General features: G+C 41.9%; 2 protein-coding genes across 4 annotated transcripts; both read right to left on the minus strand.

Moving 5' to 3' along the window:
* Positions 1-3,137: 3,137 nt before the first annotated feature.
* Positions 3,138-12,691, minus strand: BAG2 (BAG cochaperone 2). Its single transcript, XM_087719169.1, has 3 exons — positions 12,285-12,691; positions 4,261-4,370; positions 3,138-3,784 (listed from the first exon to the last, which is right to left on the minus strand). Exons 1-3 carry the CDS (start codon positions 12,467-12,469, stop codon positions 3,384-3,386), a joined length of 696 nt encoding a protein of 231 aa, XP_087575295.1. The 5' UTR covers positions 12,470-12,691; the 3' UTR covers positions 3,138-3,383.
* Positions 12,692-18,955: 6,264 nt separating this feature from the next.
* Positions 18,956-59,560, minus strand: ZNF451 (zinc finger protein 451). 3 transcript variants are annotated; one of them, XM_087718937.1, is made up of 15 exons: positions 59,542-59,560; positions 50,234-50,323; positions 48,073-48,144; positions 45,700-45,825; positions 44,035-44,146; positions 41,313-41,463; positions 39,907-40,033; positions 38,906-39,059; positions 37,442-37,589; positions 33,907-35,489; positions 31,714-31,851; positions 29,835-29,965; positions 27,804-27,990; positions 24,936-25,001; positions 18,956-21,034 (listed from the first exon to the last, which is right to left on the minus strand). In XM_087718937.1, the coding sequence occupies exons 1-14, from the start codon at positions 59,551-59,553 to the stop codon at positions 24,964-24,966; spliced, it is 3,069 nt and encodes a 1,022-aa protein (XP_087575063.1). In that variant the 5' UTR covers positions 59,554-59,560; the 3' UTR covers positions 18,956-21,034; positions 24,936-24,963. The 3 variants fall into 3 exon arrangements, with proteins under 3 accessions (XP_087575063.1, XP_087575061.1, XP_087575064.1); XM_087718935.1 differs by lacking the exon at positions 24,936-25,001; XM_087718938.1 differs by lacking the exons at positions 24,936-25,001; positions 44,035-44,146; positions 48,073-48,144; positions 50,234-50,323; positions 59,542-59,560.
* Between the last annotated feature and the right edge of the window lie 12,183 nt (positions 59,561-71,743).

Raw genomic sequence — 71,743 nt, forward strand, 5'->3', positions numbered from 1 at the left:
CTCATTGTTGGCAATGAGGCGGGATATGAACAATAACCCTTTTCACTTTGAAAAATCGGACCAAGTTTCTTCCTTTAAACAAGTCTAGATAGTCACTAGGTGACTCTATATATACGGGTCCAGATTATATTGTGTTGCATTATGGGACAAGAACAGAGACATATTCAAAGTTGTTCATTAATGGGGAAAAAAAAACATTGGTTTAATTAACTAGGTTCTGCATGCATGCTATTTTTGTATGGAAATTTTTACATTAAAGGATAGCCTTACATGTTTATATTTGTGAATAAGACTCTGATTTTTACTTTTTGGGGTGGTTAATAATAGCAAAATCAAGATTTGTAATATGTGATATTGCCTATGCTCAAGTACATATATGCAGCCTCAAACCATGCGTGAAGATGGAATGTAGACCTTAGCTATTCATGTTCCAAGTGATCCAACTTAAATAGACTTTGTCTTTGCCCTGACAATTTGCCACACCCAAATCACCAATGGTGGGTTTCAAAAATTGTTCGAACCTACTCTGTGGGTGTGGCCTCCTTTGTGGGAGTGGCTTGTCGCCCATGTGACCGGATGGGAGTGGCTTGCCGCCCATGTGACCGGATATGAAGATGCCGACGACACTTGTCAGAACCACCTTAAATTACCTCACACACAGCACTGGCATGCATAAGAATAGGATGTAAACTTGTTTTTTGAAAGGCATCTTTGGTTTGCGTTAAAACAACTTCAACACACGCAATGTTCTGATTGCACCACAAACGCAGTAGTCATCCTTACTTTTCACAGAGGCACTGAGTTTTATAAATAGGAGCATGATAGTGTAGAATAATCATATCCAAGGACCAGTGGTGGGTTTCAAAAAATTTTGGAACCTCTTCCGTAGGTGTGGCCTGCTTTCCGGGTCCATTGGTGGAACCTCTTCTAAGCGGTTCGGTAGATTTGACGAACCGGTTCTACCGAATAGGTGCGAACTGGGAGGAACCCACCTCTGCAACTCACTGTGGCCAACTCATCTCGTCCACGGGACAACTCGCCATGCCCAGCTTGCTACAGGATAACTTGCTGCATTAGTTACACTAATATCAAAGATATGGTGGAATAGAATCATTAAGGAAAGGATGCAAAAGGAGGGACAGAATGAAATGCAAATGACAAAGATTAAAAAAAATTTTTAAATTTATTTGAAATAATTAAATTGAATTGTTAAATTGTCTTCCATAAAATTGGCCATGGCAAGTTGTCCCGGAGTGAGTTGACTACGGCAAGTTGTCCCATTGCGCTCTCAGCAAAGTGATAGCAAACCCTGAATGTTTTTTCTCCTTCAGAATATATCGTATTTTTCAGAGTATAAGACGCTCCGAAGTATAAGACGCATCTAGCTTTTGGGAAGGAAAACAAGGGGGGGGGGGAATCTGCCTCCCAGCAATTTGCCTCTTGCACCAAACAGCACAGAAGATATATAGCAATAGCAATAGCAGTTAGACTTATATACCGCTTCATAGGGCTTTCAGCCCTCTCTAAGCGGTTTACAGAGTCAGCATATCGCCCCCACAGTCTGGGTCCTCATTTCACCCACCTCGGAAGGATGGAAGGCTGAGTCAACCCTGAGCCGGTGAGATTAGAACCACTGAACTGCCGATAGCACCCAGCTGAAGTGGCCTGCAGTACTGCACCCTAACCACTGCGCCACCTCGGCTCTTATACTTATATACTGTTTGTGGTGTTGCATTTCAGACTATACTTGTAGAGATGGTTTAAAATTGATGTGGCTTTCTGGAAGTAAACATTATGCTCTGCTATTTGAAAGAAGATTACAATAGCACTGCAGGGGTCGGTTTCTCACCCCGTTCCAACCGGTTCGGAAATGTAATAGGTATGAAATGTTAGAATACACGATGTTTTTAAGCAGATAAGGTAATGGAGGCTCACTTTAAACATAGCTAAGGCATTCTCCTATTGAACAGGGTTTAGAGATCGGTGTATATGTAGGTTGTATACTTAAAATATACTAAAATTTAATGCATGGAGCATGATTTATTTATGAATATGCAGCAACAAGGAAGTACATACAAATTTTGTTTGCGTTTACTATATAGCACTTTTTCCACCTTACCACCTCTCTTAAACAGTTTTATTCACTAAAGCGGAATACACTCTAATTTAATTGTCTATGATAGATTAATTGTTCAAGAACAAAACAGATATTGCTCAATTAGCTCTAGGGAGTAACTGGATACTATTGCCTAAAATCAATACGGTACTAAAAGGAATAAATGGGATATCAATTTATCCTTTGGATATGAAATGCCTACATTCTCTCAAATAAGGCAGTGGTTCCCAAACTTGGCAACTTTAAGACTTGTGGACTTCAACTCCCAGAATTCTCCAGCTCTGCTGGCTGGAGAATTCTGGGAGTTGAAGTCCACAAGTCTTAAAGTTGCCAAGTTTGGGAACCACTGAAATAAGGCATTAGTCACATTTCACTGTACCAAGCCCTTTAAAGATGTATTCTTTGAACAAGAAGGCATGGAAGGCAGAACATTCTAGCCAGCCTATAGATAGGAACAAAAGCATAGGATGAAAAGGACAGAACATTCATGTGTTTATGTGCTTCTATAGCGCCTAACATTTGTAGTTGCCTCAAGGATGTGTTTTATGGAGAGACTTTAAAGTTTGTTGGTTTGTGGATTTTTTTTTTTTTAATGGAAGCAGACATATTTTCCCCTCAGAGGAATGTAAGGGTATTTTTTCCCTTGAACTATGTTCTTCCCGTGACCCGACAAAAGGGCGAACGACAAAACCGCGCCCGGCTAAACCGCGTCGCTGACGTCATCAACGCGGCGACAACAGCCAGCGCGGAGAAAGAAGGGCGCTTTAAATAGCGCGTCGAAAGAAAGCCGATTTAACTTAAGGTAAGGGTTAGGTTTAGGGTTAGGTTTAGGGTTAGGTTAAGGGTTAGGGTTAGGGTTAGGTTTAGGGTTAGGTTAAGGGTTAGGTTTAGGGTTAGGTTAAGGGTTAGGTTTAGGGTTAGGTTAAGGGTTAGATTTAGGGTTAGGTTAAGGGTTAGGTTTTGGTTTAGGGTTAGGGTTTACAGCGTGTTTCTGTCTCCGCGCTGTTGTCGCCCTGTTGATGACGTCAGCGACGCGGTTTAGTCGGGCGCGGTTTTGTCGTTCGCCCTTTTGTCGGTGAACCGTTCTTCCATCTTTGTTTCTGAATGCCTCAGGATTTGTACAAGATGCATATAAACTTCCTTCAGTTTCGGGGCATGTGACCTATATTAACAAGACCATACATTATATATTTTAATATGGCATTTCTTTGCTTTTGTATATTTTAAGAAAACATTTAGTTTTTTCATAATGGGACTCAAAAGTTTCTTAATCTTTTCCATTGTTGCAGAGGTGCCTTGAAGTTGCTCTTTGGTTTTCTAGAAGCATGATGGACTTTTCGGAATTGTCTATATTTCTAAGCAAAGTCTCTAGCCGTCTCTTAATTTTCTTCTGATCTTCTATGGCGCATCCAATTATAACAGACTGGAATTTTTGATCAACAGGTCCCGATGGGGTCTCAGATGTACAAGCTCCGTAAAGTGATATTAAGCGGCCCTTTGAGTCTTCCAAATCATCCAAGAGTTTATTGACTATTTCATCAATCATCTGGGTAGCCCGCAACAGGGATTCCTGCTGCTGAGGATTTCGTATGGTTTCTACGGAAACCTCAACTGTGATCGTTCGGCCCATAAGGCGCTTGGCAGTCAGATTAAGTTCTTCTCTTTCACCTATATTTTGAAATTGAAAATGCTGGTTTTAAAGTTTTACAAAACACCAATTAACCGGCATGGTTAGAAGAGTCAAGGTAAATTAAGAATTACTGCAGTGGTGGGATTCAGCCGGTTCGCACCTATTCGGGAGAACCGGTTGGTAACTTTCTAAGCTGTTCGGAGAACCGGTTGTTGGAAGAAATCTCATTTTGGGTTTTTCCCACTTTACAGGGCTAATCCTGTAAGGAAGGCAGGAAGGAAACATTCTGGTGTTGTTTCTAGCCTCATCTTTATTGCCCTGCTTACAGAAACTGCCTCTCCGATTAACCCTTATTACATTGTAACAGCTAAGGCGAAGCGCCCATCGATCTGAGTGTATAAGTCTATCTGCTATGCAAACACTAAAAAAAATAATCCCCTTATGTGTATTCATCAGACACTCCAAATATGTATATATTATCTGTACACATTCACAAATAAGTTTGAGATATTACCTTCACTAATATTCCTCATATCCTGGCTGTTCTGTATATTATGGATCATTTCCAGAAGAGTTTCTTTTTCTTGTTCCATTGAAGCTGCCGCATCACGCAACGCTTCAACTCTGGGAAAAGGAGGGAAAAAATACAAATTTAAAAGAGAGTTTACAAATATGGTATCCTTATACCTATGTGTTCTGTCCCCCGCTTCTCCGCTCATTAACAGACGACAGGCAAACAAACTTAAAAGGAACTCACTTTATCAGTTCTCGGCTCAGACTGGCTGCGAGCCCCAAAATAACATAAATAAAGTCTCTGACCAGATAACAGAATACAAAACAAAACTCTTACAGCGCAATGCACTTCTCCAAGTGTCTCCTTGAATCAGGGTTACAGAAAGCAAATCACAAACAAACCATGACCGATGAATGACTGAATGCACGAATGAACGTTGACTCCTGCAACCAGAGTGTGGCACCATCTGTCTTTTTATCCCCAGAAGATGCCCCGAACGAGCCCCAGCTGCATAGTTAATCTTGCATCCCGAAAAGACTCCCAGAAGACTGCTGCTGAGTCACAACACCTATGTCATATTTTGCAACCCGCCTTTATCTATTACTTATTTATAAAAATTAAATTAGCGTACTATATTCTTGCTACAACGAAGAGTTTCTACATAACAAGTCAATATTTCCTATTCGCCAAAACGAGAAAGCAAAATATCTTTTTCCTTATCCCCTGTCCCAACTGCATTCACACAACAGCAGGAAAGGAGGTGGAGAGGGAATTCCAGCATTATTAAAGGGAGAAGAAAAAAAAACAAGCATTAAGAAAAGTCTATTTCTCACATATCAATTCAATTTAATTTCAATTTCAATTTTCAATTTAATAAAATTTGTATGCCGTCCACTCCCTTGGGACTCTGGGCGGCTTACAGACAGATAAAAAGCATTAAAGAATTTAAAAGTAAAAAATATAATTGTTAAAATTACACAACATCCATTCGGTCTAAGTGGGGCTGGACATTGATCAACAGCCCCAGGCCTGCCGGAACAGCCAGGTCTTAGTGGCTTTAAGGAAGGCCGGGAGAGTGGTAAGGGTCCGAGGTGGCTCAGTGGTTAAATGCAGCACTGCAGGCTACTTCAGCTGACTGCAGTTCTGCAGTTCGGCTGTTCAAATCTCACCGGCTCAGGGTTGACTCAGCCTTCCATCCTTCCGAGGTGGGTGAAATGAGGACCCGGATTGTTGTTGGGGGCAATATGCTGACTCTGTAAACCACTTAGAGAGGGCTGAAAGCTCTATGAAGCGGTATATAAGTCTAACTGCTATTGCTATCTCTACGGGAGATAAATTCAGATAAATCTAAAAAGTCCAGTTTTCATATTTCCCCTTCTACAATCAGCCCCTCTCGATTTAACAAGGGGGGGAAAAAGTAAACTAATGGACAGCAGTCTAAACCTCTTCCATATCCCTTGAAATAGTGATGCATCTCTTCAAGAATTTTTACCTGGCTCAACAATATTGGATGACTTTTACCCGGAAGAATTAGCTGACCCAGATTGCAGATATTATAGCAATAGCAATAGCAGTTAGACTTATATACCGCTTCATAGGGCTTTCAGCCCTCTCTAAGCGGTTTACAGAGTCAGCATATCGTCCCCACAGTCTGGGTCCTCATTTCACCCACCTCGGAAGGATGGAAGGCTGAGTCAACCTTGAGCCGGTGAGATTAGAACCGCCGAACTGCAGATAACAGTCAGCTGAAGTGGCCTGCAGTACTGCACCCTAACCACTGCGCCACCTCGGCTCTTATATTCATGTAAGGAACTTTTAAGTATTCCAAAAGCTGCCCTGTTTGCCTTTCAGTGCAATTCAAAGTGCCGGATTTCACTTTTAAAGGATCACAATTCATGAATATACCTAACTACATCCCCCCCCTCACTCCCACCCCCATGGTATAAGAATAGGAAAGCTGGGCTCTGCATCTGGGTCCCTTCCCTTATTAAAGGCCACCCACAATCCATCCTTCTTGGTTGCTGCCTCCCCCTTCCCTTTAGCATTGCTCTTGAAATTAGGCTGGCTGTCTTATTGTCTTGAATTTATTCCATTTACAGTTTTGGAGTTAAAGTTCTATTCCTTAAAGTTCTGCTGCTTTGCTCTTGTTTAGCCTGTAATTGTTTAGATAAGTGAGGTGGATGGACAGAGGGAGATGGCAATAGATGGATTTCCTTTGATAAACAGCTTTGAGCTTTGTTGAGGGGCATATAAACTTCAGTAAATAACAGATTACAGTGAAGCGTCCTCTTTTCTATCCTAATATTGGGGAAAATGGAGCAAGACAAATAATTACCATGGGAAGTTCTTAGGCGCCTGCTAAAATATTAAATGATTTCCGACTAGAATCTTAGTAGAACAGGGTTTCAACAAAGGATATAGAAGGGTTAGGAGAAGAGCATGTACATAATATTCTTATTAGAGCAAACCATTAAAATCTGTCCTCCAAGTCATCAATTCTTAATATATTAATCTAGTTAATATATTTGCAGTGTTATGCCCACTATAGAAAGGTTATTTTGCTGTCGCACGAAGTCCAATTGTTTCATTCCAAAACAATTTTTCAGTAAAAAAAATTGTACAATTGTACAATCACATTAGCACAATCTTTCTGCATTCTACTTTTCTGTAAACACTTCTTTTATTTAGACAAAGTAAGCCAAATGGAATTAATGAACCTATAAAAAAAAATAAAAATGAAAGCTTTCAAGTAGTGAAAGCTTGACTGATATGAGAAGCAACAGAACAATAGCTGATATTTCAATTATGCTGAAGTATATATGCTCTGAGAAATGCAAATAAGTTAAAAACAAAATCAAAGAGAGGCTTCAGCTTCCTGAAGTTACATTTAAATGTCAACAATAAACAGGAAAATACTTTGATGCAGTATTAATAACAGGAAACAAAATATACAAATACTCAAAAGTCTATTTGGCATTGTATTCATTCACATTAAACGTATAGGTAAGAATGAAGAGACAGATAACAGTAACTAGTTCTTGGACCTCAAATTTAAGTGAATTTCAACAGATCTCTTGCAAGTTTGCTTATGTGGATGAACAGATGGAGATGGTGATGGATGGATTTCCTTTGATAAACACCTTTGAGCTTTGTTGAGTGGCATATAAACTTCAGTAAATAACAGAGTACAGTGAAGGAAGAGCCTCACTTTATATTGTTGGACTTTTGTATCTGAAACAACCTATAAATAATTTGTTTTCTTTTTTTAAAAACAAAGCAGCATTTTCCAACTTCGTGTCCCCCAGACATGCTAAAATTAGATATTCTAGGAATAGCAGTTACATGTTCAAAAAACTGAATTAATGAAAAAGTTTCTGAGCTTATTTAATACCCAGCTCTGCGTACAGAATGTACTGCACTAGATAGCAGCAGGCAGAGACTCAGAATATTGGATGGTCTTTCATACAGAAGTGTCTATGCAGAAAATTTGCCATATCAGAGACAAAAAACTAGTTTTCTTTGACATTCTGGAATATACCTGCATTCAGAATCTTATAGCCTCGCCATCGATTTATTCGTGGCACGACAAAACCGCGTTCAACTAAAGGGCGCCCGATTAAACCGCGTCGCTGACGTCATCAGCAGGGCGACAACAGCGAGCGCGGAGAAAGAAGGGCGCTTTAAATAGCGCTTTGAAAGCAAGCCGATTCAAGTTAAGGTAAGGGTTAGGGTTAGGGTTAGGGTTAGGGTTAGGTTAAGGGTTAGGGTTAGGGTTAGGTTAAGGGTCAGGATTAGGTTTAGCGTTAGGTTAAGGGTTAGGTTTAGGGTTAGGTTTAGGGTTAGGTTTAGGGTTAGGTTTAGGATTAGGTTTAGGGGAGTTAGGTTTAGGTTTAGGGGTTAATTTTAGGTTTAGCGTTTACAGCGTGTTTTTTTCTCCGCGCTGTTGTCGCGCTGTGATGACGTCAGCTACGCGGTTTCGTCGAGCGCCCTTTAGTCGAACGCGGTTTTGTGGTGGAACCGATTTATTATCTCGCATGAACAATGATTTCTGTCAATTTGCAGAATTGCAATAGCCAGATTATCCTCATCATACAAAATGCAAATCTCAATTTGAATGCTAAAAGACATATGGATTGTGTGATTCAAGTCCTAGGATGGGGGAGAATTGATATCCGAATTGGTATAATCATGTAAGAATGAATTCCTAAACACTACTTTCTGGAGTTCTATACAGCTCTAGCGAAGAGTAAATCTCAGTAAAATTAAAAATAAATCTCAGTAAACCTAAAAAGTAAGTACAATCTTGCCAATAAAAAAGGTGGCCAAATCTCATATGCTTTCTGGAATGACAGCTGGGCCTTTCGAGTCCTTCCTCATTTGTAACTATATATAGGTCTCTTCTATCACAAGCACCTGTTATACTTCACTCACAAAGCTGGACCATTTTCCTGAACTAAATTTCCTCTTCATTCTTGAACACATGCAGAAAAATTAAGGCGATGTGTCATCATTGTAGTTGTGGTAGGGCACATAAACAGACTCGTTCAAGAGTAAATAATTTACCTGTGTGAGATTGCCTTTCCAAAATAAAGATGATAAAATATTTTCAATTCATTTGACAGGGTTTAAAATATGTTTTACGAGAGAGGCAGAAATTATAGTGGTGTATATTTATATAAAATTCATAACCCAGCAATACTAGGAGAAATTTTTGTTTTAGAATTTGAGAACCCAACCATAAAAAAATGTGATGAATTCATTTAGCAAATGTATTATTTAATTTTGCAAATAATAGCCTTCCGGATAATCTTAGCTATGTATATTATTATAGCCTAAAAGTAAACTCCATAGTTCAGGTTTGCATATTTTGAGGTGTGAGCAGAGGGGGGGGGTTGCCAGTTCACCCCGAATTGGGCCAACCGGTAGGGGCAGCAGGGGGAGGCTCCACCCACCCGCCCAGACGCTTCTGTGCATGCGCAAAAGCGTCGCACGACAGCACGAGCGCGCATGAGGGAACCGGTAGTAAAATAAATTGAAACCCACCACTGGGTGTGAGGGTGTGATATACAGTATAAATCAGTACCATAATTGTGACCTCAACTATATAGTCAATGGATCTCATTTCTGAGTAGTCATAAACTATTCAACTAAAATAAAAAATGAACCAATAACCTCTTTAAATGTAATTTAATTAAAGCCACAAAGTACATGATTTACTACCGATACATAATTAATGCAGAAAATATAGGGGGAGCGGAATGTAAAATACAGAACATTCAAAACTAAATGACCACCTTATATTTAAATTTCAGTTGTTAAAAATTCGTATGAAGTTTTTGATGAAATTATTTAAACAATTTTTATTCACTTCCCCCCCCCATGAAAAGTGCCTGAATGGCAGTAATAAATTAATTTTCCTGTAAAAGATAATGCATATCATCACAGACACACAAAAACAACTTTATAGTGTTCATTAAAAAAAATCTGAAATGCTTTTGTTAGATTAAGAAATATGTCTAACGTAATAATCTTATCTGTGCCACAATTACCATATCCAGGAAAAGTAGTACTCCAAATTATAGTTATTTGATTCCTTTATATATGTCTTTTGGCAAAGAATGAATTTTTCAGAATATCTATCTAAGACTAAGCAAATATCCATGGCAAACATAAAGTAATTAAATGCTAAACAATGGGAATTTACGGTAGTCATTTAAGTAATGAGGTTGTTGAAATTATGAAAAAGAACCTAAAATTAAAAATTTGGTGCAATATCATGCCAAGTCATTTTGTAATTACCTTTGCTTTTAGATGTTGTGCACAACTAGCGCTACTGATTAATGAACCATGGTTTGTAGCCCGATGTTAAAAATATGCAAAGTCAGCCAATTACTGTTGGTGTTCAGCCTGGATTGGCTTTAATTTTTATGGATCTCCCCTACCCGAGACTAGTTTACAGTAGGAAGAACTGTGCTCCAATCTCGTCTCCCAACTTTATAGAAAACTGGCATGCTGGTTTGCTAATCCATCTACCTAAAATGGAACACACTTATTCTGGTGCATTCCACTTTAGGTAGGTGAATTAGCAAACCAGCATGCCAGTGACTACAGATCCCTGAAACTATACTGGGAAACCAGTGTATGAAATGTTTATATTCTGATCTTATTCAGACACACAAACATGCAGAAAATCATAAGAACTGCACCGAAACATCTGGAAATAATAATAGAAATGCTTTTCTACTGTTAACTCAGCCTGCAGGGTGTAGGATTAAACCTGTAATCCCTAATCTCAACTCCCATGTATTCTACCAGCTCTTAAGCAGGAGAACTTTGCTGTTTTTTTTTTTTTAATCTTCAGCTGAGTAGATCCAAACCTCTCCTCATCCATTCAGAATAATGTATATAAATGATAGAAGAAAGCAATTCTCTTAAGGCAATTCATCCCACCTCCCTACTTGGAAAGGCTACAGACATACAGCCTTCCAAAGGAGGAAGGATTTCTGTTGTGGCCCAGCAGGAGCCGTTGGAGCTGCCACCAGACTCCGACAGCGAGGGGCCCGATGAGTCGGCTATGGAGGATGTGGAAGACCTTGGACAGGGTTCCGACTCCGAGCAGGGCGCAGAGAGGCTGGTTGGCCACCAGGAAGCGCCTGAGCCTTGGACCAGTGGGGAGGAGACAAGGGAGTGTGTTCCTGACGTCAGCAGTGAGTTGTTCCGGGATGCCCGGCACCGAAGAGCTAATAGGCGTCAGGAACAGTTGCGTAGTTACAGGAGGTGGTTGCACTCAGCTGGTGGTCATTAGGCTCCTCTCCAGACTATAAAAGGACTGCTTGTGCACACGCCCCTTTTGCAGAAGTCAACGCAGGAACTAATGTTGGAGAACATTATGGTGAGCTTGGCAGGCTGGATTGCTGCCACGGCTTATCTGTGCTGGATTGCTGCAAGGGCTTATCTGTGCTGGTTTGCTGCCAAGGACCTGTCTGTCTGTTCATTAAATGTCGTAGCTTATCTTTGGCTCGGAGTATGTGTTGATGTGGGAGGAGGGGGGTCAGAACAGATTTCTACCTGGCTAGCATCCAAAGAGGCTGAGAAACCACCCGGCCCATTTCAAAAGCACCCGGAAGATTAATACTACTTAGGGCCATTGATGTTTTCCCAAAGCCCAAAAACCTGGCGTCATCCTGAACCCTGGCCTGACATGTAGCCAAGGTGGGGCAGTGGTTAAATGCAGCACTGCAGGCTACTTCAGCTGACTGCAGTTCTGCAGTTCGGCTGTTCAAATCTCACCGGCTCAGGGTTGACTCAGCCTTCCATCCTTCCGAGGTGGGTAAAATGAGGACCCGGATTGTTGTTGTTGGGGGCAATATGCTGAAAGCCCTATGAAGCGGTATATTAAGTCTAACTGCTATTGCTATTGCTATGTACAACTAAGAGCAAGAGAAGCCACGTCGGGGCTTCTCCCCCTCTTCCTTCTCTTTCATTGATCAAATGGGGGAAAAATAAATCTTCTCTAAAATGGTCCAGAGCATCAAAGCAACGCAATTAAGAGAGGCGTCTTTTTAAAGGCTTTTTAAAGGTGTCCGAAGCAGCAGTTTGCAAATCACCCCTAGGAAGGAAGGAGGGAGGCGAGGAAGGAAGGAAGGAAGGAAGGAAGGAAGGAGGGAGGCGAGGAAGGAAGGAAAGAAGGAAGAAGGAGGCGAGGAAGGAAGGAAGGAAGGAGGCGAGGAAGGAAGGAAGGAAGGAAGGAGGGAGGCGAGGAAGGAAGGAAAGAAGGAAGAAGGAGGCGAGGAAGGAAGGAAGGAAGGAGGGAGGCGAGGAAGGAAGGAAAGAAGGAAGAAGGAGGCGAGGAAGGAAGGAAGGAAGGAAGGAGGGAGGCAAGGAAGGAAGGAAGGAGGGAGGGAGGCGAGGAAGGGGAGGTGGAAGACGAAGCCTTGTGCTTCTCTCGCACAGACGCTCCTCCGATGAGCCCAGGGCGCTGCACCCCCTCGGCCCACCCGGCCTGCCCCCCCCCCCAGCCTTACCTCCGCTCCAGCTGGTCCAGGCACTCAAGCAAGCGGCCGGAGCGGTCCGCCATGGAGGTGGAGCGGAAGAACCGACCTCGGGGCTGCTGACCCGCGCCCGCTTGCTGGCTTGCCTCGCCGCTTCCTCCTCCTCCTCCTCCTCCTCCTCCGCTGCTTTTGGCGTTGCCGACCTTGGCCTGGGCCATAGCGAGCCGCTGCAGCCCTCGTCTCCTGGCCGCGTCTGCACGGCGCTTGCCCGGTCAGCAGGGACGAGAGTGGCCGCCCCGATCTGGACGCAGCTCCCGACCCGCAGTCGCCCCTCCCTTCGCTCCTTTGCAAGAGCAGGTGGCGGACAAAGCGGGTCCGGAGCGTCTCGCCTCGTCCTCCGGCTTACGCGAACCGGCCAGGGCGCTTCCCTGCGTGCGCCCGGGCTCCTCTGGGGCGCATCTTCCCCGCCACCAAACCCCGAGCGTCCCGGTCTACTTAACGCGACCCTACCGACTGGGTTGGAATCTGGGGGCTTCAGAGGAGTTGGGGAGGGGACCGTGTTTGGTATTTCCAGCCTGTAGCCTTTCCAAGTAGGGAGGGAGTAAGAGCCAAGGTGGCGCAGTGGTTAAATGCAGCACTGCAGGCTACTGCTAGATCAGCAGGTCAGCGGTTCAAATCTCACCGGCTCAGGGTTGACTCAGCCTTCCATCCTTCCGAGGTGGGTAAAATGAGGACCCAGATTGTTGGGGGCAATATGCTGACTCTCTGTAAACCGCTTAGAGAGGCCTGAAAGGCCTATGAAGCGGTATATAAGTCTACTGCTATTGCTATTGCTATTGCTAGGTGGGATGAATTGCCTTAAGAGAATTGCTTTCTTCTATCATTTATGTACATTATTCTGAATGGATGAGGAGAGGTTTGGATCTGCTCAGCTGAAGATTAAAATAAAAAACAGCAAAGTTCTCCTGCTTAAGAGCTGGTAGAATACATGGGAGTTGAGATTAGGGATCACAGGTTTAATCCTACACCCTGCAGGCTGAGTTAACAGTAGAAAAGCATTTCTGTTATTATTTCCAGATGTTTCGGTGCATTCTTATGATTTTCTGCATGTTTGTGTCTCTGAATTAGATCAGAATATAAACATTTCATACACTGGTTTCCCAGTGTAGCTTCAGGGATCTGTAGTCACTGGCATGCTGGTTTGCTAATTCACCTACCTAAAGTGGAATGCACCAGAATGAGTGTGTTCCATTTTAGGTAGATGGATTAGCAAACCAGCATGCCAATTTTCTATAAAATTGGGAGACGAGATTGGAGCACAGTTCTTCCTACTGTAAACTAGTCTCGGGTAGGGGAGATCCATAAAAATTAAAGCCAATCCAGGCTGAACACCAACAGTGATTGCCTGACTTTGCATATTTTTAACATCGGGCTACAAACCATGGTTCATTAATCAGTAATGCTAGTTGTGCCAAGTCGAAGCAGGCGAAGGAGCCTTGCGGGAGTAGCTGGTTCCCACCGCCCAGCCTTTCTCCTGCCCAAGGATAGGAAAAGACCACGGCGGTGGCTGCATTGCGTAACCCTCCTGCCTCCCCTCGGTGCCCCACTTAAAGCAAGGGGGGGAAAAGGTTTGGGCTTGGGAAGAGTTAATCCGAAAGAAGAAGGAAAGGGGTATTTACTACATCCCCCCCCCCCCCCGCCCTCCAGGCATTGTGAGAAGGTATATTTTGTTCTTTATACCAGTGTTTCTCAACCTTAGCAACTTGAAGATGTCTGGACTTCAACTCCCAGAATTCCCCAGCCAGCGAATGCTGGCTGGGGAATTCTGGGAGTTGAAGTCCAGGCATCTTCAAGTTGCCAAGGTTGAGAAACACTGCTTTATACCAGTGGTTCCCAAACTTGGCAACTTGAAGACTTGTGGACTTCAACTCCCAGAATTCTCCAGCCAGCAGAGCCTTATTTGAGAGAATGTAGGCATTTCATAGCCAAAGGATAAATTGATATCCCATTTATTGGCTGGGGAATTCTGGGAGTTGAAGTCCAGACATCTTCAAGTTGCCAAGGTTGAGAAACACTGCTTTATACCAGTGGTTCCCAAACTTGGCAACTTGAAGACTTGTGGACTTCAACTCCCAGAATTCTCCAGCCAGCTCTGCCTTATTTGAGAGAATGTAGGCATTTCATAGCCAAAGGATAAATTGATATCCCATTTGTTGGCTGGAGAATTCTGGGAGTTGTAGCCCACAAGTCCTTTTTATTTTCCATTGTAAAAGGTTTTTATTTTCCATTTTTTCATTTTCATACACTCACATATATACTGTGCGTAGCCGAAGCCGTACAACATTAATCGCAGCAATTCCTCTTGTCAACAATACCCCCCAAAAAGAAACCCAATATACATCTTCCACTATCTGTGCACCTCTTTCTTCCACCCCCCTCCAACTTTCTATCTTCCCTCCATCATCCCCCTCTACCCTACTTCCCCTCTCCCTCTACCACTCCTCTCTCCCGATCCCCTCCCTCCCTTCCTTCTCACCCTCCCTCCCATCCCTCTCTACCCATCTTTCTTCTATCCCTCTCCTCCTCCCCTTGGTGTATTTCCACTATATGTCAATGTACTTAACTTATCCTATTTTTACAGAGAAATTAAAGAAAAACAGTATACATGTGAAATCGCATTACATTGAAATCTAACACATCGTATCTAACCTAGTATATGTCCCTCCCTCCCCCCACCCCACCCCAAACACCCCAACTCCCCCCCCCGACTTCACAGAGCCCGTACACGGTATAGATTTTTAACAAACACAGTCTAAAATATGTTGAGAAAAAAGAAATTTTAAAAAAAGGGTTAATAACATCTCTACATTGATCTTAGCTTCTTCTTGCTACGCTAACTTTGAACAGTTTAAATCATTCCTGATCTTAAGCATAGGCTATCCACAAGTCTTAAAGTTGCCAAGTTTGGGAACCACTGCTTTATACTGATTCCATCTTCTCTTAAAATATTAACAGAATCCACCACGTCCTGAGAATCGGTGTGTCCAACTAGATCAGTGTTTCTCGACCTTGGCGACTTTAAGTCCTATGGACTTCAACTCCCAGAATTCCCCAGCCAGCTCTGCTGGCTGGGGGGTTCTGGGAGTTGAAGTCCACAGGACTTAAAGTCGCCACGGTTGAGAAACACTGAACTAGATAATTGACAGTCAAGCTGAAACTAAGTTAATCAACTGAAATTTAAGAATCTTCCTCAAACCCTCTAGAATCAGCATATAGACACTTCATCCCCTTATTAAAAAAAATGCTGCTGTACCCCATTTCTTTGCAGCTTTCCTCTAAAGGTAAACTGTTTTGCTTTTAGGAATAAATATGTATTATATCCTCACAATGGTCTTGTTAGGAAGTTATCACCCAGCCCTCTCCCAGAAAAAATGAAATATCCTAGGAAATATTGAAAAGGCAGAATATTTCTCTGGATGTGAAAAGAAAGAAATATGTTTTAAAAGACAGAATAGCTGCCTGTAGCTTCCTCCTCATCCCCACTTTGTCAATGGACCATTAAGAAGGCCAAGCTAGTCCCTTTACATAATAAAGACTTCTCCACTTCAACTACAGGGGGTGGGATTAAGGAACTTTACCCAACTCCCCACATGGCATCTGAGAACTCAACCAAACCTGGATTCAAAACGCAGCCTAGACAGTGGCTCCTGCATGGCCCATGGGAGTCTTGACAACCAATCAGAATACATTTCTTACACAGGAACAGGAAACAGAGAGGTGGGACTGAAGAGGTTATAAAAAGCCTAGCAAGCCCCTCCCTCAGCCCTTCTCTTCTTCTCCACCAACATTGAAGCATGTGATCCCCTTTTCTGTTCAGGGCTCAAGCCATGTGGCCCTATCCACCAATAAACCATCTTTCCAAGCAGCCTCCATGTCTCCAGTGTCTTTTTCCCCACTTGGAGCCGAACCCAGAAGGACATTTCTTTCATCAGTTCTTTATACTGTTTCCATCTTCTCTTGAAATATTAACAGAATCCACCACGTTCTGAGAATCGGTGCGTCCACTAGATAATTGACAGTCAAGCTGAAACTTAAGTTAATCAACTGAAATTAAGAATCTTCCTCAAACCCTCTAGAATCAGCATATAGACACACTTCATCCCCTTATAAAAAACAATGCTGCTGGACCCCATTTCTTTGCAGCCTTCCCCTAAAGGCAAACTGTTTTGCTTTTAGGAATAAATATTTATTATATCCTCACAATGGTCTGTGTCTCATTTTTATTTATCCTTGCACAGTTCCGAGCTGGAACCCCAAATTATTCTTCTAATAGCAACTCTTAGCCTTTCACCTCAGAATGGGGGAAAGCTGTGGGTTACAAGCCCTTGGGTTGTGAGCCGCCCTGAGTCCCCCCAGTGAAAAGGGCAGCATATAAATAAACTTCTACAAACTTCTACAAATAAACTTCTACTCCCTGGGGTAGTTACTTCTGCATTTTGGGGGGGGGGAGCTTAGTGGAAAGAGAGGTCCTCTGAAGTCCCCCCAACTTACCAACGCAAACGATTCTGTGCATTTCATTAGCCGTTTAATCTTCTAGGATCTCTTCAAAAAGTGGGACATTGGCTGCCTTATGACAATTAACATAGGTATTTAAGCCTGAATACTGTGTGTTTAACTTTGTGTGTGGCTAATATGTGGTTTGATGAGTTGCATAAACAGACAAAATGGGATTAAATCCTGGTTGAATTAAAGACACTTTGGGGGAGTTTGCTGCAGAGTTTAAATTCAGTCCACTCTTAGCTTGGTCTCATACAATGTCCATTGTGGCTTCTGTGGGAAGTTATCATCCAGCCCTCTCCCAGAAAAACGAAATATCCTAGGAAATATTGAAAAGGCAGAATATTTCTCTGGATGTGAAAAGAAACATGTTTCAAAAGACAGAATAGTTGCCTGTAGCTTCCTGCCCATCCCCAGTTAATGGGCCATTAAGAAGGCCAGGCTAGCCCACTTTACATAATAAAGACTTCTCCGCTGCAGCTGTAGGGGGAAGGGATATTACTCAACTGACCACAAGGCAACTGAGAACTCATCACAGCCTAGACAGTAGCCCCCTGCATGGCACCATGGGAGCCTGACAACCAATCAGAATACATTTCTTACACAGGAACAGGAAACAGAAAGGTGGGACTGAACAGGTTATAAAAAGCCTAGCAAGCCCCTCCCTCAGCCCTTCTCTTCTTCTCCACCAACATTGAAGCATGTGGTCACCTTTTCTGTTCAGGGCTCAAGCCACGTGGCCCTGTCCAACAATAAACCATCTTTCCAAGCAGCCTCCATGTCTCCAGTGTCTTTTCCCCACTTGGAGCTGAACCCAGAAGGACATTTCTTTCAACACTTCAAAATAGGTTCACTTTTTCTTCTGTGTTTCTTTGCTCTTAAGGCTCACCTACTGTTTTATGTGCTCTTGATATGTAGCATGCTTGCTCTTGAGTAAAATAATTTTACATACATTCTTGGTGTAATAGGCGAGCTCTTTCCCAATAAAACTGTTTGAAGTTATCGCCCTCCCTCTGTCCCCAGGTAAAACTAGCATGCTGACATTTGTTCATTCATACATTTTCATACATACTGTAACAGAAGAAAGCCTTTGTGAGTTAACATTGGCAGGAACTCAAGAGACTCCACTACACTTGTCATAACTGCATTAAAAAAGGCTACAGATCTCCTAAATGCACATCACTGCAGATGCCGTGAGACAAAAGGGATTTGCAGAAATAGAAATTTTAAAATGTGTGAGTTTTATTAAAATTTTGCAATGGTAAAATATAATACAAACTAAAAGAAAATAGAAAGAAAAAACAAAGACAGTGGACTACAGCTAGTTTTTGACTTAGGACCACAACTGAGCCTAGAATTTTGATCATACTGTGCTGTTCCAACAGTATATAGCTAATATAGGAATTAAGAGCTGTCTCCTTTAAGAAACCAGCTTATGGGAAATGTAAGTACCTTATGGGAAATGTAGTTCCATAACATGTGACCACATGTGTTCCCTCATTGGGCAGCGGGGTACTCTGCCTGGGAAAAGTGATTTGTTAGGAAAATGGTTTTTTTTTAACTTTTATTTTTATGTTTGTTTGTCCTTGTTCAAAAACAAATAAAAATTGCTTTAAAAAAATAAATTCTACTTCTCAAATCCTAGCTCAGAAATATTTGAGGTGAAGAAAGTCTTTGAGTCCAGTTCATTAGTAGGAACAACCTTCAGAATACCAATGCAGTGTCAAACCTACTTTTTTATTCCATTTTTTTATTTTACAGCATTCATAACATCTTGAGATAATAATTCACGACATCCATGGAAAAAGAGCAGTTCCTGCATTTTGGGGACTTAAAAGATCTTCCTTTTCCTGGACTATCTTTGTTGGAGAGTAGCAATATCCCTTTCTGATTGAAATCCACCCATTTATAGTTCCTCTGTAGTATTCACTTCATCCTAGCATGAGGCGATACCCAATCAATGTTTCCTTAAAATAATATAAAACTACAGGGGTTTTCCGGAGAGATAGTATTTTAGAATTTCATGAAATAATTTGCATCTTCAGTTCCTCCCAAGAATCAAGTGTTTCAGAGGCAGAAAATCAGCATATTGGGATAAATTTTTTGAAGGTAGCATTTGTATTAATGACATCAGCAAACGCTTAAGCTGTTATAAATGTGGTTTTATTTTCAGAGGTTAATAGTATATACTCGGGACAAAGTCATTTTAACAGGATTTATTCCTGGGACAGTTTTAACCAGATTTCTAAGATATTCTTTGCAATAATATTCCTGTGGCTAAAAACAAAACCATCTGGATATTGTTAGAGCATAAAGATGATTAGATAAGAGTATGTAGTATGTGTATAGTTGCTGACACAAATATACCATAGCAAGCTGAAGAAGGAATTTGGAAAGAAGGACTTGAAAGAGAATTACTTAAAAAATATGGGAAAGAAAAAGGTATATACACCATTTACAGAAAATGCTTCATTACATGAAATCAGTATAGCAAACGTGAGTTTGGAATATTCTGGCTTTGTCCAGAAAACTGCCTGTATATTTGCATATGAGAAAGAAAACACACAGTATTTCTTATAACACTGAGTCAAAGAACTTAATATACAAGGGAGCAACCTTGAAGCTGAAATACTTTTGACTCCAATGAAATGTACAGTCTAGAAAACGCTCATTTGAGTGTTTGGGACCATTTCTAAATGACAAACATTTTAAGCATAGGTGAAGTTTTATAAGAGATAGTATAAAGAGATAGTATCTCTTGCACTATTTCCTTAAGTAACCATTGGAACCATGCGTTACTATTATTGAGTTCATGCCACTGGGCAGATATCTGCAGCAAAGGCTTCTCTCTCCTAATATTGCGGGAAATGGAGCAAGACAAATAATTTCCATGGGAAGTTCTTAGGCGCCTGCTAAAATATTAAATGATTCCCGACTAGAATCTTAGTAGAACAGGGTTTCAACAAAGGATATAGAAGGGTTAGGAGAACAGCATGTACATAATATTCTTATTAGAGCAAACCATTACAATCTGTCCTCCAAGTCATCAATTTTTAATATATTAACCTAGTTAATATATTTGCAGTGTTATGCCCACTATAGAAAGGTTATTTTGCTGTCGCACAAAGTCCAATTGTCTCATTCCAAAACAATTTTTCAGTAAAAAAAATTGTACAAATTGTACAATCACATTAGCACAAGCTTTCTGCATTCTACTTTTCTGTAAACACTTCTTTTATTTAGACAAACTAAGCCAAATGGAATGAATGAACCTATAAAAAAAATAAAAATGAAAGCTTTCAAGTAGTACTTGACTGATATGAGAAGCAACAGAACAATAGCTGATATTTTAATTATGCTGAAGTATATCTGCTCTGAGAAATGCAAATAAGTTAAAAACAAAATCAAAGAGAGGCTGAAGTTACATTTAAATGTCAACAATAAACAGGAAAATACTTTGATGCAGTATTAATAATAGGAAACAAAATATACAAATACTCAAAGTCTATTTGGCATTGTATTCATTCACATTAAACATATAGATAAGAATGAAGAGACAGATAACAGTAACTAGTTCTTGGACCTCAAATTTAAGTGAATTTCAACAGATCTCTTGTAAGTTTGCTTATGTGCTGTGATCTTCAGGATAGTATCTAAACTTCATCTCAGAAATTGATGAAGAAAGAAAAGGCACTCTGGACATTCTGGATTAATACCTGTATCTACTGCAATTCTTGCACTACAAAATTAAGTCAACAGAACAGTAGAAGTAAAACATTAAAAGTCCAGAAAAGAACAGCTTAAAAAAACAAGCAACATAAATCATAACGTTGAGTTTTAGGGTCAGACAGTAGAAAAAAAGAAAGTTAATGGATCTTGCGACTCAGTATAATTGCCGTGTTCTTGTATTTTTTAAAGTAAGCTCAGCCATATGACATTTTAAAACCGTTTACTGTTTAAGCCATGAGAAGGGATGACTGAAATCCCATTAGTTAACATTTCACAACAGGTTCTCAACTCTACTAGTGCCTGATAGTTTTTTACAGTGCCATTGAAACACTGAAATAAAAGCCAGTACATTTTTAATGTTTTTTTATAAAATGGTGAACAAGTTTCAATTTTTTTGAAGCCAGGTAGATGTTTTGGTACACCCATCTTTGGACATCTTCATTTTTCTTCAAGACTTCGCCTAATTGCCTCTTGAAATTCATCATCATCATCCGTATCTGCATAAAAATATCAGAATGTGAAACGGTTCCCCAAGTAACCATAGCACAATTTGGATGGTAATTTGGAAGAATCAATAAAGTGTACCTAATCAGTGCTCTATTCCACACAACTAAAAAAAAACATTACTCTTGTTAGCCATAATAGGAAGAGATCTTGAGGATACATGCCTGCAGAGTTGATTTGATTTGATTATATTTGTATGCCGCCCTTTTCCCCCGAAGGGGACTCAGGGCGGCTCACAATTCAAATCAGGGAAGGGGGGTACAGACAAAAAATAAAACAAAACATAACAATGCATAATTTAAAAACACACAACAGTCATACCATTTGAGACGGGGGCAACAGCTCTTTAGCCCCAGGCCTGTCGGAACAGCCAGGTTTTAAGGGCTTTGCGGAAGGCCTGGAGGGTGGTGAGGGTTCGAATCTCCACGGGGAGTTCGTTCCAGAGGGTCGGAGCAGCCACAGAGAAGGCCCTCCTCTGGGTAGTCGCCAGTTGACACTGGCCGGCGGATGGAATTCGGAGGAGGCCTAATCTGTGGGATCTAATCGGTCTAGTGGAAGTGATTGGCAGCAGGCGATCTCTCAAGTACCCAGTACCCAGAGTTAATCAAGCCATCACCTTATTATCTAAATCCAGAACGATCTCCCAACTCAGCATCCCTGATTTTATATAACAGCACAGAATCCAGCAAAAGGATGGATCCTCCCAGACCAGAGGATGTCTCAAGGGAAAGGGCACCTCTCCTCTCAAAGGGACCTCACTCCTTCTAGAGACTTTAAACTGGCTATTTCCTACATACCTAAATGCTCAAAGGTGTATGTGGTAGAAAGGCAAGCTGTTCATTTCCACCTTCAAGCTCCCCACCAAATAATAGCAATAGCAATAGCAGTGGACTTATATACCGCTTCATAGGCCTTTCAGGCCTCTCTAAGCGGTTTACAGAGAGTCAGCATATTGCCCCCAACAACAATCTGGGTCCTCATTTTACCCACCTCGGAAGGATGGAAGGCTGAGTCAACCCTGAGCCGGTGAGATTTGAACCGCTGAACTGCTGATCTAGCAGTAGCCTGCAGTGCTGCATTTAACCACTGCGCCAAACTCCTGCTTATTCTGCTAGTTGGCTTCTTTCTTTCTTTTTCTTTCTTTCTTTCTTTCTTTCTTTCTTTCTTTCTTTCTTTCTTTCTTTCTTTCTCTTTCTCTCTCTCCTCCCCCGCCCCCGCGGATTTCAAGGGGAAATAGAAGTGGGAATTTCTGGAAAGGCAAATTTGTTACGCCCCCCCCTTCCAAAAAAAAAAAAAAAAGTCCCAGCTTAAAATCTGTCCCCAAAACAGCAATTTGGGGCAGGAGGGGGGAAGCTGGAGCTTTCTAAGCATTTTACTTTTTGGAGGCTTCATATTCCTTTCCCCCCTTAAAAAAAAAGATGTGCAAGGTTTTCTGTGCACAAAACAAGCAATTTCTGTGCTCCATGTCTAGATAAACACACATTCAGGTGAGTATGGAACAAACATCATCTGGACAGACACACAGTGGGGAGTAGGAGAAGGCCAAGGATAGCAGCAGTAGGCGGTGAATCTAAAATACATAGCGGAAGAACAGAGGAAGCAGTCTAATTGGATAACCGTTGCTACGGCCACTAGTGTTCTTGCTTCCAGGATAGGACCCCCTAGGCCACCATTCATGGCTCCAATCTTCACAGGGACTTATATTTTTGCTTTCACCCATAATGTCCTTGATGGTTCCACCACAAAACCGCGGACGACAAAATCGCGCTCGACGAAAGCGCGTACGTGACGTCATCACAGCGCGACGAAAACATCGCGCTGTGATCGATAAATGTAAAAATAAAGCGAAAACCTTACCCTAACCCCCCCAAACCTAACCCTAAACCTAACCCTTAACCTAACCCTAAACCTAACCCTTAACCTAACGCTAAACCTAACGCTAACCCTTAACCTAACGCTAAACGTAACCCTAACGCTCTAAACCTAACCCTAACCCTTAACCTAAACCTAACCTTTACCTTTATGTGAATTGGCTTGCTTTAATTTTATTTTTATTTCAATTTTTATTTTTTTTCGTCGCACTGTGATGACGTCAAATGCGCGCTTTTGTGGACCGCGGTTTTGACGGGTCACGGTTCTTGATGTCTCCTGCAGCCTAAGAACAGACTGGGAAAGGAAGCCACTGAAATTCTTGGGTTAAGGGACATCTAGCAGAAAAAGGGCAAGGTACTACTAGCCTTACTCTGCTTGCTTCAAAAGTCCCCCTGCATTTTGTCTTGGGGTGCTCAAAAGATCCTCAGCTTCTCGGGGAACAAACTAAACTTAGGGCAGGCCACATTTTAATTCATGCTGCGAACTAAGGTATATTCATGCTGGTTCACGTATAAAAATGTATCCTTGACCTAAGACTATAATTGAGCCTAAAATTCATGTTGCTAAGTGCGACCTTTGTTAAGTGAGTTTTGCCCCATTTTATGACTTTCCTCACCACAGTTTTTAAGTGAATCGTTCTTAAGTTAATAACCCAGTTGTTAAGTTAATCTGGCTTCCCCATTGACTTTGCTTGTCGGAACGTCGTAAAAAGTGTTCACGTGATCTGGGGAAATTGCAATCATAAATATGAACCAGTTGCCAAGCATCCAAATCTTGGTCATATGACCATGAAGATGCCACAATGGACCTAAGTGGTCGTAAAGTGGCAAAAGATGGTCATAAGTCACTTTTTTCAGTGATGTTGGAACTTCAAATGGTCACTAAATGCACTATTGTAAGTCAAAAACTACATGTATAATTTCTATATAAGTTATTGAGGCTTCTAAATAATATATCAAATATAAACCCTCCTTGCAGAAAGTACATATCCAATTAAAGATATCTGCAGCTTTAAAACAGAACTGCTTCCAGAAAGCAAATTGAGGTCACACAACCAGGTGTACAGTAACTGTTGTGGCCCAGCAGGAGCCGTTGGAGCTGCCACCAGACAGCGAAGGGCCCTAGGAGTCAGCTCTGGAAGATGTGGAGGACCCTGGACAGGGTTCCAACTCCGAGCAGGGCGCAGAGAGGCTGGCCACCAGGAGACGCCTGAGCCTTAGGACCAGTGGGGAGGAGACAAGGGAGTGTGATCCTGAAATCCTGCATTGGAGCAGTGGGGAGGAGACAAGGGAGTTGTTCCTGGATGCCCCGCAATGCCGGGCAGATCGACGTAGAGAGCAGCTACGCAGTTGCCAAAGATAATTGGACCCAGGTGATTGTAATTAGGCTCCTCCCAGTCTCTCTTTAAATACTATCTTGAGAGGAGAGGAGAGGAACAACTCACTGTTGGTTTCTGGATCACTCTCTCTTGTCTCCTCCCCACTGATCCAAGGCTCAGGTGCCTCCTGGTGGCCAACCAGTCTCTCTGCGCCCTGCTTGGAGTCGGAACCCTGTCCAGGGTCCTCCACATCCTCCAGAGCCAACTCATAGGGCCCCTCGCTGTCGGAGTCTGGTGGCAACTCCAACAGCTCCTGCTGGGCCACAACAAGTAACTCTCATTATTGGCATGCAATTGATTGATTAGCTTTAGGATTAGGTTAAGGGTTAGGTTTAGGATTAGGGGTTAAGTTTAGGTTTAGGTTTAGGGTTTACAGCGTGCTTCTTTCTCCGTGCTGTTGTCGCCCTGTTGATGACATCAGCGACACGGTTTAGTCGTTCGCGCTTTTGTCGGTGAACCAAAAAAAACAATCTAATGCTATTTTCCAACGTAATATTTTCTTATATTCCTATACGCCAACATTCCAACATACTATTTATTTTTATTTTCTATTTATTTGTTAATTAAATATATAAGTTGTCCATCTGACCATGGAGATTTTTGTCCTTAAGATCATCTGATGTACTGTGGAAAGTAAAACATACCATTTTGGACATTTGTTTCTTGCAAAATCTATTCCGTTGCCATTTGAATATCAATCTCTTCATTTTCTATAATTAGAGATAAATATTTTCATCCTGCTACATTTCAATTCTAATAATACATTTCTATTCTAATAATTCAATTTTTTTTGCCAGATTTCTGTTGATTGGCAAGAATGTCTGGCTTTATTTTTTTTTCAATAGAAAAACACACATGGAAACTAATTCAATCTTTTTGCAGACAAGTTGTGTGGTTTTTCTCAAAGAGCAAGTTTACAATGATTAAATACTAGAACTTGCCTGTGATGGCAGCGAAAGGAGCAATTTTATCGAATACATTCAGTGTAACATATCTGTGCTTCTTAAGACTGTCCATCATGACAACAATAAATCATCTTTTGATTATAAAAGAGCCGAGATGGCGCAGTGGTTAGGGTGCAGTACTGCAGGCCACTTCAGCTGACTGTTATCTGCAGTTCAGCGGTTCAAATCTCACCAGCTAAAGGTTGACTCAGCCTTCCATCCTTCCGAGGTGAGTAAAATGAGGACCCAGACTGTGGGGGCGATATGCTGACTCTGTAAACCGCTTAGAGAGGGCTGAAAGCCCTATGAAGCGGTGTATAAGTCTAACTGCTATTGCTATATTGCATTTGGAACAACACAATGTGTTCTAAAAGCAATCTATATAGCATGGTAGGTATATAAAGAAAAAATAGAGTAAGTAAGCAAAATTAAAAGCACAATGCAAGAAAAAAGAGAAGGAAATAGAACTATATTTAGTGTACATAACACCTTTTATTCTACCTGTGTATCTTTTCATATTTGTAATCATCTTTCATTGTATCATATGTATAAACCACTTCATGTTTTCCTTTTGTCCTGTACTCTTTCATTTTTTCATTTCATTTATTTCATTTGTATGCTGCCCTTTTCCCCGAAGGGGACTCAGGGCGGCTCACAAGTTGAGCAAGGGAAGGGGGATACAAACAGTTTGACACCAACACAAAACAATACATAATTTAAAAGCACAACAATCTTACTTTTCCAATACTGTAACCTGCACTTGTCAACCATTGTTTTCTGAGTCTAATTTAAAACCTTTGTCTATTCTAAGTATGCAAGGGACAGATGACCTGGCCCAAGAGCCTTACAGCCCACTGATACTCCTTTTGTTGTTTTTGCAGTAATCCAATATAAAATGCGTAAGGCACCAACTTCACTCCCTAAAACTCCTGAAATTCCCATTTCACCTACAGGGCCCTTGAAGTTCTATGATGAGACCTTCAAGATAGAAGCTGAGCACCCCTAATTTATATTTTAGAGCCCTAAATGGTTTAGGCGGTTTTTGCTAAAATGGTGCCCTCCAGAGGCACTGGACATCAATTCCTAGACGCCACTCCTTGCTTTCCACCATCAAGACCAGAGGTGGGTTCCTACCAGTTCGCACCTATTCGGTAGAACCGGTTTGTCAAATCTACCGAACCGGTTAGAAGAGGCTCCACCAGTGGACCCGGAAAGCAGGCCACATCTACAGAAGAGGTTCCAAAAATTTTTGAAACCCACCACTGGTCTTTGGATATGATTATTCTACACTATCAAGCTCATATTTATAAAACTCAGTGCCTCTGTGGAAGGTAAGGATGGCTACTGCGTTTCTGGTGCAATCAGAACATTGCGTGTGTTGAAGTTGTTTTAACGCAAACCAAAGATGCCTTTTAAAAAACAAGTTTACATCATATTCTTATGTATGCCAGTGCTGTGTGTGAGGTAATTTAAGGTGGTTCTGACAAGTGTCATCGGCATCTTCATATCCGCTCACATGGGCAGCAAGCCACTCCCACAAAGGAGGCCACACCCACAGAGTAGGTTCGAACAATTTTTGAAACCCACCACTGATCAAGACACAGCACAGCACATCAGAAAAGGAATAGCTATAGGGAGTTCTCTGCCCTTCTCTTGCAGAACTTCTGACAACAGTCACTCTTTCTAAGCCCCACACACTTCACGGAGTTTATGTTTATGGAGATTCTCAATCATCCAGGTCATGGTTGTCCCAAAGCTGCTTTTTCCAAAAGGTAAGCAGGGGGATGGGGTTTGTGGGGGAGGGGGAAGGGAAGTTCTACTTCTCATCCAAGAACCGAAGAAACTTCTTGGATGAGAAGTGAAACATTTTCAAAGAAAAAAAAAATCAAAGAATGGAAAAAGCATCTTTGGGACTTGAGTTATTGGGGGGGGGGGGGGAAAGAGTATTAGGTATAGTAACCGCCTGGAGTTATTTGTTAAAATAATAAAGGAGGCATAAAAATCTAATAAAGAAACAAGCAAGCAAGCAAACTGGGGAAGGAGAACGTGTCATCCTTTGTTCAAGGCCCAAGAAAAAAATAGTAGTAAGGAATAATCAGCCTAGTCCAGTGACAGCTAATAGTAAATAATTTCCTTCTGGTCTCAAGAAATCCCTCTTTCTTCCTGCATTGGTTTTAGCAATAGCAGTTAGACTTATATACCGCTTCATAGGGCTTTCAGCCCTCTCTAAGCGGTTTACAGAGTCAGCATATCGCCCCCCACAGTCTGAGTCCTCATTTCACCCACCTCGGAAGGATGGAAGGCTGAGTCAACCTTGAGCCGGTGAGATTTGAACTGCTGAACTGCAGATAACAGTCAGCTGAAGTGGCCTGCAGTACTGCACCCTAACCACTGCGCCACCTCGGCTCTTTTAATCTTGCCTGACAGTAAAGGAAGCACAATAAGTTAATGAAACTCTACCAGGAATGACCATGCTACCCTTCAATAGGAAGACTGTACATGTCTCAATCGGTATTATTTTGTTCCATTTGTTTCTATTAATAGACAATGCACTGAATGGAAACAAACCTTTGACTGTATCTGAAATGCTGTTTAATATAACACACATCATGTCGCCATCAATCTTATGTGGGTCTAGAATGCGCGTGATCCGCTGAGTCATCTTAAGTTGATCTTCCAGTTCTAGAAAGCTTTTGTCTCCAGAAAGAATGGTGAAAGGAATATGTTTTGGCAGATATTCATCTAGGCGGCCCACCTGTGAAAAAACGTTATTGTGTAAAACTAGAAGCATAAACGGCTTAAGATCTCTTAGCAAGATATATTGTACACTGTAATTACAAAGTGAGACTTCCAAGCAATAACAAAATGATTCTCGGTCTTTAATTACTGACAGATGACAACTCTGTGGATTTACAGAGAGGAATAGACTAAGCCATGTCTTTTTTTTTTTTAAAAAAAAGACTTATATACCGCTTCATAGTGCTTTCAGCCCTCTCTAAGCGGTTTACAGAGTCAGCATATTGCCCCCAACAACAGTCCGGGTCCTCATTTTACCCACCTCGGAAGGATGGAAGGCTGAGTCAACCCTGAGCCGGTGGGATTTGAACAGCCGAACTGCAGTCAGCTGAAGTACCCTGCAGTGCTGCACTCTAACCACTGCGCCACCTCGGCTATTGTCCCAGCCAACATATCCCCAAAAGGAAACTCCTCCCCCAGGAATTGTTGTGTCCATCATTCTTTCCTTGCAATCTCTCTCTTGCCTTAAGTTATGGTTCTCTACACAGTATTAGTCAGTTCATGAGAGAAAGAAATCAATTCTGCTTAAAACGAAAGCCAAAACCTTAAAGTGAATCTATTATGGCCTCGGGAAATACACTCCAATATTTCCTTCCTTACTCACATGTTCTTTGTGGAAAAAATAATAATGGGTAAGCAAAAACTGATGCATAATGTTATGGATCATTATATATTACAAAAAAGAATAGTTAATCAACTAGCTTGAAATACATATTCATGCTCTGAAATGTAATTCCTAGTATGCTGAATTCCTGAATTTTAAGATTTTTAAAGGTATTTGTTTATTTGATATCAGCCAATATTAAAGTGACACAGTGTATGTCAATATAATTTTAAAGCAATCTTTCTATAAGTATCCACATGTAAAGTAAAAGCAGTTACTTTTATGTTATAAAAAGATAGAAAGTAATTTGAATTAATTAATTCTAACATTAATGATTTAATACTAAAGGATAGTAGAAATAAGCACTTTCATAATTGCAAAAAAGGAACTAAAAGGATGGAATGATTATGCTAATTATACACATAGCGATCTGAAACACTTATCATATATTTTAGAAGTTTTATCCATCTTATTTGGGTATAATAATTTAAAATAACGTTGAAGAGAAATTATCAGAAATTAAGCCATGATCGGCTTCAGTTATAAGTACTCCAATCACTGACTGATGCGAAGTACAGTAGGTAAGAAAAAAATGAAGAGCTTTTCACCTTAACAATATGTTAAAATTAAACTAACTAGCCTTAAATTAGGGCTTCCTTAACTACCTTGCAAGAATGCCAATGACCACTAGAGGGAAAAGTATTTTTGATCGTGACCCGTCAAAACCGTGCTCGACTAAAGCGCGTCACTGACGTCATCAACAGGGCGACAACAGCCAGCGCGGAGAAAGAAGGGCGCTTTAAATAGCGCTTTGAAAGCAAGCCGATTCAAGTTAAGGTAAGGGTTAGGTTTAGGTTAAGGGTTAGGTTAAGGGTTAGGGTTAGGATTAGGTTTAGAGGGGTTAGGTTTAGGGGTTAATTTTAGGTTTAGGGTTTACAGCGTGCTTCTGTCTCCGCGCTGTTGTCGCCCTGTTGATGACGTCAGCGACGCGGTTTAGTCGAGCGCGGTTTTGTGGTGGAACCATTTTTGATATATTATGTGCCATCAAGTTGCTTTCAACTCTTAGTAACTACATGGATAGATGCAGGAAAATAAGACATACAGAAAATTCTGATTCTCCTCCTAATGGCCGTTTGTTCTTCTACAGCCTCATTACAGAGCCTTAAGTTATTTGATCAGTACAAAACCTGAAGACTTACATGCACACAGATTGCAAAATCGGCAGCCTCTCTCCTTCTACCACAGCGTGGATGAAGAAAGAAGCACCCAATTTTGTTAAGGTAATTAAAGACCTTGCAGTTCACGGGGGGTTTCCAATTGCTATGTCCACCTAAGCAACGAAAGAGGAATGGAGTAATCATTAGAAAATATCTAAACTGCCCGGTGAAAGGAATTTTTAAAAAAGTTTCAGAGGTGACATCACTAAAAAAAACTGTAACCAATAATTGTTAATCTATGGTGCATACATTTGGTATGCACTGGATTATATATTCCCAATGCCAACAGTCTTACTGGAGGATTATATACAGATTGTCTCATTCTTGACCCCAATCAGCTAGTGGACAGTTCGTTAATGGAGGCACAAATTTTGTAATCAAACCAGATTGAGATACAGTCAGTTTGGCCTTGTGGTCAAGGATCCAGACTAGAAATAAGGGGTTCTCATGCTCTTTGATCTTGGTTGATCTCTTGCAGACATTTCATTGCCCAAACTAAGTAACATCATCAGAGCTAGACTAACACTGATGGTGACACCTAGTTGTTGTGGCCCAGCAGGAGCCGTTGGAGCTGCCACCAGACTCCGACAGCGTAAGCCCCAATGAGTCGGCTCTCGAGGATGTGGAGGACCCTGGACAGGGTTCCGACTCCAAGCAGGGTGCAGAGAGGCTGGTTGGCCACCAGGAGGCACCTGAGCCTTGGACCAGTGGGGAGGAGACAAGGGAAAGTGAGCCAGACGCCAGTAGTGAGTTGTTCCTGGATGCATGATATCGAAGAGCTAATAGGTGTAAGTACCAGTTGCGCAGTTACAGGAGGTAATTGCACTCAGCTGGTGGTCATTAGGCTCCTCTCCAGACTATAAAAGGACTCCTTGTGCACACGCCTCTCTTTGCAGAAGTCAACGCAGGATTGAATGTCAGAGGACATTACTGTGAGCTTGGCAGGCTGGATTGCTGCCAAGCTTATCTGTGTTTATTGCTGCCCAAGCTTGTCTGTGCCAGTTTGCTGCCAAGGACCTGTCTGTCTGTTAATTAAATGCCGTAACTTATCTTAGGCTCGGAGTGTGTTCGTGTGGGACGAGGGGGGTCAGAACACTAGTCTAGGTAACAAAACGTCTGCAAGAAAATAACCAAGCTCAGTGTGCACCAAGGACTACTCATTTCAACCCCGAGCTACAAATATTCTCCTTTATTGAAACTAGACGTTGGATGACAGCGAGTTCTACTTCTGTCTTTGAGTGACCGTGGGCCAGTCACTCACTCTCAGCCCTGTGAAAGAGGCCAATGTAACTCACTTTCAAAATCTTGCCAAGAAAACTGCAGGGACTTGTCCAGGTGTTGGGAGTCAACAAAGGACTTGCCAATTGCCCACTTGGTAGGTGAGTCTTGCCAAGCTGCCCGTTTATATATTGTGAAACTTCTACTGTTGTACATTTGTATACTTGAGAGACCGCCTGCTGCCAATTACCTCCCACAGACCCATTAGATCTCACAGGGTTGGCCTCCTCCGGGTTCCATCTACTAGCCAATGCCATCTGGCTACTACCCGGGGGAGGGCCTTCTCTGTGGCAGCTCCGGCCCTCTGGAATGAACTCCCCGCAGGGATTCGGACCCTCACCTATCTCCTGGCCTTCCGAAAAGCCGTCAAAACCTGGCTTTGCCGGCAGGCCTGGGGGTGATGAGTTCCCCTCCCCTCTCGACATGTATGGTTGTGCGACTGTTGTTTACTTTTATTATTTGTATTTTGTCTTTTATGTTCCCCTTTTCCCCCCCCCTTGAATTGTTCGCTGTCCTGAGTCCTCCCGGAGAAGGGCAGCATACAAATAATAAAATACAATAAACTGTTAACCCCTTTCCTTACCCTGAAAGCCCCAAACAAAAGTTCCTTGATTGAGGGTTGCAGGCAGTTGATCAAAAAAGCTTCCCCAGTTATCTAAATCCATCATTACGATATGAGTCATGGTGCATAAGTAATCCAGGTCAGGAAGATTGCCTTCATCTATAGGTAGGAAAGAGGGAGAAAGCGAATAGCCAAAATGTTTATGCATTTCTTCAATTGTAGATATGCTGGGATATGTTTCATACAGCTTTTAAAATGTAATGGTTCTCAAGAACTCAATAGAAGTTTAAGCCATAAAAACACAGCATATTTTTTGTAGAAAAACACTCCTTTAATACACAATACCCTCCACGTTATCAAATGAGGTCCTTCTGACTTTAGATGATTACTTTCAAAATCAGAAAAGGCAGATAAGCCAAATCTTTGCAAGGTCTTGAATTGGTTCTGATTTACACAATCGTGCCCAACTGGGAATTTGAATTTTGAATTTGAATTTACTTTATTTGTATGCCGCCCTTTTCCCTGAAAGGGACTCAGGGCGGCTCACAATTCAAGGGAATAACACTAGGAGGATTTGCAAGGACATTTCTCAGAATTTAAAGGGTTAATTTGGTGCTAGTCGTTACTTTTAAAGCCCTACATGGTTTAGGACCTGGTTATCTGAGCGACCGCCTCCTGCCATTTACCTCCCAAAGACCGATAAGATCACACAGATTGGGCCTCCTCCGGGTGCCATCGGCGGGTCAATGTTGGCTGGTGACCCCCCGGGGGAGGGCCTTCTCTGTTGCTGCCCCGGCCCTATGGAATGATCTCCCTGTAGAGATCCAGACCCTCACTACTCTTCCGGCCTTCCGTAAAGCTACTAAGACCTGGCTGTTCCAGCAAGCCTGGGGCTGTTGATCAGCATCCAGCCCCATTTTAAGTGGTATGTATGTTGTGTAATTTTAAATAACTGTATTTCTATTTTTAATTTTTATATTCCCTGATTGTCTGTAAGCCGCCCAGAGTCCCCCTGGGAGTGGGCGGCATACAAATGCTAATAAACTTCCAAACTAATTTGATTATGTTGGCCATTGTCTGCTAAGAAGATAGGAGTAGACAATATGGGCCTAAGGAAAAACAATAAAAGTTTTCTCCTATTCTCCTCATAAATATTAGCTAAGCTCTGTAACAGGTGTTAACAAAGCACAAAAATATCCCACTATGAGGCTCCACAATGTTCTGAACCAAGGTGAAAATGCTTGTTTACAAGCGATCACTGTACCAAAGGAGGCTCTACAGCTGGTGCGGCTGTCAGTTCTCAGACACAGAGTCTGCTGTCTTATTGATGTTTATTTCCTTCCTCAAAATAATCCACACTTCCAGTGCCAAGCCCTAGCATCTCTTAATTCTATTTTCTAATAAAGGCAAAAGATTTAAATATATTATTACTGGCCCTTGCCAAAGATTAAATTTTATTAGCGCGTCAATAACCGAAATAAAGTTTCTGTATTTTTGTATTTTATTGGTCTTGTATGCCGCCTACTCCCAAAGGACTCCGGGCGGCTTACAATAAACAAAGGAAGGAGATAAATAGACAAATAGACAAACAACAATTTAAAATACACAACATTCATAGTTCCCGTGGGGCTGGCTATTTCAACAGCCCCCCTAGCCTGCCTGAACAGCCAGATCTTCGTGGCCTTGCGGAAGGCCGGGAGAATAGTAAGGGTCCGGATCTCCACGGGGAGCTCGTTCCAGAGGGTTGGAGCTGCAACAGAGAAGGCTCTCCCCCGGGGAGTCACCAGCCGACATTGGCTGGCAGATGGGATCCGGAGGAGGCCTAGTCTGTGCGATCTGATCGGTCTATGGGAGGTAATTGGCAGGAGGCGGTCTCTCAGGTACCCAGGTCCGATGCCATGTAGGGCTTTATAAGTAACGACTAGCACCTTGAAGCGAGTCCGGAGACTAATGGGTAGCCAGTGCAGCTCGCGGAGGATAGGTGTACCTGGATGCACCCACGATCGCTCGTGTGGCTGCGTTCTGGACTAACTGAAGTCTTCAAACACTCTTCAAGGGCAGCCCCATGTAGAGCGCGTTACAGTAAGGTCAATTTATTACTACATAAACAAAATTCGCATTGCTTAATAGTTTGGCTTATCAAATTTTATCAAATGCTTTGCACTGCCTCTTCATCAGTCTCATTAGCGGTGCATGGTTTGAATCCCCCCCTACCTTGTTCACTCGATTCAGAATGCTTCCTCTCTCGTTCTTTCTTTGCATCGTCCAGCCTTTTTACATCTGAAGAACGTGTTGAAGTTACATCCTCCTCTGAACAGGAGCTCACAGCAGAGAAGTGGAAGACATTATTTTCTGCTTGCGGCCCAAAAGATATTTGAGGCTTTTGTAAAAAACAGTGTTTATCATGGAAGTGCTGATGTGCAATAGCGATACTATTAAAATGTTTGTTACATGAGCCACATCGGACTACACAGAAATCTTGAGCCGTTTGTTCGCTCGGGTGGCTCGCGATATGAGCCACCATATCAGAATAGGTTTGCGTTGTCGCAGAGCATGAAGTGCAACGAAACCAGATGTTTCCTTTTTCCAACATGGCTTCTTGGCATTTCTTTTGGTCGAGCTTCCTGTTTTTTTTGCAAACATATTTCTCACGACAACCACAGTTTAGAAGGCTACCTTCTTCTAGGATTTCTTCGTTTTTGATTGAGGTTTCTGCTGCCTCGGACACACGCACGTAATCCATGCTATGCATGCACTTGAAGTGAAGTAAAAATTCCTCCTCAACGTCAAAGAAGAGGTCGCCACAAAACCCACAGAAGTATTTCATCTGTACAACGTTGTTGTGTTTTCCCTGGCAGTGTCGCTGCAGTGTTTCCATTTTCCGAAAAGTCATTTTGCACAAGCCGCAACTGTACCTGTGATGATGATGACTCTCGAGCGACTTGCAATGTTGTTTCACGCTGTCCTCGGAGTTGAATATTTCCTCGCATATCTTGCATTGCCACTGGGGAGGACTCTCATCGACCTCCATCTGAGTCTGCTCTGGAGAAAGTTCAAGGAGGCTGGAAGTTTGGCCTTCTTGTTTAGTACAAGGGCCGTACCGTGAATCGGAAGGTATTGTTAGCTCCCCTTCAGCAGTGACCTTCTCAAAATAGAAGTTATGTCCATCGTGAAGTCCTGTTACGTGGATAAGGACATCTTCCTCTTTCTGAAGAGCTACGTCGCAAATCTGGCATGAGAAGATGAAGTTAGTCAAATGTGCTCCTCCGTGGAAACGGCTCATGTGCAAGCGGATAATGCTCGGATTTTCTGCAAGTTTCCCACATACGCTGCACTTGTAGCAGATTCTGTTTTCAGAAAAAATGTGCTTTTCTGCCAACTCTTCAGAAGGAAAGGCCAGATCACACTGGCATACCCAGATTTTGACCGTGGGAGCTCTGTGGATGGCTTCGCTACCGTCTCGCAAATCCTTTTTCCATTTTGAGATGGTTTCATTCTTCTCGCCGTTCAATTCCAAATGTCTCTTCAGAGAAGATTTCAAAAGGCTTGCGTTATTTTGCAGGTGAGGGGCTCTTTTATTCCGTTCATGGGTGTGACAAAATAATAATATGGATTCTTCCATTGTGGTGATACGTTTAATCTTGGCAACGTTTCTGCAACGATGGTGAATAATTTGGTCGTCGGTGACAAACAAGGTGTCACAACCTTGACAGAAACCTTTAGCTTTCAGTATTCCTGCAATTTCAGAGATGCACTTCTTTGAGACAGCTACGGGGCCAGCATTACGACAATGGATTCTAAAACGGAAAGATACAGAAACATATTTACAGCCATCTATCCAAAAATTGTTCAGGATCATCTAAAAAAAAACAACACCCATATTCTCAACATTTCAAAATATATTCAAATACATGCCATTTGTTGAGCAAAGGCCAGCTTAGCAAATAAATCATTAGAAGTGATTGTAGCAAGCACTAAGAAACATCACCCTTTGTTTTTTTTAATCTTTTATTATTATTATTATTATTGCTATTTATTTTTGAGATTTTGTTTTATTATTTTTTCCTTCCATAACATCTTACAATCATTACATCAACATTGTTACGTCATCATACCTGTACATATCATATTAATTCGCTTCTATATTTATATACATTATTCTACATTTCTGCGCCAAGGTGGCGCAGTGGTTAAATGCAGCACTGCAGGCTACTGCTAGATCAGCAGTTCAGCGGTTCAAATCTCACCGGCTCAGGGTTGACTCAGCTTTCCATCCTTCCGAGGTGGGTAAAATGAGGACCCAGATTGTTGGGGGCAATATGCTGACTCTCTGTAAACCGCTTAGAGAGGGCTGAAAGCCCTATGAAGCGGTATATAAGTTTACTGCTATTGCTATATTCTCTACAGTTCTATCCATTTCTCTATTGTTTCTTTGGAACGATCTCCCCGTTGAGATCCGGACCCTCACTACCCTTCCGGCCTTCCGCAAAGCAATTAAGACCTGGCTGTTCCGGCAGGCCTGGGGCTGTTGAATTATCCAGCCCCATCCGAGGTTACGACTGTTGTTGAATTTTAAATTGCTGTTTTTTTTATTTTTTGTACCCCCTCCCCTGTTTATTGTTAGCCGCCCTGAGTCTTCCGGGAATAGGGCGGCATATAAGCCAAATAAATCAAATCAAATCTTGGCTGAATTAATTTTATTCCTGTTTTGCAACCATTTGTACCAATTATCCCAAATTTTGTAATATTTAGACTCTTCTCCGTCTTCTTTAATTTTTGTGTTAATTTGTCCATTTCTGCACAATCCAAAATTTTCTGAATCACTAATTCATCTGGGGGAATATTAATTTGTTTCCAGCAGTGGGCAAACGCTATTCTAGCTGTAGTCAGAAGATGTATTCGTATGTATTTAATTTTCTTTCTATATTTCCCCTTGGTTATTCCCAGCAGAAAGAGTTCCGATTTTTAGTCTATTTGTTCCTCTGAAATTTGTTGTATCCATTTCCAAATTTTCATCCGATTTTTTTAACCTTTCAAATGTAGGAATCCATGAATACATAAAAGACCTATGTTGGAAATCCATGCATGAAATAAACATTTCTGTCTTCACTGATGGGAAGAGCATCTGGGAAAGGCAGTGTAGACAGAATGCAGGTTTTTTTATTACACGTGAATTGAATTTCCTACTTTTCATCATTCAACAAACACCACCTCCACTTTTAAAATACAAGGGGTAAGCCAATTACACATAAGGCAGGACATAATTGGGCCTGACATCCAACAGGTATTTTGAAGGGAGAAAATCTGGCCTGTGATTGCATTTTTGCCAATTACCTCCAACAGACCGATTAGATCCCACAGACTAGGCCTCCTCCGAATTCCATCCACCGGCCAATGCCGATTGGCTACCACCCGGAGGAGGGACTTCTCTGTGGCTGCTCCGGCCCTCTGGAACGAGCTCCCCGTGGAGATTCGGACCCTCACCACCCTTCAGGCTTTCCGCAAAGCCCTTAAAACCTGGCTGTTCCAACAGGCCTGGAGCTGATGAGTTCCCGTCCCCGCTCGAATTGTGTGGCTGTTGATTGTTTTTAAATTGTTGTTGTTGTTTGTCCGTTGTCTTTCTTCCTGTTTGTATCCCCCCCCCCCCCTACTTGGTTTGTGAGCCGCCCTGAGTCCCTCTGGGAATAGGGCGGCATAGAAATATAATCAAATCAAATCAAATTTTATAAACGGGAAGTTCTTCACAAACCTGAAGTGTGCGGTGAGCTCTATGTGGGACTGCAATACCTGATGACAGGTTGTGCATTGTACTTGGAAGGGGACTTCTTTGCATAAGGCGGTTAGGAGATTCTTTGCGTAGGCTGGCAAAGGCAACGGAAGTGGGTTCCCTGGTTTATCTGCAATGAGTCAACAAGAAGGGTTACGTAGGAGGAATCCAACCTCTCCTGCCCCAAAACAGAATTTATCCACCTTTTCCTTACCACTATCTTTCTATGAAACCCACTAAATCATCAGCAATCTGATGCCGAGCATGTAGACAAGATTTTATAAGCAAATAATACAGTGTTTCTCAACCTTGTCAACTTGAAGATGTCTAGACTTCAACTCCCAGAATTCCCCAGCCAGCGAATGCTGGCTGGGGAATTCTGGGAGTTGAAGTCCAGACATCTTCAAGTTGACAAGGTTGAGAAACACTGAAATAATATCTACTTAATATTGTACCATATACACGATTCACATTTTAAAAAAAAATCTCTTATCAACCAGCGGGTGCTGTTCATTGCTGAAATTCAATGTCGAATTATGGTTTGTAGTATAGAGCCGAGGTGGTGCAGTGGTTAAATGCAGCACTGCAGGCTACTTCAGCTGACTGCAGTTCGGCTGTTCAAATCTCACCGGCTCAAGGTTGACTCAGCCTTCCATCCTTCCGAGGTGGGTAAAATGAGGACCCGGATTGTTGTTGTTGGGGGCAATATGCTGATCCTGTAAACCGCTTAGAGAGGGCTGAAAGCCCTATGAAGCGGTATATAAGTCTAACCCATATTGCTGGAAGGTATCTACAGAATGCAAACATCCTTAGTTGTGAGGCTCTGCAGTTCTATGACAATGAAAGTCTTTTTTTCCTGAAAAAAGCTATAGTTAAGTCTCAAATATCTCTCCGCTTCAAGAAAATTTTAACCTGACTGGACTATCTCTATCTTATTTCGCACCTTTATCTAAAACATTTAATACTTTCTTTTCAGGGAGCATTTTAATTACTAATTTCAGCCCATTTTGAATAAAAAAAAGGAATATTACAGACAGAAGAGTTCCTTTCAGCTACATTTCCAGATTGGAACATTTCCTTAAGACACATGGAAAAGAGCCGAGGTGGCGCAGTGGTTAAATGCAGCACTGCAGGCTACTTCAGCTGACTGCAGTTCTGCAGTTCGGCTGTTCAAATCTCACCGGCTCAGGGTTGACTCAGCCTTCCATCCTTCCGAGGTGGGTAAAATGAGGACCCGGATTGTTGTTGTTGGGGGCAATATGCTGACTCTGTAAACCGCTTAGAGAGGGCTGAAAGCCCTATGAAGCGGTATATAAGTCTAACCGCTATTGCTAAAATAATTTTTGAACATACTGCAGCTTTGTAACCATAGATTAAAATATAAGCTAACCATCTATTCATTACCCACTTACATCAGAAAGAAAAATATGTGTGTGTTAAACATACCGCTCAATTTAAAAGCCTGAGAAAAATGTTTTTTCCCAGACATATGCTGCAGACATCCATCTCTTACGCTAAAGAGGAGGAAACAGCAAGGACACGCAAAGCAGTGAATAAGCTGAGGGGGGTAATTTCTCTCGTGGCCATCATTTTCACCAACCTGAGTGGAGGGAAGAATAAAACAAGCAAGAGAAAGTTTTGGAAAAGAAAGAGATTTCAGAGAGAGAACGTTTTCAGTAAAACTGATTTATTTGTACGCCACCTTTATTATGTTTACAAATAACTCAAGGCTGCAAACATATCCAACACACCTTTGCTTGTATATATTTTTCATACAAGAAGTTTGTGAGATGAGTTAGAATGAGAGAAATTGATTAGCCCAAGATTTATATTTAAAAGATCATCATATTTTCATTTGGTATTTCATTTTGGTAACAAAAACAATAAACGGGCCAACGGAGAGAGCGCTGGGTCGCAGAAGCCTTGCCGCTCCTTGCCGCGCTCTTTAAAAGCGAGTGGCAGGCCTCCAAAGCCGGCCCGAACGGCGCAGCTATGGAGCACCCCTCCATCACGCTTACCTCCTGGCCTCCTAGAGGCACGAAGCAGCTGGAAAAGACAACAGCTAGGCAAAGAAATAAAGAGAAATAGGAAGGGAGTAGATTTAGAGGAAAAAAGATGGAAAAAATTAGGAGAGTCCAAGCCAAAAGGATTAATTCAGCTGGAGCTCACAGAGAAGCAATCTGAACAGGCAGACTGAGGAAAAATTCTGGGGAGTGGCCACACCAGGAGGTGTGGTCAGGAAAAAACGTTCCTCAGTCCCAGGGCAACCAGACTGAATTAACCCATTGCTTGGACTCTCCAAGCGGTGCACAGGAAAATATTTCCATCATGATTTCCCTTCATAAAAATAAATTTTGGTCAGGGAAACTCCATACAGCTTTATTAAAATGATTCATCTAAGGGGAAAAGAACTTGCTACTTTTATCAAAATATCTTTAAGTTCTTGCCTTAGACGAAAGGTGTGCACGATATTGCTGATCACTTGCAAATCTCTTGCCACAGACTATGCAGGCAAACATATTAGCTGGCGGTCCATGTAGAGTAACTGTGGGATCACATGGAGAATGATCAAACCTAAAAAAAGACAAAATTAGATACAATGTAGTAGGCAGAAATCTTTTCTTTTTCTTTTACAAAAAGTAATCATTACAACCTTCTAGTTTAATTTAATATTAGCCAGTTAAATAAAGTACAGACATTAATTTTAGACTATACTTGTAACAGCATAATAATAATAATTATTATTAATTGCGGCACAATTCAGTAGCACAAATGATCCATTGAAATTTGTGCAAAAATTATAATATTAAAACAGCAACAAACTGGTGGGAACATCAGCCTGAAAAAGTCACCGAAAATCAGATGGTCAAGATCTTGTGGGATTTCCGTATACAAACCGACAAAATACTGGCGCATAATACATCAGACATCACACTGGTTGAGAAAAATAAGGTCACAATCATAGACATCGCAATACCAGGTGATAGCAGGGTCGCCGAGAAGCAACATGAAAAAATCGCAAGATACCAGGACTTAAAAATCGAAATTCAACGACTATGGCACAAACCAGCAGTGATAATTCCAGTGGTAATTGGCACACTGGGTGCTATTCCAAAAGCACTGGAATTACATTTAAAACAGTTAAAAATTGACAAAATAACCATCAGTCAAATGCAAAAAGCCCCACTGCTTGGAACTGCACGCATATTACGAAAATACATTACGACGTCCTAGGCCCCTGGGTGGGGCCCGACTAGTAACCAATGCCAAATCCGGCTAAACAACTGGCCGCTGTGATACAATTGTATAATAATAATAATTGTATAATAATAATAATAATCCTGGCATCCTAGTCAATTGCACCTGGAAAAAAATATTGTAAAATTATGCCTAATGGTTTGTTGAGGCAACCTAAATATTACAATATACAAAAGAATTGTTTCTTTTAAAGCACATGTGTCTAATTCAAAGTTTTTCATCAATATATGAAATGTGGGGAGATGGTTAGACAGACAATTTAGGATAACAGTCCCTCCCTCCAAAATGTATGGAAATCCAAAAAGAAGTGTAAAGGGTACAAAAAGATACATGTACACAATATTAAAATGCATTTTATTATGGGAAATTGCTGGCAAAAATATTCACCAGAACAAAATGTTACACCAGAAGAAATATACAAGAAAGCATAAAAAAAAAATCATGCCAACTTTTCTCCCATTGCAAGTTACTGTAGAAATTGAAAAATATAAAACTTAGAAGTGGGGAAAATTTAAAAAAAAAATCCGAGCAAAGCTAAACTTGATATTTAATCCCTGCTAATTATAGGGTTATTTGTATGATTAAAAAATGCTACCTTTTAAGATGACCCAGCAGTAAATGCCCGTTGTCAAACTTTCTATTACACTGCATTATGGGACATACAATGGATTTGCTGGTAGATGGGATCTGATATAATTTTTGAGATAATATTCTTCTTCCTGAGTTTACAATGCCTGGCTTGAGACCTAAGCACAAAATAGAAATATGCAGATGTTACACAATTAAACTTTAAACTAGCACAGTATATAAGAACAAGATCATGGAAGGAACTTTGATTACATTGTTATAATTTATCTCATACCTATATGTTACAGCTGTCGCAAAAGGTTGAAACTGAAGTCTAATATTATTTCTTTTCAACATACTTATTATTATATGCTCATTTTGTAAATGTTTCTCAACTAGGCTGGTGAATCTGTTAACACTGCAGCTATGATGTTAGAATCCAATATAGGTTAGATTCAGAGGTGGGTTCCTACCAGTTTGCACCTATTCGGTAGAACCGGTTCGTCAAATCTACCGAACCAGTTAGAAAAGATTCCACCAGTGGACCCGGAAAGCAGGCCACACCTACAGAAGAGGTTCCAAAATCTTTTGAAACCCACCACTGGTCCTTGGATATGATTATTCTACACTATCATGCTCATATTTATAAAACTCAGTGCCTCTGTGAAAGGAAAGGATGACTACTGCGTTTGTGGAGCAATCAGAACATTGCGTGTGTTGAAGTTGTTTTAACGCAAACCAAAGGTGCCTTTTAAAAAACAAGTTTACATCATGTTCTTATGCATGCCAGTGCTGTGTGTGAGGTAATTTAGGGTGGTTCTGACAAGTGTCGTCGGCATCTTCATATCCGGTCACATGGGCGGCAAGCCACTCCCATCCGGTCACATGGGTGGCAAGCCACTCCCACAAAGGAGGCCACACCCACAGAGTAGGTTCGAACAATTTTTGAAACCCACCACTGGTTAGATTCTACCTAATCTGTATGCTAACATTGACTCAGCTAAAGGCAATGTGAGAGAAACAGAGGACAACTGATGTCTATATTTTATTATCAATAGGTCCCTGAACCTTGTAAAAAACAAAAGTATCAATAAACCTATCCTATATTTAGCGTCAGAAAAGATTCTGGTCTAGCCTTACTGAACCTGTATTAAACCTACCGTGTTTCCCCAAGATTACGACATGTCCTGGTGAGCAAAAATATAAGCACTCCCCCGCAAATAATCCCACTGGACAATCCCCCACCTCCGGCCAGGCAGAGCGCTGCTCACCAACTTAGCGGTATCCCGAAGGTGCCAAGCCGTGGGAACTGGGGGGGGGGAGGCAAAGGTGATCGTGTTGCTTGGTGCCTTCGGGATACCGCTAGGTTGGTGAGCGGCTCTGTGCCCAGCTGAAGAGGGGGGTTGCTGGGCAGCTGCTCTCTTGCGGGTGGGCTCCCATAGAGCCAGGCACAGCCTCATGGGCCAATGGCTGTGTTGCGCAGTCGCAGCAGCGCAACACAGCAGCCATGAAGCGAACATGCTCACGAGCAGCCACCCCGGCAAACCCCCTTTCCAGCCGGGCCCAGCACCATTCACTGACCTAGGGGTATCACCAAGCTACGCGAGCGCCCATTTGCCGCTTCCCAGCTCCCGCGGCTTGGCACCTTCGAAATGCTAGTGAATGGTACTATGCACGGCTGGAGAGGGTGTTTACGCGAGCGGCTGTTCCACTCTCACTCACGGGCCTCCCAGCCTCACAATGCCCTGGCCCAGCTCTCCCCGCAGAGCCAGGGCACTTCCGCTGCCGCCGCATGGCTTTTTCTGCGGCTTTCAAACAAGAGTCTTCTGGCAGTGGCCACTCTGGGCATACGCTCTATGGTTGTGAGTCGACTGCCGGCAGAGCATACTCCCAGATCGTACACCATAGAGCATACGCCCAGAGTGGCCACTGCCAGAACACTCGGCTTGGAAACCGCAGAAAAAGCCATGCGGCAGCAGCGGCACAGATGCCCTGGCTCTGCGGGGAGAGCTGGGCCAGGGCATCGTGAGGCTGGGAGGCGCGTGCGAGAGAGCAGAACAGCTGCTTGCATAACCCACCTCTCCAGCCGTGCAGAGCGCCATTCACTGGCATTTCAAAGGCGCCAAGCTGTGGGAGCCGGGCAGTGGCGAACAGGCACTCATGCAGCTTAGCGATACCCCTAGGTCATTGAATGGTGCAACACAGCCATTCGCCCATGAGGCTGTGCCCGACTCTTCGGGAGCCCACTCGGAAGAGAGCAGCCACCCGGCAACCCCAAAACAATAAACGCTCCCCTCATAATAAGGCCCAAGCCATATTTTGTGGGTAAAAATAAAATAAGACCCTGTCTTATTTTCGGGGAAACACGGTAAAAAGGGTAACGTGACTTCATAAAAAAAGTAAAAGGCAATTTTTATATTGCTAAATGGTTTGTTATAATATTTGCTAGCTATGATGGTTTACGAAACCACAATAGATTTTGAGTACAGCTCTTGAGTGCATGAAATATTTTTAGCATTTACCATATGCCACCAAAATACTATACATGCAAATAATTCACACCATTTAACTCTGGCATTTTCTTGAAGCAAATGAGGTTGGAACACTTGTGTTTTCTAATAAAAACTATTTTTTTTTTTGTTCTGCTTCTTCCACTCCACACTCTTGAAAAGAATCTATGGTTAAAGAGAACTATTTCTTTGGCAGAAGAGGGATTCTGCCTTTCTCCAAGTGACACAGTAGTCCATTACCTGGCATTTTGAGCCATTGATTCACACACAATCTTGCTGCTTCTGTGTCACTATGTCCCCGGATAAATTCCAGTTCTTGCAGTCCATGAGCATGTTGTGAATCCATTTTTTCCTAAAATTCCCCATGGTTGGAAAAATAAATATGAAAACTGGGCAGTTAAATGAAAAGCAATTAAAGCAGTGTTTCTCAACCTTGGTCACTTGAAGATGTCTGGACTTCAACTCCCAGAATTCCCCAGCCAGCATTCGCTGGCTGGGGAATTCTGGGAATTGAAGTCCAGACATCTTCAAGTGGCCAAGGTTGAGAAACACTGAATTAAAGAAATACAAAACAATTATAAATCTATGCCAGAAAAATAAACTTAATATTCCTCAGGAAAATACTCAACATTGTGGTTAGTGATAGGTAGTGCCACCAGCAACTGTTCAGCTTAACTTCAAATTTCTAGTTAAGACCATTTCAAATGTACTATATTACACAGTCATTTTAATTTTGCTATGTTCTCTGTACTCAAAAGGGAAGGAGATATTAACATGGAATACTATTGTGTAAATGAATTAAAAGCAGTAACACGGAGACATAGCACATCACATTATTTTCATTACTTTACTTTACTTTAATAAAATTTGTATGCTGCCCACTCCCATTGGGACTCTGGGCGGCTCACAGGCAAGATAAGAGAAACAATTAAAAATTAAGATAAAAAATACACTTATTAAAATTCCACACCATCCATTCTGTCTAAGTGGGGCTGGATATTGATCAACAGCCCCAGGCCTGCCAGAACAGCCAGGTCTTGATGGCTTTATGGAAGGCCAGGAGAGTGGTAAGGGTCCGGACTCTACGGGTAGATCGTTCCATAGGGCCGGCGCAGCTACAGAGAAGGCCCTCCCCCGGGGGGGCCGCCAGCCGGCATTGTCCGGTCGACGGCACCCGGAGGAGGCCCAACCTGTACAATCTTGTTGGTCGTTGGGAGGTAAGTGGCAGGAGGCGGTCTCTCAGGTAGCCAGGTCCTAAACCATGTAGGGCTTTAAAAGTAACGACCCGCACCTTGAAGCGCGTCCGGAGACCAATGGGGAGCCAGTGCAGCTCGCGGAGGTGTAACATGGGTGTATCTAGGTACACCCAATATCGCTCGCACGGCTTCATTCTGCATTAGTGGTAGGTATAGGACTAACATATCCCACAAGCCTTTTCTAAAATAAATAAGTTAGAAGGCGGCAACTGGTAGACTAAAATTAGTGGAAAGCACAGAAACATACTAAAAAATTCCTGCTGATCAGGGAGATTTTGACTGAATACTTATAGCACATGAAATTGGGTTCAAGAATGATTTTTTGTTCTTTTAACGACCCTATAACCCCTTGCATCAGGGTAGAATGAATAGAGCTCGAGGGTTTACTGGACAGATGCCCTTCCTGACACCTACATGGAGCTCACAACACAGAATTATTCATTGCACCCAGAGAGAAAAATATCTGCTACTATCTAGGATCAAACTCCAGCCTCCTGATTGTGAGGCATGAACTCTACTTCTAGGCCACCATGCTGCTCAGATTCAAGAATGAATGAGGTAAAGAAATGTTTAAATTAAATTGTGCTGCCTTACACAAAAATCGCCTTCAAATATTTGTGCTGTAACTAATCCTGGCGAAGATCCATACCTTGAAAGATTTGTTTTTCTCTTCCTTCAGCTGTTTCTCTACTTCTACGTGGCGTGCCAAGCGATCTAGGGTTGAAGCCACTTTCGCTTTCTGATAATCGACAAGATCTTTATGTCTTACGTTTTTCTACAGGAGAAGAAACCTCTTTGAAATAGCTAGTACAGACGGCCAGAAAATCCAACTGCTATCTCAACATTCCAGGAAAATCCAACTGCTATCTCAACATTCCAGGAAAATCCAACTGCTATCTCAACATTCCAGGAAAATAAAAGCACAAAACGGAAGAGCCCCAAGTTTTTCATTCAATGAATCCACTTGAAATCTGACGTACGTAAGTAGTTCAAATTTAAATCAAGGATTAAGCATAAAAAAAAATCAGAAAATGTTTTTGGATAAATGTTTATCCATGTTCTCTACTTCTCTAAATTACGAAGAGGCGGAAGAAGAGGAGGAGATACTGCAGAATCAGATTTTTAAGATAATTACTATACCAATTTCAATAACAGTAGTTGTAGCCTTTGTGTGAAATTGATTTCATGATCTAGTTTAGCTAGTGGGGTTCTTTTTTTTTTTTTTTTTGAATTTTTTTTATTGTTTTAATTAAACAAAAACACACACAAAAAAAGGAATCATCTTTCGTTACATCTTGTAGAAAGTGTATCGATTGGTTACAAATACATTCCGTGCGTTTCTTCCACAATCCTTACATATACTTCATTCAAATCGAATTGTACATTTTAAATCAAAAAAGAAAATGTATGTATTTTACTATCCCTGTACCACAATTCTCATTTAATTACCATTATTTACACATGTTTTTATCTAGAATCATTTGTATTTAAAGACACAACCACCTACTGGCATTCATTTGCAATTTCAATAAACCTCCAATAACATTATACCTTTATGACATATTCTGAAGCAAATTCAGTTAAGTAAGATATCTAAGCATCCCCACCGTAACACACCTGTATGTATCATTAAATATTATCCATTAAAATTTCTTTGTTATTATTGTAGAGTAAAAATTATTTACTGTTTATCTCACCTCCACAGGCCCACTCAAGATTATACCTTTATAACTCTCTTTAAACAATGATTTGTTAATAAGATTTATAAGCCTTTTCCCTCAATCCCAAATTAGTTAATTACGTGTTAACAAAATAAACATTAAACATCTAAAACAATCTAAGAGATGTTAACATTTCTACTTAATAATTACCAAAAGTATACATTAGCATTTCCTTATTTATATCACATCTCCTCTCTTCTGACTCAAATTATTTGTATCTTCATAACAAGATCTAAACAGAAGTTTGTTAGATTTATATATTTTTTCACCAGATCCCAAATTACACTATATGGCCCGGTAATTTATCCTAATTGAGGTTATCATTTCACTATTGGTATCATAGTAAATTATATGTTAACGAATAAACATTCAATGATAATCTAGAACATCTCTACTTATTAATCAGCAGTAATTAACTAGTTCAGCTAGTGGGGTTCACAGGTCACATCCATAGCAGTAAATGACACAAGGTAAACCTGAAAGGATTACAATTCAATCCCACAAAACAGATACTAGAAGCTAAGGGTTCCACCACAAAACCGCGTTCGACTAAAGCGCGCTCGACGAAACCCCGTAGCTGACGTCATCACAGGGCGACAACAGCGCGGAGACAGAAGCACGCTGTAAACGCTAAACCTAAAATTAACCCCTAAATCTAAACCTAACCCCCCTAAACCTAATCCTAAACCTAACCCTTAACCTAACCCTAAACCTAACCCTAACCCTTAACCTAACCCTAATCCTAACCTTTAACCTAATCCTAACCCTTAACCTAACACTAAACCTTACCTTAACTTGAATCGGCTTGCTTTCAAAGAGCTATTTAAAGCGCCCTTCTTTCTCCGCGCTCGCTGTTGTCGCCCTATTGATGATGTCAGCGACGCGGCTTAATCGGGCGCGCTTTAGTCAAGCGCGGTTTTGTCGTGCCACGGAAGCTAAGCACAAGGGAGACCTGAGGCAGAGTGGGCTCATACACTATTACCTGGAAATACTACCACCAAAATAACCCATGGCTCCTTATGTGGGTTTACTTTTTAGTTTACCAAAATCTACAACGGCAATTTAAGTAAGTCAAAGATCCCACGCTAAATAGAAACAACATGCAATTTGCTTTTAAAATATCACACTGCGGGTACCTCTAAAAGTTCCTCCTTCAAAACATATTTAAACACGAATTACTGTGTGTATGTATCAGACATAGTCGCTCGTATTGTTAGACCTTTGCAGAAAAATACTGCAAAACATTTCCACAAAACTAAAAATTATAGCAAAACTGAAAATTACAATGAGGAAACACTCACTTCAAAAGATATATCAAGTTCCTCTTCATTACGAAGATCGATGCATTCTAGGACAGGTCTCGATACACCTTCCTAGGAAGACAAACATTTTTTAACAGTGTTATTTTTTCACTTATGAAAATATGAGAGGCAAAAGTACAACAAATTATTCAGGTTCATTGGAATAATTTTTATTGGGGTCCATTTTGTGTCACTCAGTATAAAGAACTGTGGAATGGCCTTTGTCAAATGCCTTTTAACGAAATGATCACAAGATTTCACAACCCAAGAAAGCTCTTCTTTTAACTGCAATCATTCCTACCCAATTATAATCATAAAGGCTCTTGGTATTGGACCTGGGTACTTGAGAGACCGCCTGCTGCCAATTACCTCCCAAAGACCCATTCGATCGCACAGGGTCGGCCTCCTCCGGGTTCCGTCTACCAGCCAATGCCATCTGGCTACGACCCGGGGGAGGGCCTTCTCTGTTGCAGCTCCGGCCCTTTGGAACGAACTCCCCGCCGAGATTCGGACCCTCACCTCTCTCCTGGCCTTCCGAAAAGCCGTTAAAACCTGGCTGTGTCGGCAGGCCTGGGGTTGATGAGTTCCCCTCCCCTCTCGACAGGTGTGGTTGTTGGTTATTTTAAATGCCTGTCTTGTATTTGTATGTTCCCTTTCCCGCTTGAGTTGTTCGCCGCCCTGAGTCCCTATAGGGAATAGGGCGGCATATAAATAAAATAAAACTTCAAACTTCTTTTGACATTAATCATACTAAGAAGGTATCAAATAAAATACTTATCACAGTCAAAGACCAGTATATACCAAGATGATATGCTTTCTTGAGCACAATGCTCCCCGCTCTTTTAACTCCTTGAAGACTTTCCCAACCTAGTGTCCCTTTCAGTTCTGCCTGTAGGGAATTCTAATTATGTTCCAACATATTTGAACAGCACCAGCTCCCAATAATTTAAGAATGGCTTCTACATAGCAATAAAATCTTCAGACAAACTTTAAACTTACCTGTTCCCTGAAAAACACAAGCAGCAATGAATTTATAAATGTCCTTTCTAAATAGCAGGGCTGCCATGATTTTGCCACAAATGCCACCTAGAAATATGAATGAGCCCTGAAACTTTGGTATCATTTTAATGATACCAAATTTAATGATACCAATTAAACTGAATAGCACCACTAAAATAAGATTTCTTCAAAGGGGGTGGATAGGATATAAAATTGCAAAGAGTGTTCAATTTAAGCAAAGGATATCGAAACGATACCAAAAAAGGGATTAAAAACAAAACAAAACCAAAGTTCACATCTGAACTGCCGAACACTTTCCAAGAAAGGAAGGATAATTAATTAAAATGCCTCTCCAGTACGCAAAGTGAATTTCTTACTAGGAAAAAAAAAACTCTCTTCACTAAAATGCCTTTTTGTATTCATTTAGCAAACCACATTAGGAAAATTGTGCACCGTTCTTATCACCGCATTACAAGCTGATACTCTAGTACAGAGCTGGAACAGAGGAAAGATAAAGAATTAGGAGAGTAGAATTGGCTCATTCAAAACTTTGAAACTTTTTAGCTTTGAAAGACAGGGTACCACAAAAGTGTACCACAATCATGTATGCCATTAAAAATATAGAGGCAGTTAATTCTTTTCTTCCTCTTTCACAGTATTAATAGTGTTCAGGATCCTTGACTAAAACTAAAGGAGATTTAGATTCAATAAAATACTTTTATATTAAGAATTTGCCGCCATATGTAGTAGTGATGGCTATCAAGATAGGTGGTTCAAGGGGACAAGAGGAATGGGCTATTCGTGGCAGCTGATTTTGATGGCTACATATAAAATCCAGAAACAAATTCCGTACGTCCTAGATTGCAACTATTAAAGGGCACTGATGGTAGAAGACTGCTTGAATTCTAGGATAGATTTGGATTGACTCTACGCCAGTGTTTCTCAACCTTGGCAACTTGAAGATGTCCGGACTTCAACTCCCAGAATTCCCCAGCCAGCGAATGCTGGCTGGGGAATTCTGGGAGTTGAAGTCCGGACATCTTCAAGTTGCCAAGGTTGAGAAACACTGCTCTATGCAATAATACAAAATGTTACATCATATTGATGTCTATCTAGTTGGTCCTCCAGTACTCTTATGTTTACATGCAAATTGTCTACGTACACTAACAAATTCAATATCATCTTCACTTTCTTCCCGTTGAGAGGAATTGTGAGTCTTCTTAGAAGGCATAAGATACTCCATTACTGTTATCTGAAACAAAGAAACAAAAATCACTGAAGGTAATAATGCACAAATAAATCCATGGTTTTTTTTTCTCTTACTGCAATTAACATCAATCAATTACAAAGAATACATCGTACAAGACCTGGGGTATCTACAGAATTGGAGAGCCTGCTAAAAGACCCTTTTTGCTTTACTTACTGATAATAACAGCATAACTGGTTTGTATCATTTCAGAATTCATCCTTTTAACCAGATCAAGGGATTTATTGGAAAAGTTCTTTTCTTTTAGTTTTTTTGTTTAACCAAAAGTTTTTTTTTAATTAGATAAACATTAAAAGCATTGGACATAGTGCGACATTTCTGGCATAAGCGTTTCCACAGTGATTAGATCTTACAACAATTATATTTTATATCCATTAAATAGGGGTGTGTAGTCAGTCAGATTACCTGTCCGTTGATCCTTTCTTTTATATAATTACTGTGTGTGGAGGAGAGGTAGGGGAAGAAGAAAGAGGTAAGGAGAGGTGGGTGGAAGGGAGAGAAAGAGAAGGAGAGGAGGGAGGAAGAGAGAGAAAGAGAAGGAGAGAAAGTAGGAGAGGAAGAAGCGTGGAGGAGAGGTAAGGGAAGAAGAAAGAGGTAAGGGAAGGTGGGTAGAAGGGAGAGTAAAAGAAGAAGAGGAGGGAGGAAGAGAAAGAGAAGGAGAGAGGGCAGGAAGGAGAAGAAAAAGGGTAGGAGTAAGGGAGAGGTAAGGGAAGCAAGAAGGGGATGGAGAGGAGGAAGGAAGGAAGTAGAAAAGGAAGGGAGGGAGAAAAGAAAAGAAAGAGAAAATAAGGTGGTGTCATAGCGGGTGCGAAGGATGGTAAACAAAGCATTCCAAACTATACCTTATAACCTTTTAAATGGAATAATAATAATATTAGAATGGCAAAGAAAAATAACAACTATGTGAATGTATACCTATAACTGTATGTAAGAGAATAAATGACAGTAAAAATATAAAGCACGATATAGGCAAATAATATTTGGTCATAAGTAGCTAAGTATAAATAAATAATTGTACATAAAAATGGATAACAAATAAGGAGATTATGAACGCAAGATGGAAATGTATAGAAGGGAAAACACTAATTGCAAAGAAACCGATTCGGAACTGCGGAATGATATACGATGGAACTTATTGTTCCTATGTTGTTTTTAAGTCATGTGTTTGTTTCTGTTGATGTGCTTATGTGTTTAAAATAAAAATTTATAAATATATATATATATATATATATATATATATATATATAGGGGTTTGTAGTCAAGTCAGATTACCCGTCCGTTGATCCTTTCTTTTATACAATTACTAATCATACAAATACATATCCAATTCCTGCCTATCACACACAATCTTAATACCCTATTTTCCAAAGTTCTATAAACCCGCAACTGGGAAGCTTTCCCACTAGCTGACCTGATCCATAAGTGATAAAAAGTATAAAATGTTTCTTTTTAAGCAGGGGGGGGGGGGGTGTCAAAAAATAACCAGAAGAGCAAAACGAAATCAGGAAATAAGTGTGCTTAAAGCAGGGGGTCTCCAACCTTGTCAACTTTTAAGCCTGGCGGACTTCTAACTCCCAGACTTCCCCAGCCAGCAGACCCCCTGTGCCAAAGAAAAGTGTGCAAAGAAGCGTGTAAAAGGGAAGAAGCCGTTTCTGCACCATCTCCTTACCTATAAAGCAGTGTTTCCCAACCTTGGCCACTTGAAGATGTCCCGGACTTCAACTCCCAGAATTCCCCAGCCAGCATTCGCTGGCTGGGGAATTCTGGGAGTTGAAGTCCGGGACATCTTCAAGTGGCCAAGGTTGAGAAACACTGGTATAAAGGACGCACCTTTAAGGTTAATGGGGGGGGGGGGGAAGTAAAATTCCGACTTATGATGCAAGGCCTCCATTCATTTCGCCGAATAGAACCTGCCAGGGGATAAAAGTTAAAAAAAATAAAAATAGAGCGATAGAGAGAAGAGAAAAAGGGGGGTCTGAATAACGACGCGGACGGACGAGGACGACTGAGATAACGGCGGCGGCGCCGCCCGCAACGCTCACAATCAACCCACGTGAAGACCGACGGTGCGATGCTGGAGATATCCCCGCTCGCCTCCTTATCGCTGTGGCCCCCCAAACCCCTTCGGCAACTCGGCGGCGGCGGGGGGAAAAAAGAGGGAGATCAACCGCCAGCCCGACGGAACCGTCGTTAATCCCCGCTGGCTTCTTCCTCGCCCTTAACGAACATCGATTGGCGACGCAACGGGCGCGTCACCGCTCTCCGTTCTCCTCGCGCGCGCGCGCGCTCCTTTCCGTTTCTTCCGCTTCAAACTTCCAGCGGGACGCTTTTTTTTTTTTTCCGGCGACTCGGCCTGCTGGGAAATGTAGTTCTCCTTGACCGCCGGAGGACGCTCCCCGTCGGCCTAAATAAAGGAATTATTGTCATGCAAGACTGTAATAATGTAGTGGGGGGCCTTGCATGATAAAGTCAGCCAAAAAGCAATTAAAGCAGTGCAATACGTTAAGTAGGTAGGGTAGGGTAGGGTAGGGTAGGGTAGGGTAGGGTAGGGTAGGGTAGGGTAGGGTAAGGAAGGAAGGAAGGAAGGAAGGAAGGAAGGAAGATAGATAGATAGATATAGATAGATGATAGACAGACAGACAGACAGATATAGATAGATGATAGATAGATACATAGATACTAGATAGATAGATAGATAGATAGATAGATAGATAGATGATAGATTGATAGATAGATAGATAGATGATAGATAGATAGATAGATAGATGATAGATAGATAGATGATAGATAGATAGATAGATAGATAGATAGATGATAGATAGATAGATAGATAGATAGATGATAGATAGATAGATAGATAGATGATAGATAGATAGATGATAGATAGATAGATAGATAGATAGATAGATAGATAGATATAGATGATAGACAGACAGACAGACAGACAGATATAGATAGATGATAGATAGATAGATAGATACTAGATAGATAGATAGATAGATAGATAGATAGATAGATAGATGATAGATAGATAGATAGATGATAGATAGATAGATAGATAGATAGATGATAGATAGATGATAGATAGATAGATAGATAGATAGATAGATATAGATGATAGACAGACAGACAGACAGATATAGATAGATGATAGATAGATAGATAGATACTAGATAGATAGATAGATAGATAGATAGATAGATAGATAGATGATAGATAGATAGATAGATAGATGATAGCTAGATAGATGATAGATAGATAGATGATAGATAGATAGATGATAGATAGATGATAGATAGATGATAGATAGATAGATGATAGACAGACAGACAGACACACAGATAGAGATAGATAATAGATAGATAGATAGATGATAGATAGATAGATGATAGATAGATGATAGATAGATAGATAGATGATAGACAGATGATAGATAGATGATAGATAGATAGATAGATAGATAGATAGATAGATAGATAGATAGATGATAGATAGATGATAGATAGATAGATGATAGATAGATAGATGATAGACAGACAGACAGACACACAGATAGAGATAGATAATAGATAGATAGATAGATGATAGATAGATAGATGATAGATAGATGATAGATAGATAGATAGATGATAGACAGATGATAGATAGATGATAGATAGATAGATAGATAGATAGATAGATAGATAGATAGATAGATAGATGATAGACAGACAGACACAGACAGACAGATAGCGATAGATGATAGATGATAGATGATAGATGATAGATGATAGATAGATAGATAGATCTTTATTACGGTCAAAAACCAGCAATACACATTAGGTTTTACACTACATTAAAAAATACTAACATTAAGATAAAATTAAAAAGTATTGACCTTAAAAGTGGATAATAACATAATGGTCCAGAGATTGTTAGAGGTATGTCCAGATAATTGGTACAAGATGGTACTATACTTCTGTAGCCAGTTTTTTTTTCCTTATGGACATTGCAGCCGCACAGAACTTTGCCAGTGCATACGTGGTAACTGGGTTAGTGTCCTGGAGGAGGAAGCCTAGGTAAAAATGGTCTGCCTTCCCTGGCAACCTCTCTAATAAGGAGAGAATATGTGCAGACCTACAAGCTCTGTATAGCTCACAGTGTAATGGAACATGTGAATTATCTTCCACTTCTCCTTTACCACATATACACACCCGTTCTGCTATAGGTGTTCTCTTATACCTGCCCTGGAGGAGTGCTGAAGGAAGAATGTTAAATCTGGCTCTGAATGCAAAATTATAGCAGTCTAAGGTTTTGTTCAATATTTCTTACCAGAGGTGCAGTTACAGCATTTTAAAGATTTTCCATTTGAACACCTCTGATATGCTGAAAAGCTAAAAGTATTTATCCCAAGAATAGAAAAGAACAAACAGCTCTCCAAAACCTTTTCTTCTTGCAGAAAATAAAGGTAGTTACCATGTGTTTAAAATAACCCTCCACCAACCTGTTGTACTTACAATACTGTGTATTGTATATATTTTTTCAGCTCTGAGACTAATAGGGTAGCAGCCCTGATCCATATGTGAGTGGATCTACTGTCTGTCTATTGCAACTGTCTTATTTTCAGATAAAAAATTTACTCACAGTCCAACATAATAGTTAACCTCGGTTGTTGCTACATCCTTTACAAATAACTGCATGGGCCTTACTCTTACTTGTCACATGCAGTGGTGTAGGTGGTAGGTAGAAAAAGTGAATCCTCTATTCTTTTTCATCGCCACAATTACACCCATATGGAATGTGATCACGAAGCAGATATGAAATATTTACTTGTAAATTTGTTGTTTTTTTTGTGCAGTTTTCTGAAGCTGCAGAAGCTATGGAGAAGCATTTTATGAAGGGACGTCAAGAAACAAGGCTTCACAGGGGCTTGCCAGCTGAGAGAGGACACTGCCTGATGTAAGCAGTATGCAGCAGATCCTGGAGATAACACACGATTGGCCTTGTGCCTTGCGCACAATGTCCATGGGCTTTTGAGTTGCAATTGCCTGAGTTAGATGAAAAAAAAAAGGTACAAATGACTTGAGAGGATTTTGCTTTAATTTACATGTGCAGGGCAAAAGTTCAAAAAAAGGATTGTCTGGAATATAGTACTGTACTTATTTTACTGGCAGGATACAAAAGAGCTTAAAAAACCCTTCATCAAAAAAAGGGGTCATACTGCTTAACCTTGGAAAGACATGGCTCTAAAATTAGTAAGATTATGTTTCTCTTTTCCCTTTTCTTATAACCTACTTGTCTTTTTCAAATTAATTTCCTTTCTCCTCTGATTTGGTTTCTCTACAGTTTTTAGAAGCTCATGGTACAATTATTAGTTACAATTATGGGATGGGGTAGGCAGGGATAAAGATAAAATATTAGAAATTTGCACCAACTTTATGTTGGCATCGTGCTGTGGGATTCCAACTCTGGAAGTTACATCAGAATCCCACCCAGTTAAAAGTTCATGATCTTGCCCCCACACCCACAGTCCATCACATGGTCCAATCTTCTTCTTCCATGCTGGCGTCTCCACCCAGCTGCTTCCGATCAGGTGTACTGGTGCGGAGACAAAGGATGAGCTTGCTTCTAGTAAAGAATGAAAAACAATACATTCCATAATCCTACTCCTTCTATTCTCTCCTCCCATTGACTATACTTAAATGTTCTGAACCCCCTCCTTCGTTCGTTCAAAGACGACAGGCAGACAGACTTAAAAGGAAATAACTTTATCAGTCCTCGGCTCAGACTGGCTGCGAGCCCAAAATGAACATAAATAAAGTCTCTGGCAAGAAGATAACAGAATGCAAAACAAATATCTCTTACGGCAAAACCAGGTGTACAAAAAGAAAGCAAAGCACTTCTCCAAGGGTCTCTTTGAATCAGGGTTACAGAAAGCAAATCACTTCTCCAAGTGTCTCTCACAAACAAACCACGACCGATGAACCATGAACGAACCACGAACATTGACTTCTGCAACCAGGGCGTGGCACCATCCCTCCTTTTATCTCCAGAAGACCACACTAACGAGCCCCAGCTGCATTGTTCATCTTGCATCCCGATTCAACTCACAGCAAACTTCTGCTGAGTCACAACACTTAAAGAAACAGCATAACGAAATAAGAGAAAGTGTGGCAAGCCAAAATTCCAAAAGGAATATAAATGCAGGCCTGACAACAGGTATCTCTCCACTGCTTTTTTTGCAGGGACTGTACAGGGCTGGCTTTGTGTCAGCAACATTTCCAAATGTTTTGGCTAGTTATTTATTGCCAAGTCAAGGACCTAGAACCGTGATGGCGGACCTATGGCGCCATAGGTGACACGGAGAGCCCTCTCTGCGGACACGCAAGCCATCTCCCCAGCTCAGCTCCACCACGCGCACACAAGCTCCTCCTGCCAGCCAGGTGATTTTCAGGTCTCTGCTGCACATGCGCGGGGGAAGGATGTGGGAGATACACGTTCATGCGTGGAGAAGGGGGTCATGTGTGCATGCGCGGGGTTGGGGGGAGCACCGGTGAGCCTCCCCCCAGCCAATTTTTGCTCCCAGGAGGCTGCAGGGAGGCCTGCTAGTCCCAAAAGGGGGCACGTGGAGGTCACACACACATATATTCACGGGCAAGGGGAGCACAGGGGGATCATGTGCGCATGCGCAGGGAGGCAGGGCCCGGGGGTGTCACGCACACATTGCATTATGATTGTGGGCCACGCAGGGACTTTCAGCAGGTGATGACAAAAAGATTAGCCATCACTGATATAGAATAAGAGAGATGCATGTATACATTTTTATTACCTCTGTGCTTTATGCATTTCCCATTATGACTCTCTTGAGTTCAGCTTTACCCTCATTTCTAATACATTATTTCCCATGATGTACTATGACAACATGCGCCCTTAGGATAATGTCTAGCTGTCTTTTGCTATTTTCTTCAATGAATAATGTAAAGAGATGAAAAATATAGTACAAAATGTCAAATCACATTTCCACAAACTAGGGTTTTTCACCTCTTCCACATATGCGGAAATGCTCAAATTAAGAATTTTAAAAAGATTTTTAACAACGTTACTTTTTTCTAAAATATTAGAAATTTTCTTATAGCATCATAGAAGATTTAAAAAAATACAATTATCCATATAACTTATTATTTGCCATCAAGTTGGTGACAACTCTTAATGACCACATAAATAGATTTTCTCCATCATATAAATATCAGTACCACAGTTACTATGTTTTACAAAGCTTGTACCATTTTATCTTTATAGGGAACTTACTGAAATACATTCATTTTGTAGACTGTAACTCACTTGCAGAAGTAAAATAAAAACAAAAGTACTGAAATACTTTTGCAAAAAGAATAATTCTTCAGCAGGATCTGCCCCTAATCTGTCCCTTTAAATCTTCCGACATCATGCACTCATTACTATTGTAACTGAGTCTATGCCAGTGGTGGGTTTCAAAAATTGTTCGAACCTACTCTGTGGGTGTGGCCTCCTTTGTGGGAGTGGCTTGCCGCCCATGTGACCGGATGGGAGTGGCTTGCTGCCCATGTGACCAGATGGGAGTGGCTTGCCGCCCATGTGACCGGATATGAAGATGCCGACAACACTTGTCAGAACCATCTTAAATTACCCCACACACAGCACTGACATGCATAAGAATATGATGTAAACTTGTTTTTTAAAAGGCATCTTTGGTTTGAGTTAAAACAACTTCAACACACGCAATGTTCTAATTGTACCACAAACGCAGTAGTCATCCTTACCTTTCACAGAGGCACTGAGTTTTATAAATAGGAGCCTGATAGTGTAGAATAATCATATCCAAGGACCAGTGGTGGGTTTCAAATTTTTTTGCAACCTCTTCTGTAGGTGTGGCCTGCTTTCCGGGTCCACTGGTGGAGCCTCTTCTAACCGGTTCGGTAGATTTGACGAACCGGTTCCACCGAATAGGTGCGAACTGGTAGGAACCCACCTCTGGTCTATGCACCTTGTGGTTGGTTGTCTTTTCCTTTCTTTCCTTTTACTGTTCCCAGGATGATGGACCTCTCCAGAAATTTAGGGCTTTGCATAATATATCCAGAATACGTACTTGAGCTTTCTGATTTGCATCTTGAGTGAGAATTCTAGATTGGTATGTCTTATGAACCATTTATTTGCCTTGTGTATCTGTTGTTCTTAGTAGTCTACTCCACTATCCGTGTTCATAACCATCAATGCTTTTTCTGTCCCGCTTCTTCAAAGTTAATTTTCACAGAGTTCACGGGAAAGGCATTGCCTGTTTGATTCTGACCTTGTCTACATATGTCAGAACATCTAAGCATCTAAAACCCAAGGACTAGTCTGTGCCATATTTCGGTTTGCTGGTTCCTTTACTGTTGTAAAGCGAAAGGTATCCTTCTTTCAGTCTTCATGGTCACTTCAAAGACTGCTCACTTTATGTGTTGTCATTAGCATGCTCTTTATAATTTTAGTTCCATTGTTCACTAGCTTCATGTCCTAACCATGACACAAACTGGCTCTTTATAGCTCTTCCTGGAGATCTATAACCAGGCATGAAATACTCTTACCTTTGCTACTAGTTCGGAACCGGGAGTGCGCATGCGCAGAGTGTCCGTGATGATGTCTGGGTGGGTGGGCGGAGACTCCTGCTGCTGGCGGTTTGCTTGAACTGGGGGGGAACCAGCAGAATACCACCTCTGGAATTAGCCATAGCAGCTGCTCAATATGCCAAATTGCAAGCAACTCATTTTTCTACCCCATGACAAAAGGAAGAGGTAATTAGTGCTCAATCAGGAGTGGCTTGTTTGAGACTGCTGTTCAGTTATTAGATTTACGTCCCATCGTTTTTGTACTGATGGCTGGTAGCTAGCCAGATAGCAAACTGGCTGTTTGCCACAGACCAATAACATGTAAGCTCAGGGAGAACTTTTAGAAGAGTCCTTTTCACCAATATCTTAAGATGGCAACTGTAAATGTAATCACGGGCTTGGCACAGGTTGAGACCAGAAATCCAATAAACAAGTGACAAAAGCAAGGAAACAGGTGAGAGACACAGCCATGTGGAATTCAGACCTCTGTCAGCTTCATTAAATAGATCTTACCAGGAAATCAACTCCATAAGGAAGCTAAAACTATTTTTTATGAAGAGTTGTTTTAATAACAATTGTGCAAATCGGAATGTCCAGTACCTTCTCCTTCATCTGATAGTCTAGTGAAGTTCTGGGAGCGTCTGATTTCCTTCTGAATGTTGTCTGATTCTGAAATTTAAAAAATAATGCTTCATGATTTTTGCCTAGGGAAGGGATCCTTGCCAAGGTCATCTTCCTAACTCTACACACGCAAGGTAGATTGTAGATTTGTAGATTGTAGATTTATTTATTTATAGGCCGCCCTTTTCCCTGAGGGGACTCAGGGCGGCTTACAATCAAAAAAGGAAGGGGAGTGTAGGACAATACCAAAAAGAAATGTGCACAAAGTAAATTAGACAATAAAACTCAACATTCACTCAGCATTCGGGAGGGGCGAAAAGGTACATATAACAGAGCCGAGGCTTGAAAAGATGTCAGCATTTTCTGTCAGGGAGGGAGGCCAACAAATAAGATGAGCCGACCAACCTTCCACGCAAATGCGCAGCTGAAACATTTGGTCAGAATTTCCTCTTCTGCTGTTGTATCTCAAAGCATGCTCTGCTTGGGGCTCAGTGGGATGAACTCTCCCAGTCACAGTAGCTAATGGGGCAGAGATACTTCACGGAGACATTAGATTTGGGTATTATATTTTTGCTTCATTAGTATTCTACCAGAATTGCAGGCAAGGTTATTTTAATTAATTAATTAATTAATTCATTTCAACAAAATAATACGGACATCCATTTACTACAAGGAACTATAAGGCTGATGAACATTTTTTTTTTAAAAAAAAATTGAAAGTAAACTCCAGAAGTAACTGAGTGATTGAGGGTGTGATGTGGAAACAAGCATTGTAACACTAACATGTTAACTATTCTTTTCTTATCTGAAAGTGGGAGATTTCTCGCTCCTCTTCAGCATACTTCATTGGTTGTTCACACAATGCATTAAGCTATGGCAGTGTTTTTCAACCTTTTTTGTGCAAAGGCACACTTTTTTCATGAAAAAAAATCACGAGGCACACCACCATTGACAGCGCACGTTCTCCTCGCTGCTCCGGTCCTCCGCGATTGTTGCTATGGGCGCACGCATGGGACATCAGTGACGTCCCTGCGTGCGCTACCTCCCGGCGGTCCCCGCATTTTTAAAGTAAACGCGGGGCCACAGGGACTTAATAGAGGCATCCCTTTGTCCCAAAAGCAACTTTTGGGACACAGAGATGTCCCGAGGCAAAAACACCCGGTGGGTGTTTTTCCCACGGCACACCTTACACTATGTCATGGCACACTAGTGTGCCGCGGCACAGTGGTTGAAAAACACTGAGCTATGGTTTAAAGGATATAATCCACAATTGACTGATTCACACAATACTTTGAATTAGCTTACAAAGCAGAACAGATGCGTTCAAGCATTTAAACTACAAGCATTCATTCAACCAATTCTGGCTTAACGCAATAAGTGGATCTCTAGTTATAAAATATTTGGAGGATAAGCTAAGCCATTCTAATTGCTCGAGATTTCTTTAACCACAGGCCATGGTTTGCTTAAATGTCATCTGAATAAGCATGGTTTCTATTTCCAGTTACGTTTCACTGTCAAAGAGATTTAAATGGTTTTGCAATAAAAATGCATACTATACTGTTGTGGCCCAGCAGGAGCCGTTGGAGCTGCCACCAGACTCCGACAGCGAGGGGCCCTATGAGTCAGCTCTGGAGGATCCTGGACAGCGTTCCGACTCCGAGCAGGGCGCAGAGAGGCTAGTTGGCCACTAGGAGGCATCTGAGCCTTGGACCAGTGGGGAGGAGACAAGGCAGAGTGAGCCAGATGCCAGCAGTGAGTTGTTCCTGGATACCCGGCATCAAAGAGCTAATAGGCGTCAGGAACAGTTGTCCAGTTACAGGAGGTAATTGCACTCAGCTGGTGGTCATTAGGCTCCTCTCCAGACTATTAAAAAGACTGCTTGTGCACACGCCCCTCTTGCAGAAGTCAACACAGGAATCAATGTTGGAGAACATTATGGTGAGTTGGCAGGCTGGATTGCTGCCAAGCCTTATCTGTGCTGGATTGCTGCCCAAGCTTGTCTGTGCCGGTTTGCTGCCAAGGACCTATGTGTTAATTAAATGCCGGAGTGTGTTGGTGTGGGACGAGGGGGGTCAGAACACTAGGCACACTGTGGAGATATTGAGGATTTGGTTCCAGACCATTGCAATAAAGCAAATCATGCAATAAAGGGAATCATACATTTTTTTGTATTTCCAGTGCATATAAAAGACATATTTACACCATAGTTAGTCAACTATAATGGATATTGCCCATTATTATAATGGCAAGTCATAATGGTCGTAAAACGATCACATGACCAACCCAGTTTTATGACTTTTTGTGGCAATTAAAAAAAACAGCAGTTTTTAAATGAATGTTGTGGTTGTTAAGCAAATCCATTGTTTGCCATGGCACATTTTTGCCAATAAACTGCCAGTTTTCAGTAAAACCATTGTACAATATGGTCACATGACCACAGGATGCTGCAATCACCCATAAATGTAGTCCAGCAGCTGAGCACCCAAATGTGGTTGTGTGACCACAGGGGAAGGGGGAACCTTTAGAACTTTACATCCAGGTTGTAACTCTTTTTGGAGATCATTTGTAACTTTGAACTGTGATTACTTATAAGGTGTTCTATTATGCATGAAATAGTATTTTGTCTAAAAAAAACCAACCCAATGTGCCTTAATTAAAAATACTTTCTTGTTAAAATGCTAAGTATCATCTGAGCTTTCAGTGAGTCCCAATCTTTTTGCAAAACATATTCCTGCTTATATTGATTTCTTTCTACTGTATTGCCATCCACTTATTGTTTATTAGTTGATCTAGATAGTTCCGTCAAGTAGAACATGATAGAAGAGGTGTGATGAACAGTTAAGTACAATATTTTAGTGCAAAACACTTTTTAAAAATTGGCCTGGGAGTCCCAACTGGAGAGGAGACAAAAGTTCTGTCATTTTGGTTCTTTCTGAAAGAATTGTAGATAGATGTTCAAATGTTGCAGTTTCTGCTTGTTGGGTTTATGTTGCTAATTGCAAGACACTTTTTGTCAAATGTACTTGTTGGTTTGGATCTCAAAATATCTCTTAATATGGGGATTATTAGTGAGTTATAATGTATTTATCTATAAATTATTAAAATATGTGCAATTTAAAAAAAAAATTAACCTCACATATTTAGAAAAATCTGGGGCAGTTGAGCTAATTAATCTCATATAAACCACTATTAACATGTGTACTCAAATGTACTCAAAACCATACTTCCATGGTCCTGAACTGTTTTTTTATACCACTCGTTATCCACTCAAAATATTTTTTTACAAATATTACTGCATTGTAAAAAATTTCCCTATCATGTCAGTGCTATGTGCACGTTGTGTGACAGAAATGACACTGGCATTGCCACAAAGTACTGAATGAAGAGTATAGCCTCATCTTGAAGCTGTGGGAATCTTAGGAACAATCTCAGCATAACCTGAATGTTTTTACAGCGTCTGCAATATACTGCAGTGTTTAAAAAGACTGCATTTGTGACATCATGCAATACACTTTCAATGCATGTATACAAAACTACCCGTAAGCTATGAATCCTAATATAAATTATCCATGTAAGATTAGATTAAAAAAGATGAACTGTAGGGGGAAAAAACCCTTGCTAATTAGCCATTCAGTTCTATTCATATCTTTCCTGAAGATTCAACTGGAGTTGAAGTTTTGAATGGAGTTGTACAACATACTGAATGAAAACTAGACAATCAGACAATTAATGTAACCCATTGTGGAAATGCAACCTAATTTACAGGTTATCATACAGTATTGTCCAAAATAAAAATACCGGATAAATACCGGTAATTGAAATGGATACTGTATGTCATACTGACCATAGGGTTTATGTTTAAATAAGAAAAAGTCTTAAAGTTCGATTTTAAATATACTTGCAAGGAAGTGGGCCCCATTAAACACAGTACAGCAGTGCACAGTGCAACAGCACCTTTTAGATATATACAATACATGCAGAACTTCATTTCTACAATTATAGTACAATTATAAATCAAAGAAGTTCCACCACATAATATGCAACTAATGCCTGTTAACATCAAGGTGCAATATAGCATTAGACCACAAAATACTATTTTATTATGAGAGGTATTAAAAAATGCTGAGATTTATCTAGCATTTTAATCCACATCTATCTACACTATTAAGTTTCTTTATTAATTAATAATCCAATTGGCACATTTGCTTTGGCCCGATCTGATAAAAATAAATAAATTTAGGATTATATTTATTAAATATTATCCTCTTTATACATTTCTCTAGTCAGCGAAAACTATAATTTGCTTGCTCATGATTTACTATAAATGAAGCTGTAGTTTACTCAATAGAATACTGTTAAGCAAACAAGGCTTATTGAGTTGTGTGAATTATCAGTAAACTACAGTGAAATTTTTCATATTTTATTACAAGTGAACTATTCAATTTCCATACATCTGTTGTGACTGCCATTGAAAAAATGGAGCAAGTTCTTTTGAAAAAAATATTAGGAAATCTGAAAAGTTTAGTATTACGTGTTAACAAACAGGAAATTAGGTCTTTTCACTATTGCGAGCATGTATCTGCATAAATATCCAGAATATCAATTCTGCAATATTCTCTGTTCTGACCCCCTCCTCCGTCCAGTAACGAAAGCCGAGACAAGCTTAAATGGAATGTCCTTTAATAACAAGACCAGAATCTCGGTGGCTGAAAGCCAAACAAACAAACAAACAGATAAGGACCTTGGCAGCAAGTCTGACAAACCTTGGCAGCAACTCAGACAAACCTTGGCAGCAATCCAGCCTGCCAAGTTAGTTTCTCTTTAGTTTAAGCGCTGACTTTTGCAAGAAGGGCGTGGCACAAGCAGTCTTTTTTATAGTCTGGAGAGGAGCCTAATGACCATCAGCTGAGTGCAATTACCTCCTGTAGTTATGTAATTGTTCCTGACGCTGAGTAGCTCTTCGATGGCGTGCATCCAGAAACAACTCACTGCTGATTTCTGGATCACTCTCCCTTGTCTCCTCCCCACTGGTCCAAAGTTCAGGCACCACCTGGTGGCCAACCAGCCTCTCTGTGCCCTGCTCGGAGTCGGAACCCTGTCCAGGGTCCTCCACATCCTCCAGGGCCGACTCATAGGGCCCCTCACTGTCGGAGTCTGGTGGCAGCTCCAATGGCTCCTGCTGGACCACAACAATCCTCTATGTGTCCTTTTGGGTATCTCCAAAAGAGTTTCTTTTGGAACTAAAACTCATTTTGCAATTTCACAATGACGATTTAGTAATTGCAAAATTGAAGGCAAAAAAAATATATACAGATTTATTTTTTTAACTGAACATTTTATCCAATGTGAAGTACCTGTGATAACGACATATTTGGGTTTCAAATATAGATTAAAAAAATGAACTGTAGGGGGAAACAAACCCCTTGCATTTAATTAGCCATTCAGTTCTATTAATATCTTTCCTGCAGATTCAACTGGAGTTGGAGTTTTGAATGGAGTTGTACAACATACTGAATGGAAAACTAGGCAATCGGGTTTTAATGTAAGACATTGTGTAGACTGGGATTGACTATATTCAAAATAAATATGGGTCTAGGAAATTTCATATAGCTTATGATTAAGATCAGAAATGATACAAATTGTTTATAGTTAGCCTACCAAGGAGGAGCTAAGCTCAATTCAAAGACGTTATTAACTTTCTACTCTCTCTTTAAGTATATTTTAAACTGTTTTTCTTAAAGATTTATACCTTGTATTGGTTCTGGGAAGTCAGGGTGGGGGAAGGTTGGGGGGGAGTGGATTTTACTAAGTTGGAGGAGGGGTGTTGGATTTTAAAGTATTATGATTGTACATGTATACTGCTATTTTTTCTTTTTTATGTATACTGAAATGGAATTATAAATACCATCAACACAAAAGGGAGTTTGCTCAGAAGCTGAAATGCACCAAGTGAATTAGAGGAAGAGTGGGAAGCAGAGGAGAGAAAAAGATAGGAAGAGAGGGATAGGAGAGAGGGTGAAGGGGGAAGATGAGGTGTATAAGGAGGAGTGGTAAGGGGAGAGAGCAGAAGGAGAAAGGAAGGGGAAGTAGAGTAGAAAATGATGGAGGGAAGACAGGATGTAGAAGAGTGGGAAGCAGAGAAGAAAGATAGGAAGAGAGGGATAGCAGAGAGGGTGAAGGGGGAAGATGAGGTATATAAGGAGGAGTGGTAAGGGGAGAGAGGAGAAGGAGAAAGGAAGGGGAAGTAGAGTAGAAAATGATGGAGGGAAGACAGGATGTAGAAGAGTGGGAAGCAGAGGAGAGAAGACAGGAAGAGAGGGATAGCAGAGAGGGGGAAGGGGGAAGATGGGGTATATAAGGAGGAGTGGTAAGGGGAGAGAGCAGAAGGAGAAAGGAAGGGGAAGTAGAGTAGAAAATGATGGAGGGAAGACAGGATGTAGAAGAGTGGGAAGCAGAGAAGAAAGATAGGAAGAGAGGGATAGCAGAGAGGGTGAAGGGGGAAGATGAGGTGTATAAGGAGGAGTGGTAAGGGGAGAGAGGAGAAGGAGAAAGGAAGGGGAAGTAGAGTAGAAAGTGATAGAGGGAAGACAGAATGTAGAAGAGTGGGAAGCAGAGGAGAGAAGAAAGATAGGAAGAGAGGGATAGCAGAGAGGGGGAAGGGGGAAGATGAGGTATATAAGGAGGAGTGGTAAGGGGAGAGAGGAGAAGGAGAAAGGAAGGGGAAGTAGAGTAAAAAATGATGGAGGGAAGACAGGATGTAGAAGATTGGGAAGCAGAGAAGAAAGATAGGAAGAGAGGGACAGGAGAGAGGGTGAGGGGGAAGATGAGGTCTATAAGGAGGAGTGGTAAGGGGAGAGAGCAGAAGGAGAAAGGAAGGGGAAATAGAGTAGAAAATGATGGAGGGAAGACAGGATGTAGAAGAGTGGGAAGCAGAGGAGAGAAGAAAGATAGGAAGAGAGGGATAGCAGAGAGGGCGAAGGGGGAAGATGAGGTGTATAAGGAGGAGTGGTAAGGGGAGAGAGGAGAAGGAGAAAGGAAGGGGAAGTAGAGTAGAAAATGATGGAGGGAAGACAGGATGTAGAAGAGTGGGAAGCAGAGGAGAGAAGACAGGAAGAGAGGGATAGCAGAGAGGGGGAAGGGGGAAGATGGGGTATATAAGGAGGAGTGGTAAGGGGAGAGAGCAGAAGGAGAAAGGAAGGGGAAGTAGAGTAGAAAATGATGGAGGGAAGACAGGATGTAGAAGAGTGGGAAGCAGAGAAGAAAGATAGGAAGAGAGGGATAGCAGAGAGGGTGAAGGGGGAAGATGAGGTGTATAAGGAGGAGTGGTAAGGGGAGAGAGGAGAAGGAGAAAGGAAGGGGAAGTAGAGTAGAAAGTGATGGAGGGAAGACAGAATGTAGAAGAGTGGGAAGCAGAGGAGAGAAGAAAGATAGGAAGAGAGGGATAGCAGAGAGGGTGAAGGGGGAAGATGAGGTATATAAGGAGGAGTGTTAAGGGGAGAGAGGAGAAGGAGAAAGGAAGGGGAAGTAGAGTAAAAAATGATGGAGGGAAGACAGGATGTAGAAGAGTGGGAAGCAGAGAAGAAAGATAGGAAGAGAGGGACAGGAGAGAGGGTGAGGGGGAAGATGAGGTCTATAAGGAGTGGTAAGGGGAGAGAGCAGAAGGAGAAAGGAAGGGGAAATAGAGTAGAAAATGATGGAGGGAAGACAGGATGTAGAAGAGTGGGAAGCAGAGGAGAGAAGAAAGATAGGAAGAGAAGGATAGCAGAGAGGGCGAAGGGGGAAGATGAGGTGTATAAGGAGGAGTGGTAAGGGGAGAGAGGAGAAGGAGAAAGGAAGGGGAAGTAGAGTAGAAAATGATAGAGGGAAGACAGAATGTAGAAGAGTGGGAAGCAGAGGAGAGAAGAAAGATAGGAAGAGAGGGATAGCAGAGAGGGGGAAGGGGGAAGATGAGGTTTATAAGGAGGAGTGGTAAGCGGAGAGAGGAGAAGGAGAAAGGAAGGGGAAGTAGAGTAGAAAATGATGGAGGGAAGACAGGATGTAGAAGAGTGGGAAGCAGAGGAGAGAAGAAAGACAGGAAGAGAGGGATAGCAGAGAGGGTGAAGGGGGAAGATGAGGTATATAAGGAGGAGTGGTAAGGGGAGAGAGGAGAAGGAGAAAGGAAGGGGAAGTAGAGTAGAAAATGATGGAGGGAAGACAGGATGTAGAAGTGGGAAGCAGAGAAGACAGGAAGAGAGGGATAGCAGAGAGGGGGAAGGGGGAAGATGGGGTATATAAGGAGGAGTGGTAAGGGGAGGGAGCAGAAGGAGAAAGGAAGGGGAAGTAGAGTAGAAAATGATGGAGGGAAGACAGGATGTAGAAGAGTGGGAAGCAGAGGAGAGAAGAAAGACAGGAAGAGAGGGATAGCAGAGAGGGTGAAGGGGGAAGATGAGGTATATAAGGAGGAGTGGTAAGGGGAGAGAGGAGAAGGAGAAAGGAAGGGGAAGTAGAGTAGAAAATGATAGAGGGAAGACAGGATGTAGAAGAGTGGGAAGCAGAGGAGAGAAGAAAGATAGGAAGAGAGGGATAGCAGAGAGGGGGAAGGGGGAAGATGAGGTTTATAAGGAGGAGTGGTAAGGGGAGAGAGGAGAAGGAGAAAGGAAGGGGAAGTAGAGTAAAAAATGATGGAGGGAAGACAGGATGTAGAAGAGTGGGAGGCAGAGGAGAGAAGAAAGATAGGAAGAGAGGGACAGGAGAGAGGGTGAGGGGGGGAAGATGAGGTGTATAAGGAGAAGTGGTAAGGGGAGAGAGCAGAAGGAGAAAGGAAGGGGAAATAGAGTAGAAAATGATAGAGGGAAGACAGGATGTAGAAGAGTGGGAAGCAGAGGAGAGAAGAAAGATAGGAAGAGAGGGATAGCAGAGAGGGTGAAGGGGGAAGATGAGGTATATAAGGAGGAGTGGTAAGGGGAGAGAGGAGAAGGAGAAAGGAAGGGGAAGTAGAGTAGAAAATGATGGAGGGAAGACAGGATGTAGAAGAGTGGGAAGCAGAGGAGAGAAGACAGGAAGAGAGGGATACCAGAGAGGGGGAAGGGGGAAGATGGGGTATATAAGGAGGAGTGGTAAGGGGAGAGAGCAGAAGGAGAAAGGAAGGGGAAATAGAGTAGAAAATGATGGAGGGAAGACAGGATGTAGAAGAGTGGGAAGCAGAGGAGAGAAGAAAGATAGGAAGAGAGGGATAGCAGAGCGGGTGAAGGGGGAAGATCAGGTGTATAAGGAGGAGTGGTAAGGGGAGAGAGGAGAAGGAGAAAGGAAGGGGAAGTAGAGTAGAAAATGATAGAGGGAAGACAGGATGTAGAAGAGTGGGAAGCAGAGGAGAGAAGAAAGATAGGAAGAGAGGGATAGCAGAGAGGGGGAAGGGGGAAGATGAGGTTTATAAGGAGGAGTGGTAAGGGGAGAGAGGAGAAGGAGAAAGGAAGGGGAAGTAGAGTAAAAAATGATGGAGGGAAGACAGGATGTAGAAGAGTGGGAGGCAGAGGAGAGAAGAAAGATAGGAAGAGAGGGACAGGAGAGAGGGTGAGGGGGGGAAGATGAGGTGTATAAGGAGAAGTGGTAAGGGGAGAGAGCAGAAGGAGAAAGGAAGGGGAAATAGAGTAGAAAATGATAGAGGGAAGACAGGATGTAGAAGAGTGGGAAGCAGAGGAGAGAAGAAAGATAGGAAGAGAGGGATAGCAGAGAGGGTGAAGGGGGAAGATGAGTGTATAAGGAGGAGTGGTAAGGGGAGAGAGGAGAAGGAGAAAGGCAGGGGAAGTAGAGTAGAAAATGATGGAGGGAAGAAAGGATGTAGAAAGGGGGAGGAGAGAAGGGGAAGAAAGTGTCGGATAAGGTATAAATATGGTCTATGGAGAGCAGAAGAGCCAATAACTGGATTTTTCTTTTTCCCTTGGTAGTTGATGGTAAGATGAATTGATGCAATTACTTAATAATACAACATGATATTGACTATGTAATAGTATACCGGTGATTACATGCTATGAAAATGGAAAATAAAAAAACTTTCTATGGGGAAAAAAAAGACATTGTGGAAATGCCACAATGACATATCGTAATGACATTATTTGGGTTTCAAATGGTGTGGCAATCAGAGATGAATAACTCTGATGAATAACTGACCTCAGTAATCAAAGTGTAGCGTTCCACATTTAGGATCCTAGATTTTGTCAGGATTTATTATTATTATTTATTAAATTTATACACCGCCCAATCCCGAAGGACCGCCGAATAAATCAGAATTAAGCAGGTAGCCTCTTTTTTCTGAATAATACCTGATTTAAATGTCACCAGTTGGAAAAAAAAAAACTATCCGCAGGTTTCTTCTTTTTATTTTTCTTGGCGGGGGTTTCTCCCTGAGGTGAATGAAGGCAGTTTGGGGCCTAAAAATAGGTTGAAAAGCAAAAGAGATTCTGGAACGCCTTTGCATTCAGAAGCCGGCCGAGTTCAGCGGGCTCCCGTTGAAGGAGGCGCGCGGTTTTAAAAGGACATGTTTCCCCACTGCTGCGTTTGCTCGACGCCTCTCCCGACAGCCGGTGAGCGGAGCGAAGGGGAAGAAACGGGGCGAGGGGTTAAAAAAAGTCCGCGGGGTTTCTCCTCAGGGGTCTCCAACCTTGGCCCGCTTGAAGACTCGAGGACTTCAACTCCCAGAATCCCTCAGCCAGCAAAGCTGGCTGAGGAATTCTGGGAGTTGAAGTCCGCGAGCCTTCAAGCGGCCAAAGCTGGCTGAGGAATTCTGGGAGTTAAAGTCCGCGCGTCTTCAAGCGGCCAAAGCTGGCTGAGGAATTCTGGGAGTTGAAGTCCGCGAGGTCTTCAAGCGGCCAAGGTCTACTAGTAGACCTTTCCCGGGCTCTCTCCCTTTCAGGGGACGCTTCCCCCCCCCGCCCCGCCCCGCCGTCCAAAGCTGCAAGCCTCGCTCTTCCCTCGGGTCCCGCAGTCCTGCCGGTCGCCCTTTCAGGGGGATTCGAGCAACGATCCTCCTTCGTTTTCCTCTCAGGCTGAGGAGAGGGGGGGGAAAAAAAACAGCAACCGCCAAACGGTCACTTAACTGTATCCCCCTCAAAAGCGGCCATTTTTCATGCTGCGGTAGCAACCGCCCGTGACGTCACCCGCCCGCCAGCAGCCAATCCCCGAACAGAGCCCCCTCTCCAGCCCCCCTCCCTCTCCCCCAAGCACAGTCATCGGCAGCAAACTTTGACACACACACGCACAACACACATACACACACAAACACAGACAGACAAGACACACAGACTTTCCCTTCTTTCCTGAAGGGCGACGGCGTGATTGCAAAGTTTCTCTCCCCCTCCCCACCCGCCCCGTCTTCAGCAACATCCTCATCATCCTCATCCTCGCTCCGGAGGTTTTGCAAGGATGCAAGAGCTCCAAGCGCGCGGCTGTTGCAGCGCCAGCGCCAGCACCAGCAGCGGCTCTTGCTGGGGTGCCCTCTCCCTGTCTGCAGGCGGGATTGCAGCAGCTTGGCTGCTGTCAATGCTGTTGCTGCTGATCCCCCTACCTTTGCATCGCCTGGATCTCTCTTCTCCCCCTTCTCCCCCTTTTACGCGTGCAAAAAAAGGATCCCCCCCCCTGCTAATGCTGCCGATCCCCCTACCTTTGCATCGCCTGGATCTCACTTCTCCCCGCGTGCAAAAAAAAGGATCCCCCCCTGCTAATGCTGCCGATCCCCCTACCTTTGCACCGCCTGGATCTCTCTTCTCCCCTTCTCCCCCTTTTACGCGTGCAAAAAAAGGATCCCCCCCCCCTGCTAATGCTGCCCCCTACCTTTGCATCGTCTGGATCTCTCTTCTCCCCCTTTTACGCGTGCAAAAAAAAGGATCCCCCCCCCTCCTCCTGCTTCTCTGCTGAGTCATGGGATGAGGGTCCCTCGCTCGCTCTGGCTCCCGATCTCTCTCCCTCCCTCTCCGGAGGAAATCTCTAGCACGTCTTTAAGTGCTGCTGGTGCTGCAGCCATTCGGAGCTCTCATTCCCGGGATTGCACGCTCCACGCTCCACGCTCCTCCTTCCCGGCCGTCTGGAGGGGCGAGTTTTGCCCTTCGCTGCGTTATTTTCTCTCTCTCAAGCCTTCCCAGCTGTCCTTCGGGGCTGATTCCTCAGCATTTATCCTCGGGAGCTGCCTTGCATTCTCAACCTCCCCCCC

This window comes from Thamnophis sirtalis, unplaced genomic scaffold (assembly GCF_051295495.1).
Source record: "Thamnophis sirtalis isolate CommonGarterSnake01/CBP01778 unplaced genomic scaffold, rThaSir2_p1.2 scaffold_6, whole genome shotgun sequence".
Classification (NCBI taxonomy): Eukaryota; Metazoa; Chordata; class Lepidosauria; order Squamata; family Natricidae; genus Thamnophis; species Thamnophis sirtalis.

Excerpts from the sequence above, each read along its gene's own strand:
- BAG2 (XM_087719169.1), bottom strand. The coding sequence starts at position 12,469 with ATGGCCCAGGCCAAGGTCGGCAACGCCAAAAGCAGCGGAGGAGGAGGA. Across the intron at positions 4,371-12,284 it reads CTGGACCAGCTGGAGCGGAG|AGTTGAAGCGTTGCGTGATG; the intron begins GTAAGGCTGGGG and ends TCCTTTTCCCAG. Across the intron at positions 3,785-4,260 it reads TATGAGGAATATTAGTGAAG|GTGAAAGAGAAGAACTTAAT; the intron begins GTAATATCTCAA and ends TTCAAAATATAG.
- ZNF451 (XM_087718935.1), bottom strand. Across the intron at positions 45,826-48,072 it reads AACTTGATATATCTTTTGAA|AAAAACGTAAGACATAAAGA; the intron begins GTGAGTGTTTCC and ends CTTCTCCTGTAG. Across the intron at positions 21,035-27,803 it reads CATTTCAGATACAGTCAAAG|ATACGGATGATGATGATGAA; the intron begins GTTTGTTTCCAT and ends ATTTTTATGCAG.